The sequence below is a fragment of the Lissotriton helveticus genome, chromosome 2_1 (assembly GCF_964261635.1).
Source record: "Lissotriton helveticus chromosome 2_1, aLisHel1.1, whole genome shotgun sequence".
In the NCBI taxonomy this organism is placed as follows: Eukaryota; Metazoa; Chordata; class Amphibia; order Caudata; family Salamandridae; genus Lissotriton; species Lissotriton helveticus.
Window position 1 is genome coordinate 1,205,779,247 of NC_136059.1, and position 72,089 is coordinate 1,205,851,335.

Genomic DNA, 72,089 nt, shown 5'->3' on the forward strand with positions numbered 1-72,089 from the left:
GCAGAGACCCCAGAACCGAGATGGTGACCAGAAAAAGGCATACCAAAAGGGTGAAGATCAGAAACAAAAAGACCAGAAGACTTCGTCAGGCCCCCAAAATACTTCTAATGAAGGGGGTCCCGAAATTCCAAGAAAAAGAAGAAAGAAGGTCCAAAGAAACCTTGGTGTAATTACTGTAAAACTGCCTCTCACTGGTTTAGTGAGTGCACCAAGAAAGGTACAGCCCCTACCACTGCAGCCCCTAAGGCAACTGCACCCCCTAGTACAGTCAGCAGTGGTAGTTCCCAACCCAAGGCTATAGTGGGGTTAACCATGGGTACTGAGGTGGATCCTGGCCTAGTCAGGATTCCAACCCAGGCTGTCCTGATCTGTGATGTGGACATGGCTTTGTCCACTACTGTGAGTCCCAATACTTTGGGCAAGTACAGACAGACACCTTTGATAAATGATAAAGTGGCTCAAGCCTACAGGGACAAATGTGCCAGTGTCACTATGGTGACACCTAACTTTGTGGACCCTGGACAGATTGTACTGGGTGATAATTACCTGGTGACCAATGCTAGCAATGTCACTACTACACGTAGTGTGGCAGTTGTTAATTTCTCCTGGGGAGGGGTAACTAGCATCAAAAGAGTTGTGGTAAGTGCAGACCTCCCAGTTGAATGTCTTTTGGGCAATGATCTAGAAAACTCAGTATGGTCAGAAGTGGAGTATAGGACTCATGCAGAGATGCTAGGTGTTTCATCACCTGTCCTTGCTGTGACCAGGTCACAGGCCAAAAAGTGATTTCCTGAACCAGTGCTGGATCTTGAAACTATAGACCAGACACAACCCAAGAGAAAGAGCAAGAGGGTTAAGGCAGTGCCTTCCCCCCTGCCTCAGGTTGAGGATCAGCCCCCCCAGGAGGATGATTCTGTGATCCAAGAGGGAACTGTCCTAGAAGAACTTGAGCCTGATCAGGTTGAGTTTCTTGGGACAGGGGGACCCTCAAGGGCAGATCTGAGGCAGGCTCAATTAGCTTGTTCCTCTCTTGAAAGCCTCAGACAGCAGGCTGCTGATGAGGCTGCTGGGAATGCTCAAGGTACCCATAGAGTGTATTGGGATGATGGGCTCATTTATTCAGAGGCTAGAGACCCCAAGCCTGGTGCTTCCAGGAGGTTGGTTATACCCCTGCAATTTAGGGGCTTCCTTCTTACCTTGGCCCATGATATTCCCTTAGCAGGACATCTAGGCCAGAACAAGACTTGGGACAGGCTTGTCCCTCACTTTCACTGGCCCCATATGTCAGAAGATACCAAGGAGTTTTGTCGCTCCTGTGTTACCTGCCAAGCCAGTGGCAAGTCAGGTGGCACAACAAAGGCCCCCCTCATACCACTACCTGTGGTGGGGGTACCCTTTGAGAAAGTGGGGATAGACATTGTAGGACCAATGGACCCCCAAACAGCATCTGGGCACAGATTTATACTGGTGGTAGTGGATCGTGCCACCAGGTATCCAGAAGCTATTCCCCTGAGGACCACAACAGCTCCTGTTGTGGCAAGGGCCCTACTTGGAGTTTTCTCCAGAGTGGGGTTTCCAAAGGAGGTTGTCTCTGACAGAGGTGCAAACTTCATGTCAGGATATTTGACTGCAATGTGGAAGGAGTGTGGTGTCAACTATAAGTTCACCACCCCCTACCATCCACAGTGCAATGGGTGTGTGGAGAGATTCAATAAGACCCTAAAAGGGATGATACAAGGGTTACCTGAGAAGCTGAGGCGAAGATGGGACATCCTTTTACCCTGCCTTCTGTTTGCTTACAGAGAGGTCCCACAAAAGGGGGTTGGCTACAGCCCTTTTGAGCTTTTGTTTGGGCATCCTGTAAGGGGACCCCTATGTTTTGTGAAGGAAGAATGGGAGTTACCTCTCAAAAAGCCTAAGCAAGACATAGTGGACTATGTACTTGGTCTCCGCTCCAGGATGGCTGAGTATATGGAGAAGGCTTCTAAAAACCTTGAGGCTAGCCAAGAACTTCAAAAAGCTTGGCATGACTAAAAGGCTGTGCTGACTGAGTACCAGCCAGGACAGAAGGTGTGGGTGTTGGATCCAGTGGCCCCAGCAGCCCTCCAGGACAAATGGGCTGGACCCCACACCATTGTTGAGAAAAAGGGAGAGGTCCCCTACTTGGTGGACTTTGGCACCCCTAGGAGCCCCCACAGGGTGCTCCATGTCAACAGACTCAAAGCATATGTTGACAGGGCAGACATGGGCTTGCTCATGGCTACAGATGAGGGACAGGAGGAAGAGAGTGACCCTCTCCCAGACCTGTTGACTCAGAACCCTGATGATGGTTCAGTTGATGGAGTGGCCTTGGCAGGCAGCCTCACTGACCAGCAGCAACAGGACTGCAGACAAGTTCTGCAGGCCTTCAGACATATGTTTTCATTGACACCTAGTCAGACTAACTGGTGCACCCATGAGGTGGACACTGGTGACAGTCTGCATGTGAAGAGTAAGATCTAAAGGCAACCTGACCATGTCAGGGACTGTATAAAGACTGAGGTGCAGAAAATGCTTGAGTTGGGAGTGATTGAGCCATCAGAGAGCCACTGGGCCAGCCCAGTAGTCCTTGTACCAAACACTCACACCCAAGATGGTAAGAGAGAGATGAGGTTCTGTGTGGACTATAGAGGTCTCAATGCTGTCACTAGGACAGATGCTCACCAAATTCCAAGAGCAGATGAGCTCATTGATAGATTGGCTTCTGCCAAGTTTCTGATCACATTTGATTTGACAGCTGGCTATTGCCAAATCAGGTTGGCTGAGGATGCCAAGGCCAAAACTGCTTTCTCATCCCCAGGAGGTCATTATCAATTTGTGGTAATGCCCTTTGGCTTGAAGAATGCCCCTGCCACTTTCCAAAGGTGTGTGAACCAAGTCCTTACTGGGTTGGATGACTTTTGTGCAGCTTATCTTGATGATATTGCTGTCTTCAGCTCCACCTGGGAGGATCACCTGATACACCTGAAGAAGGTTTTAGAGGCCCTGCAGAAGGCAGGCCTAACTATCAAGGCCACAAAGTGCCCGATAGGGCAGAGTAAGGTTGTGTACCTGGGCCACCTTGTAGGTGGGGGTCAGGTTCAACCACTGGAGAGTAAGATCCAGACCATCAAGGACTGGGCTCCCCCAACTACCCAGACACAGGTCAGAGCTTTCTTGGGCCTTTCTGGTTACTACAGAACATTTGAAAAGAATTATGGGTCCATTGTGACACCACTTAATGACTTGACTTCAAAGAAGATGCCAAAAAAGGTTCAGTGGACAGTTAACTGTCAAAAGGCATTTGGCGACCTGAAGAAGGCCATGTGCTCTGCACCTATCTTAAAGAGTCCTGGCTGCTCCAAAGAGTTTGTTGTCCAAACAGATGCTTCTGAGTTGGGGTGGGAGCTGTGCTTTCACAACTTAATGTAGATGGTCAAGACCAGCCCATTGCTTTTATTAGCAGAAGGCTGACCCCTAGAGAGAAACGTTGGTCAGCTATTGAGAGGGAGGCCTTTGCTGTGGTTTGGGCCCTGAAGAAGTTGAGACCATACTTGTTTGGCACTCACTTCAAAATTCAGACATACCATAAGCCCCTCTTGTGGCTAAATCAGATGAAGGGTGAGAATCCCAAACTGCTCAGGTGGTCCATTTCCCTACAGGGGATGGACTTTACAGTGGAGCACAGACCAGGGACTGACCATGGCAATGCAGATGGTCACTCCAGGTACTTCCACTTAGAACATGAAGACACAACTGGTCAACGTTAGTCTAATGTCCCTGCGTTTGGGGGGAGGGGGTTATGTAGGAGAGTAGGGTCTGCTTTCCTATGGTCACCCCATTTGTTTGCTTTTTGCTTCACTGGTTTTCGACTTAATGTGGCTCTGGGCCTGCTAATAAGACCCACAGCCCTGCTGTTCTCTCTCTAAATTCCACACCATCTACTTAAGGTACATCACCAATTGGGATTGGGTCACTCTTATGAGTCCCTGTACAGTGTACTATAGGTACCCAGGGCATAGGTGCACCCAAGGCCTACCAGGGGCTGCAGCATATCTTTTGCCACCCCTGGCTGGCCATCAAAACTGCCACAACTGGCTGATCACTCAGCTGGGGCAAGTTGTGTAATCACCCCTTGCTTAGATATAGTATACCTATGTCTAGCCTTATATCTGGACACATAGACACCTATAAGTCACTCCTATGGCAGGCCTTAACAATCCTGAAGGCAGAGTGCTTGGTTTTATGTGAGATGGTGCTCTAGCATGAGCTGAGCCTGTCTGCAGCTTTCGGAACCATGTCCTTATAGCTGTTCTAGGATAATGCCATACCATATACTCTTGAGTGCAATATGAACCTCGTGGTTAAATGCTATCTTTGGTTTGGCTTTATCAAAACATGTCGTGTAAGGTGTCATACGCTTTGGAATACTAACCCCCTCGCCAGTCCTGGCGACGGGGGTAGCATTCCACCCTTCTAGAGGGAGAAGACATGTTACTTCCATTAATCCCGGTTGAAGTTAACCAGAGCCTCAGCATCACAAAATGGTTGCTGCTGCCACAGACACAAGTCTGACCTCCTGCTGCTGGAAGTCCTTCCAGCGAGGGAGGCTTGGACAATAGGTTTCCTGTCACAGGGAGGTGCTAGCACCACCCCAGACAGGATATAGTGTATTGGGGCAGGGAGGGCTGAATGAAATGAGACACTGCCTGGGGCACACAAGGTGTCCCATGCATAGTCCAGTTCAAACCGGTGTTGGGGCACTCCAGCCCCAGCTCTGGCGCAAAACTGGACAAAGGAAAAGGGGTGTAACCACCCCCTTCCTGGGTCCCACCCATAGGAGGGACCTAGCAGGTAATCCAGCCCCTAGATTTGGTATATAGGTAGTAGCTGAGTCCCAAAACTTTAGATATATCCTGACTGAAACTCTGATACGAAACTCTGGACCTTCGACATCCTACTCGACGTAGAAGACTGAAGAATCTCCCTTGTGGTCAAGGAGTGACCACCCTGTGCAAGCAGGCACCATCAAGCGCTCAACTGTTTGCTTTGTCGTTGCTCCCGCCGGAGCTTGAACAAGGAGCCTGACAAGACCCGGACTTCCAGACATCCAACAGCCCGATCCACAGCCACAGCAAAGCTGAGACCCGTGGAGGCAACGAGAGACGTGGGACCGGTCATCTTGGAAAGCCAGCGAATTGCTTTCCGTGCAACTTCTGAGGCACCCTCGAAGTTGTGCATTGGGGATTGAGAAGCCCCAGCCCCGAGCACCAACTGCACCGAAGATCACCTCTCCCCACTCACCGAGTGCTGCGTGGAGCCCTTTTGCATTTTGCTGCTCGACACGTCTGTCCGGTCACTTGTCTGTTGGCTAGTGGCCTCTGTGACGACGAAATCTCAAATCTACACCACTGGTCTGGTTGCTCCAGACTCGCCCTTGCTTCCCTGCGAAGGAGAAGCCCCTCAGTCTTTGCTGGCCTGAGTAAGAAGCCATCTTCGATTCCTGCGTGGGTTGTATTTGCCAAGGCCTGTTGACTCCGAATCGAGATCCGACACTGCCAACAGCGAAGGCCTTTGTGAAACAGTCCGTATCCAGCTCCTGGATGTCGTCGACACCTCCTGGTCCACGTGGCTGCAGAGACAAGCTTCACGACATCACCTGATTGCTTCCCGACATCGCCTGGTTCCTTCCTGGTTCCTTCCTGGTCACTGGCTAGTGACCCAGACTCTGTCCTCTCTGCTTTCAGGTACCCTTCATCCTCGATCCACCCTTTGATCCAACCGGACTCTTCTCTCCTGGTCGCCTGCAGCATCTTTTCTCCAAGGCTCCATAGAACTCCACGACGAAACCTGTCACACTTTGACACCTATGCACCCGCTTCCTGTGGGTGAGGTAACGCGAATACTGCGGTGCTCCTGTAAAGATTAACTCTCCTAGTGTCCTAGTTTCAAGTGGTTAGCTTCTAGTCCAGTCGGAAGACTCCCAATTCTTTAACTTTCTAACTTTACGCACCCATTGACTTCTATGTGTGCACGCGTGTGCATTTAGACACTGCACCTGCGTCCAGTGGGCCTCCTGCTCCCTAACAACTGTTAGTCCAGTGTAGCCCCAGCAATTCCCAAGGCCCTAGGCCTCATCATTGTTTGTGACGTGGTTCTTATACCACTATTTTAGTATATGGTTTAGCGGGCCACCAGGGCCTATCCATATTTGTGCAACTTTTGTATGCTATATGAAGTAACTTGTTATGCGCTTGTGCTTCTGTTCTCATAAAGAGTACAGAGGGTTGTTTTAGAAATAAATGCATATATATTTTGAATATATAACCTGTGTGGTGTCCTTTCATTTGGTATTAAAGGGATTGCATATGGTAAAACAGCTGGCTTCACATGCCCTCTTGAGTTTAGCCTAAGACTGCTTTTGTCCATGCTACCACTAGGATAGCTGGTCTATAAGGTTGACTTTACAACCATCACCATGAGGGTTGTTTGGACTGGTGCAAGGTGCTCACTAGAATAGTGAACATCATATACCAGGCCAACTTCTCACAGACTGAACAATGACAAAAGATAGGGGAGCTCTGGGAGTTACTGGGCAAATACAATAGGTCCAAGAGCAGGCGGCGATGGTACACAGAGGATGATAAAGCTGTGCGCTTATTGGTACGCCTGATTCGGGAGGAGACTCAGCCTACCCCGATACTGGCCCTCAAATCGGATCAGGGTCGGTTGGTATACACCCAGCATGAGATAAACACGGTCTTTGCCACACATCTCCAACGCATATACTCTGAGCCCAGACCCGATGCTGATCCGCAGGCTCTGGAGGCCCACCTCGTGGAGGTGGGCCTGCCTTGCCTTGATCCGGAAAGTCAGGAGTCCCTGGGGGCGCCCTTTCGGGAAGAGGAAGTGAGAGCTGCAATCGCCCATTTGAAAACAGCGAAATCTCCGGGGGCGGATGGTCTGGCGGCGGAGCTATACAAAGAATTCGGGGGAATCCTGGTTCCTCTGCTCCTGGATTTTGTTGTGGACGCTGGGGAGACAGGCATATTACCGGCCTCCATGCGGGAGGCGTTGATTGTAATTATCCCCAAACCGGGGAATGATCCCTTGTTCCCGGGGTCCTATAGGCCGATCCCAATGCTCAATGTCAACCTTTGGATCATTAGTCAGGTACTGGCTAACAGGCTGTTTCCGTATCTTAGACGGCTGGTACATGCCGACCAGACTGGTTTTATTCCTGGAAGGAACACCCTTCGGAATATCCGTCGCCTGGCTCATGTCATGCAATTGCTGGAGGGTGGAGCTGAGCAGAGAACTCTGGTATTCCTAGACATCGAACAGGCGTTCGATTCGCTCAGTTTGGAATATCTGTGGCAGGTGCTGTTGAAAATGGGGATCGGTGAGGGGTTTGTGAACTGGGTAAAACTCCTTTATACTCGACCGGTGGCAAGGGTTTCGTACGGGACGTTACATCTCGTATGCGATATCAATAGCCAGGGGGACACGACAGGGGTGTCCGCTTTCCCCCTTGCTGTTGGCCCTGGCGATGGAGCCATTAGCGTGTCGTCTTCGTAGTGTCCTCCAGGGGCAGGGTATTCGGATTGGAGCCCTGGAACATGTTGTAACACAGTATGCAGATGACGCGCTGGTGTACCTGCGGGAACCAACCCACTCACTACCGATATTGATGGCGGCTTTAGGCCGATTTGCCGAGGTTTCTGGACTCAGCTTCAATAAAGCCAAATCGCACTTATACTAGGTGGGGGAAGAGGCTGTCCGGGGCGGGGTCCGACTCCCTGAGCAGGGGATTCCGTGGGTGCCTGATGAGTTGCATTATCTTGTGATCTAGATAAGTAGGGACAGGGAAGGTTTTTACCAGCATAATATGGGGAGGGTCCTTTGGGATCTCCGAGGCAGTATTAATTGTTGGAACACACTCAAGCTCTCATTGATGGAGAAGATCGCCCTGATTAAAATGGTGGTGCTACCCCGTTGTCTACATACGATACAGGGCTCCTTCTTTGATGTCCCGCACCAGGTCTTCAAGGACATCGATTCGCTGCTCCTGCAATTACTTTGGTATGGCAAACGTTGTCGAGTAAGCCTTGAAGTTATGAAACGTATCTGGGGTAGGGGTGGTTTGGAAATCCCCGATCTAGAACTTTATTATTTTGCATCCCAACTACAGCACGCAGTGGCTTGGCTCGACACAGACCCTACATGAGAACGTTCGCTCCTGGCTGACACATATGGGGGCAGGCAACTGGGCGCGCATTTATGGCGCACGAAGGGAAACCAAGGGTACTGTCCCCCATTGGGCAGATTGCTGGCTGCCATCTGGGCCAGGGTGGTCAAACAAATTATCCAAGTGCACCCATTCGCCCCGGAGGCAGACTTGGCTTATGCCACCTTTCGCGCTCATTGAGCGCATCATGTCTACTGACAAGTGGAAGGCGGGAGGCTGTCTTATGCTATCGGACCTATACCCAGAACAGCGGTTTATAACATACCAAGAAGCAGTGGACTCTTTTCAGTTGGGATCAGGGTAATTTCTGCAATATGCCAAAATAGCGGCAACAGCACGACGACTATGGCCTACATATCCGGAAGCCCCGGAACCCACACGTACCCTGGTCACGATGATCTCCATGGCGGGAGGGCAGAAACTTGTCACACACTTATATAGGGCTTTAAGGGAAGACAGAAGAGGTGCACCACTTAGAGTGGAGGGTAAATGGCAGGAGGTGAGCCCGCAGGAGATTACACCGCGGGAGTGGGAGAAAATTCATGATGGAGTAGCAAGGTGGCGGTTTCCAATACATTTAAACAGATACATTACAATATGGTTCACATGACATACCTATCCCCCAAGCGTCTACATACTATTGATAGTTCGAGAGACTCGAGGAGCCCTAGGTGCCACTATGAATGGGCAGATTTCCCACACGTGGTCTGGTCGTGTCTGACGATCCAGGTATTTTGGATAGCAATTATAGGGGACCTGCATAGAATTACAGGATGGAAGGTTTCCATGGAGGTCCGTACTTATATCCTAGGATTGATTACCCGAGACCCTAAACGCAAAACCATTAGGAAGTTCCTGTGTTGGGGATGGTGACGGCTATGCGGCGCATAGCAATCCATTGGCTAGCACCACAGGGTCCGCAAATAGCGAGATAGAAGTCAGATTTGAAGGAATGGGCATTCGCAGAGGAGGGGCACATGCGTAATACTAGAAGAGATGCCAAACTCCCAGAGGTTCTGCAGGCATGGGGGTTAATGGTCCAGGAGATAGGGGAAAGCTCCCCAAGTACTACACAGACGGTGGCGACGGGAAGTGGACGTGAGGGAATGGAATCCCCCAGACGAGAGGAGAGACGAGAGGATACCCCGGATTGACTCCTTGTTTGCTAGACCTCTAGGTGGGTGGGCCTGGTGGGGAGGGGGGTTGGAGTGGGGGGGTGGGGGTTTGGTTCCAAGTTATAATGATTATTGATGTCAATATTCTTACTGATTGTTGGTTTGGGTACTACTTCAGTGGACACCCACACTGGTCTAATAGCCTCTAATCAGGGATGGTACTGTTTCTTGTTCAGTGTGGTCCATGAGCTGTAATGGTTGTCAATTGTGAAGTATACCTGAAAAACTGCAATAAAGAAATATATTTAAAAAAACATCACAATGACACACATAACTATATGCAGCAAGGGCAGACTTTTTTCTCCTCTGATCACATAAGTGACTTGGAGCCTAAACTACATGTATGTTCACTGTGATGTCCTGATTTGACTCACACATAAACATCTTACTTGAAATTTGATGGCTTACACTTATGTACTGACCATCTGTCCCCTTCTTCATTCTTGTAATCTGTGTTTCCTGCCATTGCTACATGGGCATCTTCCAATGTCAGTCTACAAAGGAGATCAGAGACAGTCCGAATTGCATTGGATTGGTCCTGTAATATGGAGTCTATGCACTCTTACACTTTCTAACAAACGTCCTCTGCTGTGTAGCATTGTATGAGACAAAACAAATGCAGATATTTTGTATACATATCCAAATAGGCCTGGGATATTAGCTTTGCTAAGTGGGGAGTCTAACCTTTTGATATTCCCTCTCAACAGGAGACAGTCTAGTGCCACATTCGCTTTTGTCTTTGAAGACTGCTCAGGTAGTGCGGTACCCTGGTGAACAGTTGTGGCTAGTTGTTACAGATACCTTGAATGGACAAATTACATACAAGCCACTGTTGGGAAGACGTGTGTATGTGGACCCACTTAAAGAAGTTGGTATCACTTAAGAGTGAGGAAAGGCTCTCATTTCAGTCTTAACTCCATTGCACTTGATGATCTGTCTTAATCAGAACCCAATCTCACCAAAGGCAATGCAAGTCACAACATCTAACACCCAAAGGCCTCTCATCAACACACCGGACAGTGTCTGTACCATTCCTCACCCAATCCACACATCAATTGTAAGGCCCTAGGTTCAATGGTAACGGTGCTAGCAGTGCAATTGTATATACAAATGCACATGTGTGGCTCTGTTCCCCCGGTGGCATATAAAAACGACTGCTCCCAGAATGCGCTCTGCTCAATGCATTCTATGTGCTACAGCGAGCCTTTGGCCGTATGATGATTGCTGCATTTGCACAAAATAGGTAAATGGAGGCATGGGACACTTGATGGTACAGATTTGTCATCCCTCACATCATACTTTCAGACACATATTGCAGTTAATTCACTTAACATCCCTTTGCTGCTCATGCTCCTCCAGCTGAGCATGGAGGATTGGCCAGGCTGCCCTCAGGACCCTCCTGTACAGTGGCGAGAGGCGGGCCGATGCACATGATGCTGGGAGGACTGGCCCAAGATTTCCTGGGCCTTCAACCTGCCCAGCGTTTTAGGTCCTCCCAGTGCTTATGGCTTGCCCTGCCCCGCCGGGCATAGACGCCCACTGCACTGCAGGGCTCAACAATGGTGGACCAGAGTCTGGTGCACGCTGCATTGCTCAACTTGCTGAGGGAATTTTTCTAGCGCCCCCTCTGCTAAGAAATCCAATGCTCCTTTTAAAGAAAGGGGGTGCTTTCTCCTCAAGACCCTCAGCCATGTTGGAGGTCCTTGAGATGTAATGAGCAGCAGGATACCAGAGGATCTGATCTGTGACAGAAGATGACTCAGAATGAACAGAAAATGGCTGTCAGCAACTTCCTTTGATGTATTTCTTGCCTATCACTTTCAGTGTGTAATTTCCTGTATGAACAGATTGTGTTCCAGCCCCTTTCCTAAATCTCCGTCTGGAGTGCGGAGCGTAGGCGCCGTATGCGGACCTGAAATGATGGCCCCTCCCCTAATGTGATGAGGGACCCAAGATGTCTCTCATATCTCACAGATATTAATTTTGTCTTGAGCTCATTGGGAGCCCCCTGAAGTGTTGATGGCCCCTTAAAGTTTGCATTCCCCCTTCGCCACAGGTGTTGCAAGAGCCTGGTTTATGCCCCTGATTACAAACCCCACACACAATTTGGCCACAGGCTTGGAACAACTCTCAGGCTTGGAACAACTCTTTGCGAACAATGCATGTTCAAACTTGGAAAAACATAACACTCTAGTTGGCTGTCCATGTGAGGGAGAACAGACACAAGGACAGGATAAGTGAGTTCACATGCAAGTTTTTGCATCTCCTCCTTGCTCAGATATACTGAGGTTTGCCAGCTTAAGAGGACAACCTAGATGTGCAGTGCGGCCACTGGCTCCTCACAAGCTGTTGTGCAGAGTACTATGTACTGTTGTCACACTCTCCTCGCTCCTTCACTGCAGAGCAACCCTAAAAGTACTCTTTGACCCTGGGCTTCCTCCTGCTAATCAACTCAATGAAAAGAAAACAATGACTGCATATAAGAACCTTTGGCAAAGTCAATAAGTCTTATCCGTTGCACCAATGCAGAGAGCTATGTGCTTTGCTAGTGCTTGTTTGTTTTTGCCACTGAGTATGGCAAAGACAAATGAAATACGACGATCCATGTGTACATGTGTGTGCACGAGTGATGGTCATCACTGTTTTTGTTATACTTTACCACAAAATACCTTCCTGATGACTGCTGTGCGTGTACACATGCGCATTTTAAGTGGCTATCTTAGAGTGATATTCAAGATAAAGTATAACACAGACCACAGTAGGATGGCTGCTGTGCAAGTGCATGTACATGTATTCCCACCCTGGCGAACTTGTATGTATGTAGTTAATTTAGTGTTCCAAAATGGCTGACAGTTAAGTATGCACAGGATGCATGCACAGAAATCCAAAAGAGTGGGTAGGTAGAAATGTGGAACTGAAAGTCCCTTGCTACTTTTTATTTTCTTTTTAAAAAACAGGGAGTATGGTAGGCAAAAAGTGGAGAGGCAGGAAAGTACTTGATGAGCAGATGAAGTAAGGCAAGCAAGAAGACTCAGATCAGGGTCTGGGTAAGGGCGAGAGACAGCAGTAACAGGAAGCACAACAGAAAATAGTCCCGCGTGCAGTGCAGGACGCCTCTATAGGAAGCTGGACACAGAAACAGCTGATAGAGGGCCCGATTCACAGAACTAACTTAAGACAAAATCCTAAACTTACTACCATTTTGGTATTTACAGAAGGCACTTACTCATTTTGGTATTCACAGAAGGCACTTATTCATTTCGGTATTCACAGAAGTTAGGAGTCCTAACTTTAGGACTCTTAAATGCCTTCTGTGAATACCGAAAGTCTTAAAGTTAGGATTTTTCTCAGTTTAGGAGTAGTAAAGTTAAGACTGCTAACTTTAGGACTCCCAAATACCTTCTGTGAATACCGAAAGTCTTAAAATTAGGATTTTTCTCAATTTAGTAGTAGTAAAGTTAGGACTCCTAACTTTAGGACTCCTAAATGCCTTCTGTGAATACCGAAAGTCTTAAAATTAGTAATTTTCTCAGTTTAGTAGTAGTAAAGTTGAGAAAAATCCTAATTTTAAGATGGCATTTAGGAGTCCTAAAGTTAGAACTCCTAACTTCTGTGAATACCGAAATGAGTAAGTGTCTTCTGTGAATACCAAAATGAGTAAGTGCCTTCTGTGAATACGAAAATGGTAGTAAGTTTAGGATTTTGTCTTAAGTTAGTTCTGTGAATCGGGCCCTCAGTAAGGTGGTAAAACCAATCGCCTGTAGACTGATGTAGGATGGAACTGACGTTTCAAGCCAATAAATGCACCAAACAAATGACAAAGCAGCTAAGGCAAATTGTTACAGCACATCCAAGACCAGTCCCAAAAAGTAGATAGGGGCACACTGAAACAACACCAGCTGCAAAGATGCTGTTGCCAAAACTAGAGAACACAAAAAATATAAATCAAGAGGCACTTAAAGTAAATACAGAGATTTGAGATATCACTTGATGGGGACGATATTTTAATTCTGAAGTTTTCTTATTTGGATGTTTCATTTAAAAACGATACAGCTACAACCAACATGATTTCGTTCCAGAAAGAACTTCTTCAAGGAATCAATCAATTCCTCAGTCTAAATCAGGCCAATCCACCAAACAGATGTGTGGCAAAGGTATGGAAATTGAAGAAAAAGGCATTTTAAAACCATTGGCAGATAGTGACTACAGTATTAGCGATTGTTGATGAAGTACCCGAACCAGGAAGTAAACCAGGAGCAGTTGGGAACAGCAGAGAAAGGGTGCGACTGCTGATAACTTCTAGCTTGCAAAGCTTTTACTTACCACAGAGGCATACAAGGAGCTACAGGATGATGAAGGAACAGAGAAAAAGGAAATGCAGCGACAAAAAACAGGAGATCCTGTTGGAGGAGTGTATTGTTGTACTAAATGGTATGGCCTCCTTTACCCTAGCAAGGAACGGCTGGCAAACAGGAGGCCGGAGGCAACTGCAGCATATAGGTCACAGCTATGAACCATCATTTACCCCCAGGAGGAGCTCACTGGGAGTACCTTTTAGCTTGAGGTGATAACTGGACTGAGCAGTATCAATACATCTGCTCCTGCACTCACCATGCCAGGAAAGCTAACTTAAACCTGTACCAATTAAATATATTTAGGGCGATAGATAGTACCCTGAAAAAACAACACACATCATGGACACGTCCACAACAGAATGCAATACCACGCTGGAATCATAAATGGACATGCACTATGTTACACTTGTCTCCAGTGATGTCAGTTACACACAATGCACCATGAATCATGTAGTCTAAGAGGTTTGGTGTCAGGGGCATTGCTGTGTGGATTGTTTTGTGACTGCATATCAGTTTGGAGGCTACACAATATTTTTTTTAAAAACAATATGTTGGAAAGCCTAAACTCCAACTAGTAGTAGTAAATTTCTTTATTCGGCATTTCATAATAGAAATCCATAAAAGCATTTTGTACACATTATAGCATAACAATCAGAAGTACAACAATATTTACAATAAAAACATTGTTCAATTACAAAAGCCGAGTCTTCTTCTGTTAAAGACAATTCGTTATGATTAAAAAAAAATTCTCACAGATTATTCCTATGTCTAAAAATACATTTTTAAAAGTTAACCATATGGTAGCAGGTAATTTCAGAGTCCAAAAGTTGAAGGCGCAGCATAGCAGGGCGACACTGTCTTAAGTTCCATGATTTCAGCAGTGGTACCAGCCAGATTTTACGATGGGCATGATAGTATTTGCAAAAGAATACTGTATGTATGGTGGTCTGTGTAGATATATCATCGCAAGGACAGTGGCCTAACGCTTGTTCCCAGGTGTTTCTTGTGGGGAAAGCTACTAACCGGTGGAAAAGATTTAATCTAAATCTGGTTAGTAGAAAGCGATCAAAAATGCCGATTTCAAGCGTTAGGTAAGGCTGAATTGTGGGGACAAGATGGACCATAATTGCGTGGTGAACAGAGGGTTTCCCTATTTCACTTGCAAGTCTTAATCCATCTAAGTGGCTCAAGGCCATTTCTTTTAACTCCTTCTTAGATATGTCAATGATCTTTTCCGTGTGTTATATAATAATCCTCTAGGCCTAGATCAGTAAGAAAATTTCTAACGTAGGCGAGCCATTTTATGTCTCCCGAATGATCTAGTGCCATAGAGTCCACCATAATTCCTCTAGTTAACATGTTTTTTTCTGAGGTCCAAATGCGCCTCCATAGTAGGAGAGGTTGAATTTTAGCTAGGTCCTCAATGTGAGGAATGCCTAATTCAATGTGAGATGCTTATATAGAAATACGCCTCGGTGCAACCAGAAGGAATCTTAAAAAAGAGTTTTCTGCCACCTGTAAAGCGCTGACATCAACATGCCCCCAGACCCCAGCCCCATACAAAGCCACTGCTCGGCATTTTGCATTATAAATGTTCAGCATTTCCACAGGCGATCGTTTGCCTAATTTTTGTGAGAATGCCATCAATGCAGCTATTGCCCGCTTAAGGGAATGTTTTCTGGCCTCAACTGCCGCTTTCCAATTTAGTTTGTCATCTATGGTAATCCCTAAGTAGGGATACTGGGCCGTCAGTTCGAGGTTTTGGTTGTTAAGGGATATGTTTCTGAACCCTTTTTTTCCTTTACCTGCCACCATTACAAAGGTCTTCTTGATGTTAATGTGGAGGTCAAGGCTGCCCATGAAATCCGCATACCTAGTTAGCGCTTTTTGCAGCTCAGGTGGGGTACGGGCCAAGATGACAGCATCATCCGCATTAAGCAGAGCAGGAATAGGGCGTGACTTCACTTTGGGGAGGTCTTGGGCCCCCCTCAAAAGTTCCATCTCCAGGCTGTTTGTATATAAGGAGAATAGGAAGGGGGCCAAGACACAACCCTGCCTTACTCCACGCTCTACTCCAAAGGACGCCGTCAACTCGCCCCTAACACCATAACGTACTCTTGCTGAGGCCTTGGAATATAGTTCCCTTAAAAAGTCTAAAAGTGGGGGGTCCACACCCATTTGTGATAGGACTAGCCATAGCTTGGTATGGGACACGCAGTCAAAGGCTGCAGAGAGGTCGACATACACCATGTAAAGTTTATCTTTTTTTGCATGGATATATTTCCCTACAATTATTGACAGGTTTAGGGCCTGCTCCACTGTACCAAATCCCTCCCGGAAGCCAAATTGTAGGTCTGACAATACCCCCCTATCCTCTGCCCATTGCTGGAGGCGCTCAAGTATGACCCTGCCTGCTACTTTACCCACTGAATCCAACAGTGAGATTGGATGGTAGCAGGCAGGGTCCTGGCGGTCTCCTTTTTTGAAGATCGGGACCATGACAGACCTGGTCCAGGATTCCAGGAGCCCTTTTTTGCAGCTGCCGTACACACCCTGGTCAATATAGGTGTCCATAGGTCTGTATTGTATTTAAAAATGTCCACCGGGACTCCGTCAGGGCCTGGGGCTTTTCCATTTTTACTTAAGTTTATGGCCATAAGGACTTCGGAAATATCAAATTCTATTTGAATAGGGTAATCAACAACTGGTTGAGTTATTTCTTCACTCTCAGAAAACGTCTGTTTCTTAAAAAAAATTGAGAAGTGAGAAATCCAGACTCCTACTTCTATAGCTACTTCTACTTAGCATTTAATGCAAAATAGCAAGCAGCACAGCAAAAGAGAAAAGACAACTGTCATTTTAACTAAGCAGGGCCCTCGCTAGAAAATGGTTAGTTGGAAACTAAAGCTAAAATACATCATAATTGAACTGATATATACAGACCATGCATTCAACCCCACATGCCAATTGACATCTTACTTTGCGTAAAAAAAAACATAGAAATTCACTGGGGAAAAATACAAAGGTCGCAGTGCCATTATAGTTTGGAATTCTAATATGATGTTACTTTAAAGTTAACAAAATTTTTAAATATTCACTGAAAAAAACAACAGTTAAAGGGACACTATTGTTAGGGGAACATTTTTAAAATGTCAATTAAAACATACCATTTTAAACTAACAAAGCCACTGTAAGTAAATTTGTAAGTAAGTAAATGTATTATGCTTGATTAATTAAAACCATTGCATACATTAATACATTTGAAATAAAATATCTAGCTCTTATACAATAAAAAAGCCCTATTAAAAAAAACTCATTTTCCCGACAATAAATAAATAGAAAAAAGTCACTAAAGGGTAGACTCAATTCAATTCAATTCAAATATAGCTTTATTCGATTGAAGCAAACAACCAGAAAAGCATATACATAGTGCATAACAGATTAAAAGAAATCATTATGGGTCCATATCCCTCTTATTAATTCAATACATGTCACCAGATAGGAAAACGGTTAGCACTTGCAACAATAGAGTTACCATAGAAGAAAAATCAAGTAATACGGGTAATATAAAGTGCAAGTGCTTAGATGTACTTAAACGTAAACATTTGATACTTAGCAGCAAAATAAATTCAATACATGTTGCCTAGTAAAACAGTTAGCTCATAGCAGCAATGATGTTACAGTAAAAAGGAGAAAAGGCGAATGATACAGGTAATATAAAGTGCAAAGTGCTTAGATGTAAACAATTAACACTAAGCAGCAAATGAGTTCCAATAAAAAAGAAAACCACTATTACATGTACAATGAAGTGCAAAGTGCTAATATATCTACGTCAAGCTTTATAACATACAAATAAATAAGATGCATTAAAATACCATACTCTTCCTGGCCTTAATTGAACTGAGAATATATGTAGCAGTAAAGAAGCAGGTCCCAGGATCTTCCAGGGCCCATAGTAGGGACATAGCAGCTTTGGTGGACTTGGCCTCATGTTTTTTAAAAAGTGGTTTGAGATACATTATTCTAAAAGCCAAAAACAGATCACATATAAGTAAAAAATGCATGGTACTCTGCTTTGTTGTTCCACCGCAGGGGCATGGGGTAGTCGAGTGTGTTTTCATTATGGGGAACGCAACCAGATGGTGTACTAACCCAAGCCTCATTCTGGTTAATACAAAACGGTGGGAGGTTCTAGTAACAAATGAAAGATACCCTTGGAAACCCAAAGAAGTAGTGTACATATGATAGAATTGGAAAGTATTCTGATTTCTAACAATTACATTCCTTTTTCTTATCCTATGTGCCAAAAAGATGCTTTTCAGTTCCTGTTTAGACAGCGATGGTGGCTCATTAAGGTTCTCCATAATCGATCTGTCATAAATATCACCATAGGATTTGATTAAATAATTAAGCCAGGGTATCCTTATTCCGTTGTCCAACCTCAAGCAGTCATTTATAATAGCCTTGGTAAAAATGGTCTCCTCCTTGGACCAGATGGATCTCCATAGCTGCAGTGGTCTCATAGCAATTAAATCCATCAAATAATTAAGGCCAACTTCACTATGAATAAGTTCTGTCGAAGCTGAGGCTGGGAGGCATAAAAGCTTCTTTAGAAAAATATTCTCTTCTGATTGTAAAATCCCACTTGGTTGGTGGTCCATATTCCGGCCCCGTAAAGTGCAACCGAAGTGCATCTGGCTTTATAAATGTCAATCATATCTTTAATCCTCTGGTCCCCTAGATTGGTGGCAAATTTAAAAACACCATATATACTCTTCCTAAGTTTAGCCTGAACATTTTCCCTTTCATGATTCCATTCCCCATCTGATGAAAATAAAATGCCTAAGTAACAGAAAGACTCCACGTTTGTTATTTTATTACCTTCAATTATGAAAGGTTTCAGGCTTTTATATTTCCGGCCGCACACCATTGTGTATGTTTTGGTTTTATTTATCAATTACAACCTTTTGTTTATAAAGGTCGATAAGCTTCAGTAGGCCCACCGGTGTCCAACACGGCATCGCCTGCGTAAAGCAGAACTGGTGTCTCTTTAGCCTCCACTAAAGGGGAATCCCCCGGGATCATTTTAAGTGCCACATCCACTGCGTTAATAAATAAAGTAAAATGCAATGGGGCCAACACACAGCCTTGATGAATACCACGTTTTACTTTAAAATTGGGAGTACATTCTCCCAAATGGCCGTACCGGACTTTTGTTGTTAGGTTTTCATACAGCCTGGCTAAAAAATAGATGACAGCTTTGGGTGCACCCAGTTTAAGTAAAACAGGCCATAGAACACCATGATTTACCAAATCAAAAGCGCTGCTTAAATCTACAAAGCATAAAAAAGGCGGCCCTCTTTGGCTTTAGTGTATTTCCCTATTAAAAGCTCCAGGTTGATACTCTGTTCCAGGGTACCCAGGCCTTTTCTAAAGCTGTATTAGGATTGTGCCAAGATGTTATTTTCCGATACCCACTCCTCCAATCTTATCAGTAGGACTCTACTTATTATTTGATCGATGAGTCGAGTAGGGAGATGGGTCTGTAATTTTTCGCTTCGGACTTATCTCGCTTCTTATAAATAGGGATAATAACAGATTCCCCCCATGTGGAGGGACAGCCCTCGATTACTGCGGCATTAAACACCCTAGTGAGTATTGGCCCCCATAATTCAGGTATGGATTTATATACGCCTATGGGTACACCATCTGCCCCTGGTGCTTTACCCCCTTACTGTTACTTATACCTGTCATTACTTCATCTAAGGTAATATCTAACTGGATAATTAACCAATTACTTAGCGTTGATATTTCTAGAGATGAAATTTCACTGGGGTTGAAGATGCTGGAGAAGTGATCCACTCATTCTACGCAACTCACATGGGCCAAAAGTTCTGGAGCAGTTTTGTTTTTAAGAAATTTACTATTCACTGTGTCCCACAACAGTTTGTTATTATAGCCTTATAGCCCGCCGTAGCGGGCTATACCGGCTATTAAAGGCCCGCTGAATCGTTAAAGGCCCGAGCCGAAGGCGAGGGACTTTAACAAGACAGCGGGACTTTAATAGCCGGTATAGCCCTGCTACGAAGGGCTATAAGGTTTTAAGAACATTCTGCCACTAGAGGGCAGAATGTTCTAACAAATTAAACAAAGGGTTCTCGAAGCTCGAGGGGATATAAATCCCCTCGAGCTTCGAGAAGCCTTTGTAGAACATTGGAATGTTGCTCTGCGGGCCTTTACCGGCCCGTAGAAGCAGGGACCACTCCATTGTCTGCAATGGAGCTCCCAACATTCCAACGTTCTAATAGAGGTTGTCGCAGAGAGGGTAAGGTTATCCCACGCCTCCTGCTGTAGTTCCTTCTTTCGTCGTTTGATGTTGGAATTGTATTCAGTTCTAAGGCCATGAACTACTGTACTATCCCTGGGTTTAATCGATAGTGCTAGTTTAAGTTTGTTCAGGGAGACCGTACAGGAATGGTCAAACCAACCCCTTTCCTGTTTTAATTTCTTAGAAGTGGCCTTGGTAAGGAGATTGGATATATGTTCGTTAATCCTACAGAAATTAACAAGGATCTCAGTTGGTCTGGTACTTTCCGATAAATTATCTATTATTACATGACCACCGGTCTGCACAATTTTTTTAGATAATTCGGCTGAGTTGGCTCCCTTCCATTTTATTCTTGTGCCATTAGGGCGTATCGGGTCAATATTGTTTACAACAGTACACAAATCAACAATCTTATTCCCCCATATATACAATTCTGTTATTATCGGATTATGATCACTCATGGGCAATTCAACAATCTGGGGGATGGTACATAGGTGCAATATATTGGCAGAGACAATGACATGGTCTATACTGCTCTTGGATGACCATCCTGTAAAAGTCGGAATCACCTTCCCATTCTCATCTTTCGCACATTGCAGGATATCTAGATCGAATTCTATCATAACTGCATTTAGGGTGTTACCATAAATAGAGTGGGAAAAATGTGAATAATCATAGCCTTCATCAGATTGGAGCCCACATGCTTTTGTCATTGACAATGGACAGATAGACAGATTAAAGTCCCCCAGCCAAACAATGTTCACATTGGGAAAATCAATATCATCCAATTTTCTTAACTCCTGCCTTAATTCTGTAACTACAGTGTGGCGGGTGGAATTGAATATATTATTGTAGAAGTTAATCAATAATACGTCCCTGCCTCCCCTGTGATATATCCAGAGTAACTGTGCAAAATGCCCTACATTAATGCTTTTCTTATCTTTCACTGCAAGGTTATTTTTCATTAGAATTACCAGACCACCTCTGGCTCTACCCGATGGAGACTGTATCGCAGGCAAATTATAGGCAGTATACCCCTCAAAATATACATCTATAGTACTCCATGTTTCTTGTAAGCACACAATATCGTGTGTGCCACTAAATTCCTTCCATCCAAGCAGGTTTGTCTTATTTGCGAAACCAGCGATGTTCCATGTAACAATTGAGTAACCTCCCCCTTGGTTATGTACTACAGGATCACTAATAGTACTTTTACTAGCTACCTCGCTAATATCTTCTGATGGTAAACTTATGGTAGAGGATACTGCTAGTCCCAGCCCTTTACTCCTTTCCTCCATAGGCTTATTTCCTACCCAAATTATCTCTCCTATATTTCTTGTCGCTGGCTTATTATTTAAAGACCTACTCGGTGGTATTGGGGGTTCATCAGAGACTTCGGGTAAACAGTGTCTAGATGGAATAACAGGGTCTGCCCCCCCCCCCCTTCTTGACATGTTAAATCCAGTCAGTCATTACAATCTAGAGAACTCAATGCCTGGAATCTATTAAATGTGGGGACAAAAGGGTGAATTTCAGGGTTGGGAATAAATCTGCTTGGTTGAAGGTTCCTACCCCCTAAGGACGGGTTACCTAGATGTCTATAAAAAAAACAAGAGGGTAGAATGTAGCTCTTCGATCGGTATTGGAACTACACGCAGCTCTCTCCAGGGACATTTGTGCCCAGGTTGGATTCTTAAAGTTAATAATAATGCAGTCCTCTTGCAGTGTTTTTCTTGAAGGGCCTATCCACTGCACTCTTCTAGTTAATAGAATTTGGTCTGCATGACCCACAGGAAAATTACAGTGGCAGTGAAGCCAATGTAACACCTTATTCTTCAGTGTACTATGGCTTTCGATTTGCTCCGCCTCTAACGGGGGATACTTTAACCATGACTGCTACATATGGACTGCAGTGGCGGTAGGTTGATCTCAACCTGCTCTATCCTCTCTTCCAGACCATTGGGTTTTCTCATGACTTGGCTGGAGTTTTTGTTACCTGCCGGGCCCCCTCTAGGTGATCTTAAGGAATTAATCTGTGAGTCTATTTGTGAATTCCCCCTTGTAATCATCTTATCACAGCTGCTAAGCGATGTTGGAATAAGATTACTATGCCCAGCCACTGAGGTAATTAGGGAACTAGTTAGGGGAACTGGGTTGGCCGTTTTACTGATTGGATTAGTTGGTAAATCCAACAGTTGTGTTTGGGTTATGAGAGAATCAGTTCCTTTGTCCATAGTTAGGTCACTCACTGTTTTCATAACGGTACCCAGCTTCTCAACCTCTGCGCTTAAAATATATAATCTATCAACTATGGGTTTAAGCATCAATTTCAATTTCTGGGTAAGTGATAAAATATTTAAATTAGCAAATTCATCAGGCAAAATATTAAGGGAATCTATTTTATCTGGGGCCTTGTTTTGATTACGAGTCAAGGGCCCTTTTCTAGATTTAGCAGTATTCCCCGATTTGGTCTGGTCTTTTCTACAATTTCTTCTTCTTTTTGGTGTCGGGGGCTCACTAAGGTTAGGTGATTGAGGTTGCACATCTAGCACATCTAGCGAGGGTACATCATGTGAGAGGGGCAAGATCTCTTGATTACCCGGTAAAATAGTACCCGGTTGTTGTGGGTTTACCAGGAGAACATCTGCCTCCAGGGCCGGGGTATTCTCTAGACCAGTGGTTCCCAAACTTTTTTGACCTGTGGCTCCCTTGACCTAACCGGCAGTTGGCCGTGGCTCCCCACTATTTTTTTACCGGTGGGTGGGTGGGGGTATGTACTTCCTGTTGTCTTCCTTAAAGTAATTGAGACGCAATTAAGGTATTATAATGGTTGGAATGCTTGAATTATTAATCTCATCTTTCACTTCACTCATCTATCCATCCTTTTGTCCATAAAACCCCCTTTCACTCACTCATCAATCCTTACATCCACCCTTTCACTCATCCATCCATTCACCATTTCACTCATCAATTCATCCATCCACCCATTTACTTGCCCATCATCTACCCTTTCATTCATCCATCCATCCATCCTTTCACACACCCATCCACCAATTTACTCGTTCTTCAACTGCCCTTTCCCTCATCCATCCATCCTGTCACACACCCATCCACCCTTTTACCCATCCATCCACCCTTCCACCCATACATCCATCTATTTACCTTTTCTCTCATCCATACTTCCACTCATTCGCTCATCCATCCTTTCTTTCATTATCTATCCATTCCCCCCTTTCATTCATCCATTCATCCTTTCAGTAATCCATCCAGCCATTCAGACATTCCTTCACTTATTTACTCACCCACCTTTTCACATGAGCTGCGCCTTTGTCTGCAGAGTTGCAAACAGAAGAGGCCTATCAAGAACGAACTACAGCAAGGGGTGGGGGGGGATGGGGGGGGGGGATGGTTCACTATACGCCTGCACATAGGCAGACTGAAAACGTAGACGTAATGAGTCACAGATGATGTACAGTGCCAGGATGTGAGGTGACTGTAACATGGTGTTGCAACAACAAGCCAGGGCTATTGGCTTTGTCAATGGTTGCTAGTTCAGTAAAATAAAAAAGCAGCAACCATGGCTTTGTTGAATCTAATATTGAAAATACTGCAGTTCTAAAATGACGAGACAGAGAAAGAACGATAACCCGTTCTTTTTATTAACTTGTTTTTCATGTTTCTTTAAATGAAGTGTTCTCTAACGTTGCAGCCTGGGCGTTTTACTTTTTTTTCTAACAGATTGCCCTGCTGTATCCTGAGCAAGGAGGAGGCCTCTACATGCTGCCACACTCCAGACTGCCCCATTGTCATTCAGTAAGTGGCAATCAGCCCCATACAGAATGACAATGGGCGGGAGGGGCTGCTCTTGTGCCCCAGGAGGAGTACGAGGCGGCTCCATCAGGGGTGTGAGGCCTCTCACAGGGAGCAGCGCTGCTCCCTTTGAGGGCCAAAATTTCAGGACGGTTGGTCACCCTAGACTGTGCGCGGCGCCCCTTGCACCTCATTACGGCGCACCGGGGTGCCGCGGCGCACAGTTTGTGAACCACGGCTCTAGACCATGCGTCACCCCAAGAGAAAGTCGACGTTCTGCCCTGGTAATTTCTACATTTATTGCACTTATGGTCTTGACCAAATACTCATCAATTGTAGGACCATGGCTAGCCCTATTTTTTGGTGTCTTCTCTAATTTGGGTTTTGACATTTCGGTAACAAATTGGCAGAGAAAGTGGCCTATTCGGTGTCTCCCAACACCTGGTTGATAGATTAGACTCTGCTCATGGGCGTAAGAGACAGTAATGACAGTAATATTTATGGAACTAATCCTTTAACACTAGTGATAAATCTGGGGGCACAATCAGCGCACTTTAAACTAATCCTCCTATAGCAAGGCCCGTTAACAAAGTCACCTGATTGTCCTGCGCAGCAAATGGTCAATAGGGTGGCCCAGCCCTGCCTCGGTCTGGCGCGGACGGCCGCAGATGGTCCGCCCTTTGCCCGGGCTTCGCACGGGCGCTGCCCGCGCGGGTCCTGCGCTGCGGGAGGCGTGGTGCGCTAATGAGGGCTGGTGGCGGCGCCAATCTATGACGCTGTCTGTAGGCGCCCGAGGTAGTGCTGGGAGATGTAGTCCCCGGTTTCTCCAGCGGGCAGTTCCCCTCACGGCGAAGAGCTGGAGTGTACCCTCTGCCACCGGGTACACTGTCGGGTGAGGAGGATAATGGAGGATGTTGGACCGTTCCCCTCACGGTCGTCGGTAGGCTCTCCCTTGTTGGTTTGCGGGTCGACTCAAATTGTTAAAACCTTTTGCTCCATGCTCTTATAAGTCTGTAAAGATTGTTCCAGACAGTGTCAATTCTGATGAAAATGTATTCTTAGCCAGTATGGACGTGTTTCTGTCTGAACATTGGTTTTAGGAAGAATATCCTTATATCTCTTAGGTTGTTTCAGATGCATATGGCGTGAATGAGGTCCTCGACACCACGGCTACACAAACGGCAGAGCTGGTCACCACCTCTTCTTTCCCAAGGAGGTAGGAACCGATTGAAAGGCCCGAACCCCATGCAGAGTTTTAGGAATTTTTCCTTGGTGGTGATTTTTATTCCCGTTTTCAAGTAAGGTTGGGGTTTAAGTACTTTGTAGGTGTTCAGTACAAACCAGGCATGAACTTGTTCGGCTAATGCTTTTTTATCCTCTAAGGCAGATATTAGACGAGTTACCTTTGTTACAGCTTGTTTAAAAGCAGAATGATTCACTGAAATGTCCCAGAGGTCTGTCAGACCTAAAAGTTTGATGCATTCCTGCAGATTCTCTCTGGCTGGTGGTTTTTCAGGGCGAGACAGCTCCGTCCAGAGATGGTTATTCAGGGATCCTTCCTCATCTCCTTTAATTTTATGCCAGCATTTCACATAAGCTCCCCTTCTTTCCATTGTCCGTTTTTGGAGCCCAAACTCCCAACCGTATTTTGGGCTGGGGAAGCATATCTGGGGAGTTGGAAGACTGCTCTATGTGAATTAGTTATTATGTGATCAAGGATCTTTTCCTTTCATCGATTCGCTCTCATATGTTATTGTGGGCTGTAGTTTAGCTCGCAGGACCCTTAGCAGAGGGTCGAGCGTCATGTCCGGCAGCAACTTCATCAAGGGTTTTATGGATAAATAATTACCCCTTTCTCCGCAGAGATTTCATCTGTGGTTGTTTTGGTCTAGTATTAACCCCAGGAATTTGTAGCTTGTTCTAAATGATGACCATCCAAGAACCAATTAGGGTTTTTCTTCTTATGGTAGTTTACTGCCATCATTTCTGTTTTTTTTAAGTTTATTTTGAATGTGTTTCATTGTGAAAAACTGTGAGTCAGGTTCAGGAGATGCTGGAGTCCGATAGGGGTCCGGCTTATCAAAACTAAATCATCGGCGTATAACAAGTTTGACAATGTCATATTTCCTAGCTTTGGTGCATGGGATGTACATCTATCCAGCTCCTCCGGAAGACAGCTAAGAAAAGGTTAAAAAGCAATGGGGCTAGGACGCACCCTTGTTTCAGCCCTTTTGAGGTGGATATTTCTTTTTTATATGTGTGTACCAGTGCCTAGCTTTATCCTGACCCAGGTATTAGTTTGCAGATTCCTGAGTTGGTCTATGGGGTGGTGGGGGGGTATCCCCCAGCCGTCCAGTTTTTGCCCGAGTGGTATTCGGTCGAAGTGGTCGAACACAGCTGTAAAGCCTATAAAGCAGAGAAACAGGAGGTATTTTCCCTGTTTCGCTGCGCCCATGAGCAGGGTCAATGCCATAATGTTTGTTATTGTACCTTGTCCTTGCCGGAACCACTGAAATTCATCAGTTATAGTTATCTTGAGTAACTGTAACTAGTGCCCTTAAGTAACTATAACTCATAATATGTAAAACCAGGGCAAGAGTCAAGGGTACATGCGGGTAGATTGTGTCTACCGACTCTTTTCACAGGGTGGACGCCATCTCATCTGCCAAAGGTTGGGCCCCCCAGAAATGTGCAAAACTTGTCTTGGTGAAATTTTCAGACACAGGACACATTCAGCAGCGCCTGCACATTGTCTGCTTTTGTTTCGAGCAGCACCGTGCAGGCATAGAAGGGGCTTATCAGATTCCTGCTGGGTCCATAACAAACGGTACAAAAGGGGGTGGTGATGGACGGAGCATCTGAACCAATCGAACACTCACACCCAGTCAAAAGATCTGGGTTTGATCCATCACCGTTCTTTAGCCCACTCTGCTACCCCAGTTCAGACATGGCTATATGCAAATCAGTCTGACCCTGTGCCTCATGGGAACAGTCCAGCCCGAACTGCCAAGCCATGCCTTCCCTGGGCCGGAAACAAGCTTCCGAGGACCGGTTTCTGGCATTCCAGCCGTCTTCAGCCCGGCTTGCTTGAATCCAGTGGCAAAGTGAGCAAGGGACTCACGTCTGAGCATACCCTGCCACACTTATGGCGGCCAAAAGCGGTACAAAAGGGGGTGGTGATGGACGGAGCATCTGAACCAATCGAACACTCACACCCAGTCAAAAGATCTGGGTTTGATCCATCACCGTTCTTTAGCCCACTCTGCCACCCCAGTTCAGACATGGCTATATGCAAATCAGTCTGACCCTGTGCCTCATGGGAACAGTCCAGCCCGAACTGCCAAGTCATGCCTTCCCTGGACCGGAAACAAGCTTCCGAGGACCGGTTTCTGGCATTCCAGCCGTCTTCAGCCCGGCTTGCTTGAATCCAGTGGCAAAGTGAGCAAGCGACTCACGTCTGAGCATACCCTTCCACACTTATGGCGGCCTAAGCGGTACAAAAGGGGGTGATGATGGACGGAGCATCTGAACCAATCAAACACTCAAACCCAGTCAAAAGATCTGGGTTTGATCCATCACCGTTCTTTAGCCCATTCTGCCACCCCAGTTCAGACATGGCTATATGCAAATCAGTCTGACCCTGTGCCTCATGGGAACAGTCCAGCCCGAACTGCCAAGCCATGCCTTCCCTGGACCGGAAACAAGCTTCCGAGGACCGGTTTCCGGCATTCCATCCGTCTTCAGCCCGGCTTGCTTGAATCCAGTGGCAAAGTGAGCAAGGGACTCACGTCTGAGCATACCCTGCCACACTTATGGCGGCCAAAAGCGGTACAAAAGGGGGTGGTGATGGACGGACAAAAGATCTGGGTTTGATCCATCACCATTCTTTAGCCCACTCTGCCACCCCAGTTCAGACATGGCTATATTCAAATCAGTCTGACTCTGTGCCTCATGGGAACAGTCCAGCCCGAACTGCCAAGCCATGCCTTCCCTGGACCGGAAACAAGCTTCCGAGGACCGGTTTCTGGCATTCCAGCCGTCTTCAGCCCGGCTTGCTTGAATCCAGTGGCAAAGTGAGCAAGGGACTCACGTCTGAGCATACCCTGCCACACTTATGGCGGCCGAAAGCGGTACAAAAGGGGGTGGTGATGGACGGAGCATCTGAACCAATCAAACACTCACACCCAGTCAAAAGATCTGGGTTTTATCCATCACCGTTCTTTAGCCCACTCTGCCACCCCAGGTCAGAAATGGCTATATGCAAATCAGTCTGACCCTGTGCCTCATGGGAACAGTCCAGCCCGAACTGCCAAGCCATGCCTTCCCTGGACCGGAAACAAGCTTCCGAGGTGCGGTTTCTGGCATTCCAGCCGTCTTCAGCCCGGCTTGCTTGAATCCAGTGGCAAAGTGAGCAAGGGACTCACGTCTGAGCATACCCTGCCACACTTATGGCGGCCAAAAGCGGTACAAAAGGGGGTGGTGATAGACGGAGCATCTGAACCAATCAAACACTCACACCCAGTCAAAAGATCTGGGTTTGATCCATCACCGTTCTTTAGCCCACTCTGCCACCCCAGTTCAGACATGGCTATATGCAAATCAGTCTGACCCTGTGCCTCATGGGAACAGTCCTGCCCGAACTGCCAAGCCATGCCTTCCCTGGACCGGAAACAAGCTTCCGAGGACCGGTTTCTGGCATTCCAGCCGTCTTCAGCCCGGCTTGCTTGAATCCACTGGCAAAGTGAGCAAGGGACTCACGTCTGAGCATACCCTGCCACACTTATGGTGGCCAAAATTGGTACAAAAGGGGGTGGTGATGGACGGAGCATCTGAACCAATCAAACACTCACACCCAGTCAAAAGATCTGGGTTTGAGCCATCACCGTTCTTTAGCCCACTCTGCCACCCCAGTTCAGACATGGCTATATGCAAATCAGTCTGACCCTGTGCCTCATGGGAACAGTCCAGCCCGAACTGCCAAGCCATGCCTTCCCTGGACCGGAAACAAGTTTCTGAGGACCGGTTTCTGGCATTCCAGCCGTCTTCAGCCCGGCTTGCTTGAATCCAGTGGCAAAGTGAGCAAGGGACTCACGTCTGAGCATACCCTGCCACACTTATGGCGGCCAAAAGCGGTACAAAAGGGGGTGGTGATGAACGGAGCATCTGAACCAATAAAACACTCTCACCCAGTCAAAAGATCTGGGTTAGATCCATCACCGTTCTTTAGCCCACTCTGCCACCCCAGTTCAGACATGGCTATATGCAAATCAGTCTGACCCTGTGCCTCATGGGAACAGTCCGGTACAAAAGGGGATGGTGATGGACGGAGCATCTGAACCAATCAAACACTCACACCCAGTCAAAAGATCTGGGTTTAATCCATCATCGTTCTTCAGCCCACTCTGCCACCCCAGTTCAGACATGGCTATATGCAAATCAGTCTGACCCTGTGCCTCATGGGAACAGTCCAGCCCGAACTGCCAAGCCATGCCTTCCCTGGACCGGAAACAAGCTTCCGAGGACCGGTTTCTGGCATTACAGCCGTCTTCAGCCCGGCTTGCTTGAATCCAGTGGCAAAGTGAGCAAGGGACTCACGTCTGAGCATACCCTGCCACACTTTTGGCGGCCAAAAGCGGTACAAAAGGGGGTGGTGATGGACGGAGCATCTGAACCAATCAAACACTCACACCCAGTCAAAAGATCTGGGTTTAATCCATCACCGTTCTTTAGCCCACTCTGCCACCCCAGTTCAGACATGGCTATATGCAAATCAGTCTGACCCTGTGCCTCATGGGAACAGTCCTGCCCGAACTGCCAAGCCATGCCTTCCCTGGACCGGAAACAAGCTTCCGAGGACCGGTTTCTGGCATTCCAGCCGTCTTCAGCCCGGCTTGCTTGAATCCAGTGGCAAAGTGAGCAAGGGACTCACGTCTGAGCATACCCTGCCACACTTATGGTGGCCAAAATTGGTACAAAAGGGGGTGGTGATGGACGGAGCATCTGAACCAATCAAACACTCACACCCAGTCAAAAGATCTGGGTTTGAGCCATCACCGTTCTTTAGCCCACTCTGCCACCCCAGTTCAGACATGGCTATATGCAAATCAGTCTGACCCTGTGCCTCATGGGAACAGTCCAGCCCGAACTGCCAAGCCATGCCTTCCCTGGACCGGAAACAAGTTTCCGAGGACCGGTTTCTGGCATTCCAGCCGTCTTCAGCCCGGCTTGCTTGAATCCAGTGGCAAAGTGAGCAAGGGACTCACGTCTGAGCATACCCTGCCACACTTATGGCGGCCAAAAGCGGTACAAAAGGGGGTGGTGATGGACGGAGCATCTGAACCAATAAAACACTCTCACCCAGTCAAAAGATCTGGGTTAGATCCATCACCGTTCTTTAGCCCACTCTGCCACCCCAGTTCAGACATGGCTATATGCAAATCAGTCTGACCCTGTGCCTCATGGGAACAGTCCGGTACAAAAGGGGGTGGTGATGGACGGAGCATCTGAACCAATCAAACACTCACACCCAGTCAAAAGATCTGGGTTTAATCCATCATCGTTCTTCAGCCCACTCTGCCACCCCAGTTCAGACATGGCTATATGCAAATCAGTCTGACCCTGTGCCTCATGGGAACAGTCCAGCCCGAACTGCCAAGCCATGCCTTCCCTGGACCGGAAACAAGCTTCCGAGGACCGGTTTCTGGCATTACAGCTGTCTTCAGCCCGGCTTGCTTGAATCCAGTGGCAAAGTGAGCAAGGGACTCACGTCTGAGCATACCCTGCCACACTTTTGGCGGCCAAAAGCGGTACAAAAGGGGGTGGTGATGGACGGAGCATCTGAACCAATCAAACACTCACACCCAGTCAAAAGATCTGGGTTTAATCCATCACCGTTCTTTAGCCCACTCTGCCACCCCAGTTCAGACATGGCTATATGCAAATCAGTCTGACCCTGTGCCTCATGGAAACAGTCCAGCCCGAACTGCCAAGCCATGCCTTCCCTGGACCGCAAACAAGCTTCCGAGGACCGGTTTCTGGCATTACAGCCGTCTTCAGCCCGGCTTGCTTGAATCCAGTGGCAAAGTGAGCAAGGGACTCACGTCTGAGCATACCCTGCCACACTTATGGTGGCCAAAAGCGGTACAAAAGGGGGTGGTGAGGGACGGAGCATCTGAACCAATCAAACACAAACACCCAGTCAAAAGATCTGGGTTTGATCCATCACCGTTCTTTAGCCCACTCTGCAAACCCAGTTCAGACATGGCTATATGCAAATCAGTCTGACCCTGTGCCTCATGGGAACAGTCCAGCCCGAACTGCATATGGCCATATCTGAACTGGGGCGGCTGAGTGGGCTAAAGAATGGTGATGGATTAAACCCAGATCAGTTGACTGGGGGTGAGTGTTTGAATTGCTCTAACGCTCCGTCCATCATCCCCTTTTGTATCGCTTTGTTCGCCCTAAGTGTGGCAGGGTATGCTCAGACGTGAGTCCCTTGCTCACTTGGCCACTGGATTCAAGATAGCCTGGCTGATGAGGATTATGAATCCGAACCCGGTCCCAGGATGCTTGTTTCCGGTCCATGGAAGACATGGCTTGGCAGTTCGGGCTGGACTGTTCCCATGAGGCACAGAGTCAGACTGATTTGCATATAGCCATGTCTGAAATGGGGTGTCTGAGTGGGCTAAAGAATGGTGATGGATTAAACCCAGATCAGTTGACTGGGGGTGAGTGTTTGATTTGCTCAAACTCTCCGTCCATCATCCCCTTTTGTATCGCTGTAAAAGAAAGGCAGACACAAAATACAAATACCATTTACTATGTTTGCACTGATATAATAACCGGAGACACGGGACGTTTTGAAAAACTTTATCTATCTTCATCAAGGTCAGAAAGTAAAATGTTTACAGCAATCAAACTATCAATCACCAGGAGCGTGAATATCGTGTAGCTATGCAGAAAATAAAGTATGACCACCATTTAGATTTCTAAAGGAAAGGTAAGAACAGGGAACATACTAATAAGAACTTTCAGAAATTAGACTTGATACGGAATGACTAAAGGACGGGAAAAATAAGGAACATACTAGAATTTCTCAGTTGAGTATTACCCCTTGAAGGTGGGAAAGGAAAAAAGAACTTTAATTTGTACTACGATAATTTTGAGATACCATGTAGCTATAGGAAAGGTAAAACTGGAACATGCTAATATTCAGAGTAATTACTTTTAATTCAGTAAAGAGTGGGAAAAGAGAAAGAACATCTATTTATTTAAAGACAGTATTTATTCACCTATAAGGTAGGGGAAAAATGGAACAAACTAATGAAAGCACTTTCAACGATTTCAGTAATTTATAAAAGGGTAGGGTAAGAACAAGGGACGTAGGCAATTTATGATTTAGCAAACGTTCAGGCAAAGATAAGGATAAAAGATGCAAGTGTGTTTCCCTAACAGCTTTATATTTACCTAGCACGGTGTGGAGACCAACCCTGGCCACGGGTCAGTTAAGGACAGTAGGAACCCCCAAGGAAATACAGTCGCCAGTAGGCCACCTGGTGCAGAGTGGATACCCAGGACAGGACAGGAAAGCCAGATTAGGATCAGGACAGGACCATCAAGGTAAGACCAGCACCCGCAGTTCGGTAGCAACGCCTGCGCTACACCTTCTCTGCAGCTATCAGTCAGAACCCCGATTGGGTTATCGAATTCCCCAGCAAAGTGCTCCGCCAGCACTTAAGGTTTCCAAAACCCCGATTGAGTCTCTGGAAATTACGGACAGAGTGCTCCGCAGCACCTCTGTTTCTCGATCAGCTATTGAGTGCGTTGGGTCAGTGACAGGTCAGCTATTCGGACAAGTCGGACAATTTCTCTAGCTAAACCTAGGCTAGATATACTGTTTTCGGGTCAGTGTACCACCCCTCAAATGTTGCAAGTGTAAGAATCCCCAATTTCAATTGGTCCAAAGAAAGGACAGGTCATCACACCAACTAGGATTTGACTTTCTCAAGCCTACAATTTACATTTTTGGGACCTCCCCTCGAATTTGGGGTTCCCATGACATGTGCTTTTCACCTAACAATGGCTAATACAAATTTCATATACAATTGTTTCAAATGTAGTACAGTTCAGCTTCGTCTTGCTGGGTTACAGGTCGGTTCCCAGGAGCATCTTGGCTGTGGCAGCCAGCTGGCTGGGTTCCACTGGTACAAGGTTTTCTTCCCTCTGCCAGGGTGACATGCGCAGTAGGGACTTCTAAGATGGAGTAGTAAGCATTTCCCAGGCCCAAAAGATTTGATACATAAAAAGTAAAGGAGAACAAATTAGAACACAGAAATAACTGATTACACTGTATACCAGGAATCCCTATATGACTCCCATTACTTTATAATAACTATAGCATTAGGATTAGTGCAAGGACAAACAGCATAGCAAAAGCTGCAGTGCAAGCTTCGGCATGTGAGAACATAAAGCAGCCATCTTATTGCCAATGCGCAGGTGCGAAAAGTTCCCACCAGAACTGCGAGTACGTCACGTCACATGGGTATGACCGACGCATGCGCAGAAGAAATTCCCGCATAGCAGCAGCCATTTTAGTAGCAAGCGTTTTAGGATGAGTAAACATATAAGCAAGCGTCACTGGGACACCCCGTGTAATGTAAAATGTGCAATAATAGTAACACAAACAGGTTGATTATACTTATTAACATTATTTGAGGTTCTTGATATAAGCAAGTCGCTTTACGTGTGAATCCTTGCTCCATCAATCCCCTCTTTGATGATATTTTATATCATCACAAATTCATAGAACCAGGTGCCAACTTTTTCACTTTTTCCCCAGTTCAATCTCTTCAAACATTCGGTTCAGCTTTTCTTTAGTCTCTTTATCAGGGTGAGAATTTTTCACCCTTTTGTAAATCTGATTATTCAGTTCCTCTAATTCAAGTTCATCCACATTTCTCTTCACTCCTCTCTTGTTCACAGTGTACTTCTTTTGGTGCTTTCGACATTTACAGCAGATTATGATTATAAACACTACTAAACCTATTCCCGCAATTGGCATCAGTACTTTACTCAAAAGACTTTTACCTAAGTTAGAAAACCGATGATCTACGGCGGAGAGACCATCAGTAAGTCTCTTCCAGGCACTGTCAACCTCAAGTGGTTTGAGCTCCTTTGCCAAATTAGTAATGTTCCTCACATACCCTTTGATTTCAACACTTTTGTCAGGTATGTAAGTGCAACAATGTTGCGCTTTCAACATTCTGCAGACTCCACCCTCTTTTGCCAATAGAGTGTCAAAAGCAAGTCGATCGCAACCACTTCGGTATTGACCATCAGGAATCCTCCAGCAGTGTCAGTTGATAACCGATCCACAACTGTTGACAATTTGCAAATTCTGTGTGTATTCAGAACCACTCCCACTGTAGGTATCAGTGCACTAAAAATATCTCCTACTATTTCACCAGCACTTTCTCGCTTAGTACATTCTAATGTATTAGTTTTTACAATCCTTCCAGTGATTTTCCCCACATGGTATATCTTTGGGAAGACAATACCAAAGTAACAGCTCCCGTACCAATGGTCGGGCAATTTAAAATAAGCCTTATTCCCACATATAAAATACATTCCTGGAAACACAGGCTCTGACCCATCTTTGAAACCCCAAACCCCATTTACCTTGTAATTATGTTCGCATTCACTGGAACCAATGAAAATATTGTTATAATAACTAGTCATTTCTCTATGAAGACAAAGTTTCCCTTTCTTTTTGAAGTCCAGCAACATCGCAGTGTTAGCTCCACCATTTGAGGTGCTCCCTATACTTTCTGCCCATTTAGGAACTTTCTGGTTCTTGTCTTTGGCTTTCTTTTGGAAACTTTCTCCTCTTTTCTCTACCATATTTAGGAATTCTTTTTCTTTTTCGTGTAATGAACAGGTCAAGTTATTTTTGTGTGCGTCATCTATATTTATTTTTCCTACAGTTAGAAAATATTCACTCATGTATTTAGCTACGTCTCTAGTTGTATGTACAGGGTTCAGGTTTCTTCGAACAGGAAGTTCTGCAAATGTCACGTCAAGGTTTGAGTAATAATACTGTAAAGGTCCTCTTTTATAAAATAAACTGGTTAGTATACGACAGGAAATTCCATAGGTTACGGTCAGGTGATGATAAGTCACACCTTCAGCCACGGAAGTAGGTAGCTTCATGCAGACATAACAGTCGTCTATTTCCATAGTTTCTACATAATGTACTAACAGGTTTGCGAAAATATTTAAATGAGTCTTGTTCTTTATTTTGTTAAAGTGTAATTCTTCCTCATCTGGTGCTTCTAAATCTATGCTTGTTTGTTTCAGGCTAAGGGGTTTGTCTAGTAAGTCTACTCTTTGTGGTGTACTTCTAGTGTGTGATTCTACAGTATCGTCTGGTAGGTTAATATTTGGGTACAGACTCTGGTTTTTACTCATCATAGAAGGAATAGTTATAGTTAGTCCTATCCAAAGTATCAGTACTATAGCTATACTACATAAACATACTTGGCAGCATGTTTTACAACAACTTCGTCTCGGTCTCCCATTCACAGAAGAATCAGACATTTTGGCTCAAAAGAAGCTTCAACCCCTCTTTGTAACTCTGCACAGCTTGCTTACTCGAGCAACTTTTCAGGTTGGTTCTGCTTCTTCTTCAGTCTGTTCAGCAATCAATTCCTCATCACTTTCGTCACTTATTTCCAGATTCTCAAATTCCTCCAATACAAAGTAAGTCCACTCAGGACTCGGGTATTTGCTATTCAGCTTTTTGATACGAGCACTTCTCTTAGGTTTCACTACAGTTGGGTCAGTCTGACTTGAGACCTCATTTATCTGTTCAGGCTCTTCATTTATAGTCTTTAAACGCAATCTCAGTCTTTTCACAAATCTAGGTACTGAGTCACCTTTTCTGAGTCTTTTAACTGGCACTGTGTCTTGGCCTTCTTCAAACACTCTTTTGTTTTCGTTTAGTTGTGGCACATTGGGATCAAGTTCGTCCTCTGTATTATTCCCTAACTGACTAGGTCCAGGTCTTTCGTTCGTTTCTTCTGCCTGGTCCCTAAACTGGCCTTGTTCAGGTGTATGCTGATTTTGGCTTTGTTCTGTTTCGATCTCTTCTTCCTGAACACAATTGTCAAGTCCTATCTGTTCCTGCTCAAGCTCTTCGAACTCTTGATTTTCTTCCGTTTGAACCTCCGCCCTAGTCTCTAACTGTCCCTCTTCGGGTGCAGGTGTTCTTGGTGGAGTGTCAATTACCTGCTCTCTCCCTACCTGATCCTCCTCAGAATCAGATTTAACGTGGATTTCGATGATCTGAGTAGCTTCTTCTTCACCTGTCTCATCCTCACTATCCCACTGTCTATCTCAAAAGGTCTGTCTTCTGGTTCGTATAGGGTCGATTGTCAGATCGATTATTGGGACCCAATTTTCTTGACTGGAGCTCGGTTGTTCTTCTTCAGCTACTTCAGGACCGATATCTTGGGATCCTTCAGCTGCGCAACCTTCAGCCTCAGTTTCGTCAGGTTCAGTCACTTTCCTCGTGTGGCTGGCATGGATCCAGCGAGGTACTCCGGCACACTTCACAGCTGTGGTGGTTACCAGTATCACCTGTCGTGGCTTTCCCCACCTTGGTTCAAGGCAACTTTTCCGAGTGTGCTTCTTTATTACGACCCAGTCACCTGGATTCAGGTCATGTGCTGGAGTTGTCGGCCTGGCGACGGCATCTCCCCCAACCTGGTGAGAGATAGAACGCACTTGGTCAGCCAGCTCTTTACAGTATTCCAGTACCAAATCATCAGATATGCTTATTATTTTGTATCCTGGTACCCAAGCTTGCCGCATTGCTCTTCCCATCAGGATCTCGTGGGGACTCAAGCTTGTGTTCCGATCTGGAATACTTCTGAGTCCCATAAACACGAGAGGAAGAGCATCTGGCCATTCCAATTGAGAGTATTCACACATCTTTCCCAATCTTGCTTTGATTGTGCCATTCAGTTGTTCTACCACTCCAGAAGCCTCTGGGCGATATGCACAGTGCAGTGTTTGCGTGATTTTGAATGCTTCACAGATTTGTTTTATTATTTCATTCTGGAAATGACTTCCTCTGTCAGATTCGATTGTGACTGGGAATCCGTACCTAGGTATTAGTTCTCTAAGTAATAATTTGGCTACTGTGATGCTGTCATTTCTATGGGCAGGGTAAGCTTCCACCCATTTTGAAAACAGGCAGACAATGACAAGCAGATATTTCATTCCTCGACAAGGGGGCAACTGAATGAAGTCAAGTTGGAGTCTAATAAAAGGGCCCTCTGCCTTTCCAATTTTTCCTGGTAATACTACAGTTTTCTTCCCAGGGTTAAATTGTTGACAGATCAAACACCTCTGGCAGAGTGCTTCTGCAACGTTTCTGAACTTCGAATTGAACCATGTCTGGTGGAACATGCGAATCATCGCATCTCTGCCTATATGTGTGTCTCCATGTATTAACCTAGCCATAGGAGCAATCATACAGTCTGGCAACACAGGCATATCATCAAGGTAAACAATGACACCATCTTCACTTCTCCTTCGACAACCAAAGTTTCTCCATCTTTGTTTTTCCTGTGGCTCTGCTGCTTCCTGTAAGTCTCTCACTTCCTCCCATGTATTCACTCCCTCGAGCATCATAAGTTGGCAGCTGTTTCCGTTTCCCCCAATCTTTATATTGATTGAAATTCGGTATCTTGCACAATGTTGGGCTAATTGGTCAGCATATCGATTACCTGCTGTCACTTTGTCATCGCCAGATTTGTGAGCAGCACACTTGACCACAGCCAATTCTTTTGGTAACTGGATTGATTCCAGTAGATCCTGCATATATTTTCCATTTCTGATAGGGGTGTCTGAAGAAGTCAGGAACTCCCTTTGCATCCACAGCTGGCCAAAGTCATGCACAACCCATAACCATATTGGCTATCAGTATATATGGTTATTTTCAAGTTCCTCCCAAATTTACAAGCTTTTGTCAATGCAACCAATTCAGCTACTTGTGCAGACTTGACTCCATGTAAATAGAATGCTTCCACTGGACCTCCTAGAGTGCACACAGAGTAGGCAGCGCTTAGGCCACCTTCCTCATGTCTCATGCATGAGCCGTCTACAAACAGCTCATAATCTTCACTAATCAGAGGGTTCTCTTTTATGTCTGGGCGTGGTTTTGTACTGAACTCAGTCAAATCAATGCAGTCATGTTCAATTTCCTCCCTCAATTCTGCTGCGAATGAGCTAGGTAGTAAGGTAGCTGGATTCAGAATATTACATCTAGAAATAGTTACTTTTCCTGCACCTACAAGGATTCTCTCATACTTAGTCAGCCGACTAGCAGTGAGATACTGAGTCTTTGTTCTCGTACAACAGAATGTGGAACATACACAGTTACCGGATGCCCCATAACAATGGACTCACTCTGTTCAAGACTTGTGCAGGTTGCAGCTACAGCTTTCAAACATCCAGGTAATCCAGCTGCTACTGGGTCCAATGTGGAAGAAAAGTATGCCACTGGACGTCTGGTCAAACCATGAATTTGGGTCAGGACTGCAATTGCACAATTGTCTCGTGTGTCACAGAACAGTGCAAAATCTTTTGAATAGTCAGGCATTCCTAATGCAGGAGCAGTACAGAGACATTCTCGCAATTTTACAAAAGCAGTCATGCTTTCGTCATCCCATTCCACAGGATCTTTTGCTCCTTTCCTGGTCATTTTTATCAATGGTCTTGCTAGGACTGCAAATCCCACAATCCACTGCCTACAGTACCCTACAACTCCAAGGAACATTCTGATTTCCTTCTGGGTATTTGGCAATTCCATGTTTCGAATTATCCTGATTCTTTCGGTGGTGACTTTCCTGATACCTCTCTCTATCTGTTGCCCCAGATATTTTACTGATGTGGTACAGAATTGCAGCTTTTCTGGTGACACTTTATGTCCACCTTCACCTAAATGGTTCAGCAAGGCAATGGTGTCAGTAACACAGTCGTTTCTACTCTTAGACGCAACCAAGTGGTCGTCTATGTATTGCACCAGAACTGATTTTCCGGGCAATATTAGGGTTTCAAGGCACTTTTTCAGAATCTGATTAAAAATTGAGGGGCTTTCTGTGTACCCCTGAGGGAGGCGATTCCAGACGTAGACGTGACTGTCGAACTCAAATGAGAAAAGAAATTTGCTGTCTGGATGCAATGAAATTGAAAAGAATGCGTGACATAGGTCAATGACGGTAAACCATCCAGCATTCCATGGAATTTGGTATAGAATAACTGCAGGGTTTGGCACAACAGGACAACAAGGAACCACAATTTTGTTAACCTTGCCCAGATCCTGTACTACCCTGGACTTACCACTAGGTTTCTTTATGCCAATTATCGGTGAGTTACAAGGGCTGCTCAATACTGCTTGCAATATTCCTGCTTCTAGTAATCTGTTTATTTCAATAGCAACTCCTGCTTTTACTTCTGCACTAATTGTGTACTGTTTAGTATTTGGGTAGACTGCATCTTCTTTAATGGCTATTTTAATTGGCCATTAATCCTACATCTTTTCCAGTAAAATCCCATACTTCCAGTTTCACTGTCTCTTGGAGTTCTTCAGGTAAGTCTTGTATTGTCAGTCTTTCAATTTCTGAGTCGAGTCTTGCTAACATTAATTTGTATATTCCGTCTTCGTCTGGGGTCTGAATTTCGACGCCATTTGGTGTGCAAAAGATAGTACAGTTCATTTTACACAACAAATCTCGTCCTAGAAGGTTTACAGGACTGGAATCACAAACAACAAATCTATGCATCTCTTTAAAATTCCCAATTTTAATCTCCATGGGTTCTGTAACTGGGGTACTAATTAGCTGATTAGAAACGCCCACTACTTGGATCGCTTCTCCCGAGAGGGGTAGGTTTGGAACGTCTGCTGTTCTCACAGTAGAACGGGTAGCACCAGTGTCCAACAGAAAGGTGACATCATTTCCTTCAACCTTTCCTTCAATGTATGGCCCTGACTGGTCCACCGGTAAGGAGGCGCCAAGCACGCACTCCTCGTCCTCCCCCCTCAGGCACCGTCAGTAGGTGTCATCACAGAGAAACGTGTCATTTCACAGAAATTGTGAAGTTGCTGCATTTCTATCCTCCTTTCCTTCCCTCACTTCGGTGTCTTCACCCTGTTGTGCTTTGCTCCTATAATTTGACCTAGGTGCACGAGGCAACTGATTCTGTTGCTGCTGGGTCTTTCGTGGTTTCTCATTCTGCATCTGTGGATTTAAATCATTAATTTGCAAATTACCATTTTGCACAGCCTTACACTCGTCTCTCCAGTGCCTATCTGTCCGCACCCGTGACAGGGGAACTTCTTTTTGGCCTCCTCTCGGCTCATCTTTACTCTGGGCTTTCCCCACCTCCGGGGCTTTGATTCTGATTACTAGTTAATTTATTTAGCTGTTGTTCCTGGTGTTCTGCTAATTTCACCTGTGCCCACATGACCTTTTCCTTTAACTCTTTCCGTTTATCTGCCAATTCATCCTCGCAATACTTAGCATACTTCAGGATCTCATCAATTGGTTTAGACTGCCAGCAGATTTTATTGTCTTTTATCCACTGCGAAATCTCAGGCCTTAACCCTAGCACAGATCGATAAAAGAAGTGGGTCATGTCTTTCATTTGAATGTTATCCAGTCCACTGTACGTTTTGAACACTTGTAATAGTTGTTCATAATGGGAATGCACAGTTTCATCTCGATTCTGGGTAGTTCTGTCTATTCGGGTCCAATCAGTTTCCTTTGCAGGCACCTTTCCTTTTAGATGCAATATTACCTGATTGTATTTTTTCATTACATCTGCTGAAGGAGCCCCTGTCTTTGGGTCCCTCGGGAACTCATCACTAGGCCAATCAACAGCAATTTTACATTCTGACCATAGATCTACAGGAACTACAATGTCAAAGAACCCATCTAGATCTTTCAGGAGGAATTTCTGAACTTTCACAAATCTCTCGACCTGTCTGTACCAATCTACAGGTTTTTCTCGTAATTTTGGGAAGTCATTTGTAAAGGACACAATATCTTGTCTGGACCATGGAACATGTACATATCCTCCACCTGGCACTTCTCGCATCTGCCTTGTCTGCTTCTTTTAAGACATACTCAGAAGCCATTTGTTTTCATCTAATTTCCTCTTTTTTCTTTGCCCACCTGGCTTTCCATTTTTCTACTTCTCCCCATTTTTGTAACAGGTTTAACAATTCTCTGATCTGTACCTTTTTCCCTGACACATTCATGTTTTCCAAATCTTTGTCTGAGAACTCTGCTCTGTAGGGTTTTTGCAACACTTTAGATTTACCAATATCTATTCCCATACTAGCCGCTGTGTCCATTAATTTCTCATGGAACACTCTGGTATTACGGGTGATACTTTTGCAAATAAATAGCAATTCTTCCTCGGTCAGGGTGTTCAGTCTGTCTAAACCCACATTTCCAGCCATCAGTTCTTCCAATTCTATTCTTAGTCTGTAAATATCTAATGGTCTCGGCTGAGGATTTTGTTTTTCTAATTCTCGGCTCCATCTTTCAATTTCTTCAGGAGTCACTACCGTGGCACTTACCCGTAGATGACTCAATCTGTACTTCTCTCGAAGTGAAAGGAGTGTTCTTTCTCTGTGAACCCCCGTCTGGTTCCCTTATCGGTAAATCCATCAAGGAAATCACAGATTCACATTCACTTGCCTGATCATCTACAATTAAGGGCTCTTTTCTCGGCTGTACTACAGATGGGGTAATAATTGGAGTCTTTGGACTCCCCTGATTATCCCCGTACAAAGGAACCACTGGTTCAATGGTTACTGGATTGTCAGAGCTTCAGGACTGGTATTCAGTTGGGTGATTTTTTGAATTAATTATGTTCTTTGTTTATCTAGAGCTTCTCGTTCTCTATCCTGCAGTACTTTTCCCATGGTTGTTTCGTGCATTATTTGCGGAGTTAGGGTGGGAGTATAATTCGGGGCAGTCGGATGTGTCAAACTTGGTCCTTCACCATAATTAGGTTTCAGGAATGGATTTCCCATACTTAAGGGTCTTGACTCTTCCTGATAAGGAGGTCTTAGACAGGTGTCTCTCGCACTTACGGGTCTTGATCCCTCATTATAAGGGGGTGGATTCTTCATTAACAATTCCTCCAGATAATCATCATCTGAATCCCCACTGGTCATCAAATGCTTTGTTTTCTCTGTCCTTTTCTCTCCCAGGGGCGCTTCTAGTGTTATTACAGGGTACAGTCCTTCTACCATCATATTCTGTCTCCATTCTTTCATTTGTTTCTCTCGGGTCTCTCTATTTACTTTTGGGTAAAATGTTGTTAACCCTTTGTCATTTCTGTGTCTGTCTCGCTCAAAAGCTTCTATTTCCCATTCTTCTAAGGCCTCATATTGCGTTAGTCTGGATCTGGGATGTAAATCATTCATTCGTGTTCTCAAATTCAACAAAATCCTGCCATTAAATGTACCTTCTAATGGAAATGCCAAAATTCCGTCATTTTTAGTATATTCCTCCCAATTTTCCAACCATACACAAGCATGGTACCCTCTGTCAAACATCATAAATGATGCGGGAGTATTAGGTGGTGGGGTGATAACTCCTTCTCTAGTTTTGATAGGCTTGTCTTTCTTGAAATAATTCTTTACTTTGTTTACAAGAGTCATTTTCCTCTTGCTTCCGTACATAATACAATTTCTAGATGTTCTCCACTGATCCCTTACAAACCCTTGATATCTAGGATCCGGTCGGGACTCTGGATGTCTCGAATACCACATATACTTTTTCGCAAATTGCTTTTTGTTTACAAAGATCACTTCCAATCCAAATGCGTCTTCTATTTTTCTGCAACCAACCAACTGCGCGATTTCAAAATATTCCAACCAATGGGTGCGCGGCGTTTCTCGTAAACGAGTTCCCACGCTCCTGTGCTCACCCCTCCTTTACAATTCTGTCTCAGCCACACGCCCGCTGTCTCGACCAATACCAGCGCGGCACGGAGTGACGTCAGCGCAGCTCCGCAACTGACTCTCTCCTTCACAAGGTAACGGAAAACTCAATTTCTACCCTTTAAAGTGCATGTGCTCTGTTTAATTTACAACGCAAACACATTCGCCACTGTACTCGAGTGTCTAGAAAGAAAAGATTTGTTTCACTGCAAGTAAACCTCTTCTATTTACTTCTCAATTACTGCGAGTAGAACCCTTCTGCCTACCCTTCACACAAGCATTAGAGAACCTGCTACTCCTTCGACTCATCCACCTTGGGATATATACTAAGCCAAAAGTTTCACCAGTGAACCCCTTTGCTATCAATCAAGCTCAGACGAACCTGCTACTCCTTCCGTGTAACCCTTACTAGGTTTTGCCAGCGAACTCTTTGCTATCATTTATTCATACATTTATACAGAAAACCCTAATTAGTGCTTCCAGTTCTACCTAACCTGCACCAATTTTCCTCGAGCAACTGACCTCACTGCGACGTGGATTCTCCTCACCACCCGCTATTCTGCTCCAGGGGATACCAGACAAATATGTAACAATCACTAACGAGTGTATTAGTACATATATCAATAAAACAGCAAGAAAAACAATTTAAAACATTTCATAATTTTTCAAAGCAATAAACACTTTTACATTTGATCGATCAATACTTTTAGCAGCAATAAATGTTCACAGTTTGCAGCAAATAACCTATCTACCTATCTTAACTAGTCCTACCTAATTTTAACTAGTCCCTAACCATTTCCACTGCTACCAGAAAATTACTGATAGAGCGCGCAGGTCACCCGACTATAATTTTACCATATACACATTGGGCCCATAAATTCAATTCACCATATTTATTAATCGGGTAACCTTACACTCTACTACCAGTAACCCAGTTCCTTCCTATTTATTTCCCATGTACCCGACTTACCAATCCACTGTTACGGGTACCTATGATCACAATGGATCAGGGAGTTAGCTGTAAAAGAAAGGCAGACACAAAATACAAATACCATTGTTGGACTCGGCCTCGTGGCGTGGTCCTACCCCTCCCGCATGGCGGGCCCAGGACGACATCGGCCCTCCATCGACACGCTGTCGCCCCTCCGGACACCACCCTCAACGAACCCTCGACGAGAGCAGCCCCCCTGGCAACCTAGGGCTCTCCCCCCTGGGACCCCGGCGGACCCTGCTCTCGCCAACCCCGCCGGCCCGGCGACCATTCCAGGCCGCCATTTCCAGCCCAACTCCATCTTGGGCCTCTCACGTCCCGAGCACGTGGCCGCAGCCGCCCCTGGCCCTGGCCCCAGCGTAGCCCCGACATCGAGGCACCAAGATCCTCCCAGGTGGTAGAGTAGCCACTTGGCGGATCCCGGAGGAGGGGGTTTTCGATGGCCCCCCAGCCGTCCCCGGACGCCTGGTATCGATCGCTCTCCAGCCTCCCTGGGCGCGGGCTCCACCCCCCTGCTGGGTGTCTGGACACCTTCATCCCGGCCCCTCTGAACCCCAGGCGCGAGGGTCCGGACATCAAAGGCCTCCAGTCCTATATCTGGGCCAGCCCTGGACCAGGACTCTAGCTGTATCTTGGAGTCGAAGCCCTGCTGACCTCGTCGCGGCTGATCCTGATCCGAACTCTTGCACCTGGAACCTTCGAGGCCCTGCTGACGCTGTCGCGGCATGACCAAGCTGAACCACCTTCGAGGCCCTGCTGACGCTGTCGCGGCCTGACCAAGCTGAAACACCTTCGAGGCCCTGCTGACGCTGTCGCGGCCTGACCAAGCTGAAACACCTTCGAGGCCCTGCTGACGCTGTCGCGCCTGACCGAGCGGAAACACCTTCGAGGCCCTGCTGACGCCGTCGCGGCCTGACCGAGGTGAACAACCTTCGAGGCCCTGCTGACGCTGTCGCGGCCTGATCACGCTGAACTATCTCAAGGCCCTACTGACGCTGTCGCGGCCCGACCCCTTGAACTATCCACGCTCCAGTTGGTACTAAGACTATCCCGCTACCCCCTTCTTCCCGAAACCAAGACTTTACGGATCCCTCGATCCCAGTGTTATGCTACTACGAGAACGTGTCTTCATTGTTTATATAAAGATTCTTGAGAGTATCCCTTCGTGTGGTGTCCGTCTGTGGTAGTGTGATTGCTCCGTTGTTACGATTGTAGGAGAGGCGCCTCGCCAAGAAGGCCTCCCTACGGTGCTCGGCCTATCCCCTACAGAGATGTGGGTCTCGGGGTGGGCAGTCAGACATCTTCTGTCTCCCCTGGGATCGCCTTTCTAACAACCATTTACTATGTTTGCACTCATATAATAACCAGAGACACGGGACGTTTTGAAAAAGTTTATCTATCTTCATCAAGGTCAGAAAGTAAAATGTTTACAGCAATCAAACTATCAATCACCAGAAGCGTGAATATCGTGTAGCTATGCAGAAAATAAAGTATGCCCACCATTTAGATTTCTAAAGGAAAGGTAAGAACAGGGAACATACTAATAAGAACTTTCAGAAATTAGACTTGATACGGAATGACTAAAGGACGGGAAAAATAAGGAACATACTAGAATTTCCCAGTTGAGTATTACCCCCTTGAAGGTGGGAAAGGAAAAAAGAACTTTAATTTGTACTACGATAATTTTGAGATACCATGTAGCTATAGGAAAGGTAAAACTGGAACATGCTAATATTCAGAGTAATTACTTTTATTTCAGTAAAGAGTGGGAAAAGAGAAAGAACATCTATTTATTTAGAGACAGTATTTATTCACCTATAAGGTAGGGGAAAAATGGAACAAACTAATGTAAGCACTTTCAACGATTTCAGTAATTTATAAAAGGGTAGGGTAAGAACAAGGGACATAGGCAATTTATGATTTAGCAAAAGTTCAGGCAAAGATAAGGATAAAGGATGCAAGTGTGCTTCCCTAACAGCTTTATATTTACCTAGCACGGTGTGGAGACCAACCCTGGCCACGGGTCAGTTAAGGACAGTAGGAACCCCAAGGAAAGACAGTCGCCAGTAGGCCACCAGGTGCAGAATGGATACCCAGGACAGGACAGGAGAGCCATATTAGGATCAGGACAGGACAGGACCACCCAGGTAAGACCAGCACCCGCAGTTCGGTAGCAACGCCTGCGCTACACCTTCTCTGCAGCTATCAGTCAGAACCCCGATTGGGTTATCGAATTCCCCAGCAAAGTGCTCTGCCAGCACTTAAGGTTTCCAAAACCCCGATTGAGTCTCTGGAAATTACGGACAGAGTGCTCCGCAGCACCTCTGTTTCTCGATCAGCTATTGAGTGCGTTGGGTCAGTGACAGGTCAGCTATTCGGACAAGTCGGACAATTTCTCTAGCTAAACCTAGGCTAGATATACTGTTTTCGGGTCAGTGTACCACCCCTCAAATGTTGCAAGTGTAAGAATCCCCAATTTCAATTGGTCCAAAGAAAGGACAGGTCATCACACCAACTAGGATTTGACTTTCTCAAGCCTACAATTTACATTTTTGGGACCTCCCCTCGAATTTGGGGTTCCCATGACATGTACTTTTCACCTAACAATGGCTAATACAAATTTCATATACAATTGTTTCAAATGTAGTACAGTTCAGCTTCGTCTTGCTGGGTTACAGGTCGGTTCCCAGGAGCATCTTGGCTGTGGCAGCCAGCTGGCTGGGTTCCACTGGTACAAGGTTTTCTTCCCTCTGCCAGGGTGACGTGCGCAGTAGGGACTTCTAAGATGGAGTAGTAAGCCTCTCCCAGGCCCAAAAGATTCGATACATAAAAAGTAAAGGAGAACAAATTAGAACACAGAAATAACTGATTACACTCTATACCAGGAATCCCTATATGACTCCCATTACTTTATAATAACTATAGCATTAGGATTAGTGCAAGGACAAACAGCATAGCAAAAGCTGCAGTGCAAGCTTCGGCATTGGAGAACATAAAGCAGCCATCTTATTGCCAATGCGCAGGTGCGAAAAGTTCCCACCAGAACTGCAAGTACGTCACGTCACATGGGTATGACCGACGCATGCGCAGAAGAAATTCCCGCATAGCAGCAGCCATTTTAGTAGCAAGCGTTTTAGGATGAGTAAACACATAAGCAAGCGTCACTGGGACACCCTGTGTAATGTAAAATGTGCAATATTAGTAACACAAACAGGTTGATTATACTTATTAACATTATTTGAGGTTCTTGATATAAGCAAGTCGCTTAACGTGCGAATCCTTGCCCATCACCAGGTATCACACTTGCATACTGCTTAACTTGTTTAGTCCCCCAGTTCTTTTATTAGGACTTATGCTGTGAAAAACGTATACATTTCACCACAACATTTAAAATGCATATATGTGTAGACTGGTCGTTTAGCAGGGCTATAGAGTATTGGATTTATCGACAATAATTTATTAACAGTTAGAGAAAAAAACAGGATAATTCATTTGCGAATTAGGGTGCATTTTAACTGATGGACTTAAAGAGGAATAAGGGCCACATGCATCATTGTAGGAATTTACAATTCCTAAATTGCAAAAATTAAGGAATCGCAATTTAGGAATTGCAAAATCCTATGCATCAAGAAATTGCAAAAGTTTTTGCGATTCCTTAATTTTCTTTATTTGCAATTCCTTAATTGTGAATCGCATTACATTGATTCCTATGGGCCTAGAGGCCCATAGGAATCAATGGGAAGGCATTCTCATTTTGCGGATTCGCAATTAAGGAATCGCAAAATGAGAATGCAATTTCAAGGGTGCAGGGGGGGTCCAAAGGACACCCCCCCTGCACCCCTGAAATGTCACGTGAGTACATTTTACTCACACACATGTCCTAAGGGCATGTGTGTGTGTAAAGTATAAGTTTCAAAAATGCACTTTTGTGCATATTTAAAACTTTTCGCAAATTACCATGAAGGTTTACTTCATGGTAATTTTCCCCTTCCTAATTGCGAATTCGCAAATAAAAAAAAATCATGCATAGCATTTAAGAAATCGCAAAATTTGCGATTTCTTAAATGCTATAGCAATTTAAGAAATCGGAAAAAATTGCGATTTCGTAAATTGCGAAAAATGGAAAAAAAATGATGCATCCCAAAAATGGATTTTGCATTCGCAAACGGCCGAATTTTGAGATTCGCACCGTTTGCGAATGCAAAAACCAATGATGCATGTGCCCCCAAGTGTACAATATTGTTTTTTTTTTAAATCGGAAGCATTGGTGTATATGATTAATGCAAATTCTGCAGGATTTGAAAAAGACCAAAAACAGTGAGAATTGTACTGCTCGCTGCACGTACATGTAGGGTGAAGACTAGTCCTAATAATAAAACAAAAAAATCTGAATTCCTATTTTTCATACTTCTCCGGTTAAGGAGCATGATGTCCTTTGTTTGTAGACGCTGGCAAGCCATGTCCTTATTCTTTGGTAGAAAAAATATGTAAGCGGTTTCCTTTTATTTTGATTAAAAACTGCGTTTAATGTACTTTTATAACATTACACTGCTACAATGAGCAAGGGATGTGCAGGGGTCAACTTCAGCTCCTCCTCATTCGGAAAATCATTCCTCTAATGGCGGCCTAAACATAACCATCGCCGTCCTATACCCCAACGTTCTATTGACGTATGAAGACCGTGCGCGCCAACAACGTTCGCGAGAACGAGCTCGCACAACGACGGCGCGCCCTCTGGCTCGGCCCCCACTCCCTCTTCGGGCTAGACCCGCCCCTGCACATCTTTGATTGGATGCGTGCAGACGCTGGCAAGCGACAAGAACAATGGGAAGCCCTATAGTGATTGGCTGGCTTTAAAACAATCCCGGTGGCCCGGATGAACCAACATTCCGCGCTATAAACGGCAGTTGGAGGGCGCGAGGCAGTGCAGTTTAAATCGGTGATCGATACGGAGCGTTGGAGATAGTCGGGGCTCGCGTTTATTCGGTCTGACACCGCATTCTGCCTGGGAGCCTAGTCCGCTGTTGTCTCGGCCGTTGGAAGCCTTTACGAGTGTTTTGAAATGGTAAGTCTGGAAACGGGCAATGGTTCTTTGTTAGAGCGTAAAAGGAAAGTGGGTAAACCCGTGCCTTAAGCCCCCGCGGATGAATGAGTTACGCTGGGTGTTGGAGTTTCTCGTTTCCCATGGCCGAGTTTTAGCGTTAAAGCATGTCGGTATTCTATATGAATGGTACAATGGATGTGTTTTGTGTGCTGTTGATACTGGTGTCTAACATGCCTTTCTCGTTGCCCTCAGGCTGGCGGTAAAGCAGGAAAAGACTCCGGGAAGACCAAGACAAAGGCCGTTTCCCGCTCACAGAGGGCCGGTCTTCAGGTGGGTTCCTCTTCCTCGTTAATCCGTAAATGGCGGCTCTGGAGGGCGGAGCTGTGTAAGTCGCTCGCTTTTTCTGACGAGTATTGTATTTATGGGATTTGTCTTTGTTGCAGTTCCCGGTGGGCCGTATCCACAGACATCTTAAGTCCAGGACCACCAGCCACGGACGCGTGGGGGCTACCGCCGCCGTGTACAGCGCTGCCATCCTCGAGTACCTAACCGCCGAGGTAAGTGTCGGCGGGTGGCAAGAAGGGGGAGCGCGGGAAAAGGGGCGCTTTGGGGCGGGCTCGGCCGACAGTGGGCGCGGGCGCAGATGGCGTGCGACAGTCGTCCTTTCAGTGCGCCTGCGCGGGCCGCTGGCTCAGGCCCAGCAGCAAAATAGTGGGGGAGGGGAGTTGAACGATAGGCATCTGTGGGGCTGTTGAACTAGCTCTCGGCGGGTGGGTTTGCAGAATGCGCTACGCGGATATGCTAAGTAGTCCTGTCTTAATGCGCGTCTTTCAATTTTACGGCTTCGCTAGTTAGGCTGATCACAACCGAGTGAACAGAGCAGAGCCTTCACTGATCAACACCCCCCCCTGAAATTGTCTATGGTCCGAGCAGAATCATTGGGTCTGAGATCTGTTAACCGTGGCGCGTCCTTATGAGAAGCTATATTTCAGTTTTGGAACCAGGCTAAATGTCTGATCATGTAGTCGACCGAGATGTATTGGGGGAGGGGAGGTCTCATTCTATTACTGTCCGAAATGCCTGAAGCAAAGAGGCTTGCTCCCTGGTGTGTACACTGCTAAATACTTGATTGCGATTTTCAGGCAGGATAACTCGATAGCGCTAGTGAGTCTTTCAGGGGGCGATTTGATTTGACCACGGGGACTGGACTAATGTGACACACCCCTTTAGATTCTGCCTCTGACGTTTATTTTCAGGCCTGTTAGTATGGGAACTTTACGTTTTGTTTGACGCTTAACTAACATTACATTGATCTGTTTTTTTCAGGTTCTTGAGCTCGCTGGTAATGCATCAAAAGACTTGAAAGTAAAGAGAATCACCCCACGCCATCTGCAGCTTGCTATCAGAGGTGACGAAGAATTGGACTCCCTCATTAAAGCAACTATCGCTGGTGGTGGTAAGTGCCCATTGATTATTCTTTAGCCTAATCCAAGCAGGGTAGTGGTTATAATTAACTGGCAAAAAATGCAGTGCCGCCGACCCATTTAAGCATCTTGGGGCGTAAATTGGATTTTCACCGCACGACGACAACACTTGTGTTGAGAATGATGCTAGCCTTGTGGAGACAGTAGCTATGCACGGAGGTTTTTCGTCATACATTTTCAACTTGTTGAAATGCTACGGTATTACATGGGACTCTGGGTTGGCTAGCAACCTTTGTGCTAGCTGCCTTATTCAATTGCTTCCAGGTGACTGCCTTGTATAACAATCAAATTGGCACGTTGTGCCATTAAGTAATGTGAATTCAATCGTGCACTAATTTGGCAAGACCCAATGTGTTTTTGGGGGGCAGGGGCGTCTGTTTGCCATTGTACATAAAGGATGTATCGACTTGTAGCCGGTATTTTGGTGACCGGGACTGTAAAGTTCTTGCAGCTAACGTTGTCTTCAAATGAGGATGGTTACGGATATCCATGTTGCCATTTTCTCTGTTCTGTCAATTTTTCATAACCGTACACCTTTACTTCTGTTTTTTCTAGGTGTAATTCCACACATCCACAAGTCTCTCATTGGAAAGAAAGAGCAGCAACACACTTAAATGCAGTTACCTTCAAGGATCTTTGATTGGGAAGAAGGGGCTGTCGACAGTTTAAACATTTAAACACAAAATGGACTACAACACATCTAAGTGAACTTTCCCAAATTACCCTGCCTTTTTGTAATTGTATTTGCAAAGTTAGCTTTGTAACCAGCCATTTGGATTGAATTCTTACCCCATATTTAAGTGTTGCTGTGGCTTCAAAGAAGCTATTGATTCAGAAAGTAGTTGGTTTTGGTTGGTGAGTTTTATTCTGTCAAACATTTTAATTGTAGTGCTGAGATGGTATCAAACATTTGGGTTTTGTACAGACATACGATACTTGTTCTGTTAACTTCCGTTGCTCAATAAATGTCGTATCAAACTTTCGTTTTAATTTTTGCATCTTATTTATTTCTAGAGTTTACAACTGCTTTGCTTTTTGTATTGGGGGCTTTCTTTGCATGGTCTGTTAAGCGTACACAAGCGTCAGTCATTCTGAAGGTATCAGTGTTTCAGCTTTAAACCCTAAAGCGGTTTTCTTTTTCGTTTGCGAGGGGTATGAATAGATCATTTCACGTTTTCGTACGCCGCTATAAGTCCATTTCTGCAGCTGCGTTGTCCTGGTCACTTCGACGGTGATTAGTCTACCCCCCCCTCATCAGCCTTGAGCAAGTGTCCGCTAACCCTGGTCAATACTGTTTTGGACGATACTGCACCTTGATGGCATCCTTAAAGTGTGAATGGCTTTTGTTGAGGACTGGTAAACTACCCCCGTGTTGTACCCCTTTAGCTTGTCAAAGCCTAGTTGATGCCAGCCTTTCTTAGCCAAGGCTCTGTTATTGTGAAGTTGCACATTTTCTACGCTGCTGTGCTAGTGATACGGATCCACTGGAAAGATTGAGTTGTGATTGGGTGACTGCTTCACACCTGCAAACTGGCACGGGTTGTTTCTTCCAAATTGGTATGTTCCCACATTTCTTATGTGTCCTATGTATCCTAAAGCCCATTTTGCTAGTGTTGTAATTAACTTTAGTGTCCTACATTTTAAAGGTACACTCTGAGGTGCATACACTAAATAGGGTCAAAGTAAGATTTCTTAAATGCCATGTATAACAGACTGCATTGCTCAGTTTTCTGAAGCAGTGTTTGTAGCACTTTGTGGGCGTTCTTGCTTTACGATGACTCTGACCTGGTACCACTAAAATACGTAATCTTGGTATTTTTGTATATGTTCTTGGACGCAATATGCTTTGTGAAGTGTACAATTTAATACGAGTTTCTTATTTCTAGAACGCCTTTGTGTATTAAACTCATCGTTTACCATGTGCTCACGCTGTACCACACTTCAATCTAGGTGTGGTGTTCCTTGCGACTTCATGTCCTATGAGCACGTTTTTCTCACATGCTTAAACATCAACCCGGTATAGGCTAGGGGCGAGTTAAACATATACCAGTAGAACCTTTTTAAAAAGGTAAGTGTTGCCCTGGGCTAGTGCATAGTAGAGGGCACTGGTGTGGTGTATAGTTGTGCGGAGTGAAGGAGTCTCATACGGGTGCACAGAAAGGTTAGTGCGGAGTAAAGTGACTGGTGCAGAGTGCAGTAGCATGTATTTGTGTGAAGTAGATGGTAATTTGGTGCAGTGGTATAGTGTTTGGTTTTGAGTAGTGGTAAAGAGTTCATTGGTGCATAATGTTGCATAGAATCGACTGCAGTGCCATAGAATAGACTATTTCGCAGTAGAGTGGTGGCGTAGTGTCTTGGAGTGCAGTTTAGAGTAGGGGATTGGCGTGGATTAATGTTGAGATGTACTGTGAACTGGCACGTAGGCGTAAAATAGTGCAGTGGCGTAGAGTGCATGGCAGGCAGAGGACATTTGCGTAGATCTGAATGGTAATGTAGCATGCAATGGCAGAGCAGAATGTTGTAGAGTATAGTGACAAAAGTGATGTGGCTTTTATTGGTGTAGTGTAATGGATTTTAGAGTGCAGTGGCACAGTAGATTCGGTAAAGTGGGTGCACAGAGTGCAGTGGCATGTAGTAGTGTGCCGTTGCATAAAGTGCAGTGGCCTATAGTAGTAGGTATGGTGTCGAGTGGCATACAGGAAACTGTAGTGGCGTAGAGCAATTTTTCATAGGAGACTGATGTGGTGCTGAGTAGACTTTTGGTGTCTGGTACAGTAGAGATGTAGTGGTGCAGAGTATTGGCATAGAGGGCATTTTTCTTAAAAGTTGTGTAGTGTATTGAAGAGTGGTACAGTGGGGTGGCAGAAATTGTTTCAGAGTAGGGTGCAGTGGAGCCAAATAGGCTAGCGGTGATTGACGTACTGTGTGGAGTGGCATAGAGTACATTCATGTAAGATGCAGAGTTCCAGAGTAGGGTAGCATGGAGTGTTGTAGAGGACAGTGGTAGAGTGAATTGATGCTGTGGCCGGCAGCACAGATCTGGGGCGGGAGGGAATAAGGAGGTATAAATATACAAAAATTAACTTCTCTCCTCGCTGGTCTGTCCCACAGTCTCTTCTTTGCTGAACAGGAAGCAGCCATGCGCCCCAAAGCCAATCACAACACCGCAATACAGTGACTGGCCCGAGTGCCATGGTTCGGATCTCAGACGGGGACTGGGGGCCTGGGCATGTTCTCCATGCAGTCTGCATGGAGAACATGTTAATTTGTGCATAGCTTTTTGGAAATCATGCCTCACTTTAGTGAGGATCACCCCCTTACTGTCAGAACCGCCTCGTCCTCATGCTTGTTTTGACACTCTTCACGCTTGGCGGAAGAGCCACCACTGTATTAGTGGAGTGGTGCAGAGTAGTGAAGTGGGGAAGGTAAGGTAATGTGAGGTGTGCATGGTATGAAAGTTTGTACTTGTCAGTTTTACTTTTCCCCCCCTGGCACTATTCGAATTACTCGAGTCAGTGTACAAATTTGTAAATATTTCTTATCACTTTCTCTATACCACTTTGCACAAGAACACTCCTATTTACAATCTCCTGAGCAACCACATCTAAATATGAATGCATGATATTGAATTTTGCGATATAAATTGAGTTTATTTTCTGGAAGAAATAGTGTTGCCTTTTCTTTCTTCCGCAAGAATCCACTAGCAGGATAATTGCTATGTGAATTAACTTAGGTCACTAGGACCACTTAGTTTTTACTGAACTATTTTTGGTTTATTAGTAAGCATTTTATCCAGACTTTTCAGTTGGCTAGGTTCCATTTGATACACATTTCCTCCCCATTCACTAAATCAATTTTGTCCAGGACTATCCCTAATCTTCCAAATGATTATCGCATAATACTACAGATGTAGCTTCAGCAATCTGGAGTTGCTTTTTAAAAGTTTTTGGGAAGTTTAAATGCTAGAAACACAACATTGTCAGCTGGACCAACTCCTCGGGATCAATGAGATCAAGTGAGTATAACTTGATGACCCAGATAGCTGCAATAGCAGTCAATTAAGAGGCTCAAGTGACTGAAGGGGAGGAAAAGATGGGGCCAGCCAGGGGGAAGACCTGAAACATAAAATCCAAGTTAAATAAGATCCCAGTACCTTGCAGCATATTTCAAATCTATTACTGTGCCACCTTACCAGAGAGGGCAGGGCTTGATTTTCTATAACTTGTATGGAGTTTTAACAGTAGTTGATTCTGAAGAGTAAATGACATCCCTACTGTATTAGGTTCAACCTTCAAGACTGCTATAGGCATACTATACATTGTGTCCTACCGTAATTCACTATTGTACCACACAGGAAAATTACTTTATTTCCAATTCCTTGTTCAGTGACAATAGGATAGTGTTCTGGTAATCATGTAAATATTCTTGAACTGAGTGCAGTTCTAAGTACACACAAGCTCAGTCCACCTGCTTTGAAGAATAATCGCGCTGTTAATTAGTACTAGGGAAGCCCTCCCACATTTGTCTACTGTGCAAGAGTGTTCAAATAAATAGAGGCAACCTGTTTGTTTCTGTTCAAAACAAACATCAAATGTCCAAGTCACCATGTTCAGATAAACTAGCGAAGCCCACCTGCTTGTTTCCGCTGTTTAAAAAGAAACCTCGATCGTGTCCAAGCATTTACTGGAGTGTGAACACTTGTCTTGGATAAGTAATGGTGAATACCACCGTAAAGTTTATTTTCTAACTTTCTATCCGTATTTTAACACATGGAACTTTACGCAATACAATTTTTTTCACTTTTCCTTATAAATGTATACCCTGATGTAGTCATTTATTACTTTACTCCTGTGAAAATAAACTTTATACTCAAATGAACTACTCTCATCCTATATCTCTCACTAAATCGGCTGCCTCCACTCTAGGACTCATCCCAAACATTATTCTATTACTATGATCTCCCTAAGAACCTTTCTTGGCTTTTCTCTATCCTTCCTTGAATCGCCCCAAACCTCTGACTAAAATGATCTCCCTAACAACCCTTTCTAGACTTCCCTCTGACTTATCCTAAATCTCATTTGCTACTATGACCCCCATATAACACGTTCCTCTAACCCTCCTTTGACTCATTTCAAACCATTTTAATACTATGATCTCCCAAATAACGCCACCTAGACTTCACTCATTTCCGTCTTGACTCATCCTAAACCTCATCTAACTAATATGAACTCTCAAAATACGATCTACACTCTTCCCTCCTCTACCCCTACTTTAGCCTATTCAATCAAACTAACAGAATCGCATGTCCATCCCTCAAACTAACAACCTTTATTTGTCTATACTAATCCACCGCTAATCCTTTGGGTTCCGGTAGTGTCAACTTGACGAAAAGCACTTCAGACACCTTGCCTGAGGTAATAAGCAATATAGAAATACAATTACAGTAGGAATTTTCTCAGGTCTATCGATATCCTCTTGCTGACAGGAGAAACATCCTATCTTGGCTAGGGTCACTTAGATGAGACTGTCTAATGCTGTTGTAAATTGGTTACACTTCAAGGCACTAGCTTTTCTCAGCTGAACGTCTTGCAAAGGACACGTAGTCTTCTGGAATGCCCCAGAGTTGGCTGTACTGTGTTAATTTGAATTTTCGAACCACTAGTTTTTAACACTTAATTGGATATGGTTTAAGTATGTTTAATTGAAATTAACCTCTGCGTAACTGGAAACAATTCAGATATTTTTCTCATACACCAACTACAAATAATTGTAATACTTATTAGTACCTTATAGGAAACGTGTTTTTACCCGTGACTCCAATCAAATGTATTCATCGGGTTAACCCTACGTCCTTAGCCTCCTAACTCTGAACTCCAATGTCTTAACCCTATATTTTTAACTACATACCCATAACCCTTCACCTCTACACTATACCTTTAATCCATAACACCTAACCATTAACGCATAACCCATAGCTCATTTAGCCATAAAGGCTATAGCCTAAACCTCCAACCAGAATTAATCCTTTATCCTGTACCCATAACCCTTATCCCAAATACTTAATCTTATGCTCTTATTCATATAACCTTACCACAACCATAACTCCATTCCTTTAACACTGTGACTAGCCCTTCAGTCTTAATCCCAGCACCAAAACCATTACACCTTAACCCTGTACCTCAAAAACTGAATGCAATTTCCCAGCTGCTTAACATATATTGTTCTCCAGACCTCCTTGCCCATGACCCCTGTACATTTAAGCCTTCACCCTTAACCCAAGGCCTCAAACCGTTACATCATATCAGGAACCCATAACACCATGTTTCAAACCTATGCAATTAACCCATATCCTTAATCACTAATCCATAACCTTACACCCTTAATCCCCAAAACCTCAACACTCTATACAAATCCATAGCCCTATCCCCTTAAATCTGATCCTCCATACCTTAAACCCATAACCTTAAAATATAAAGAGGTAAGAGTATGGCGATGGGGTTTAGAATTAAGTATTGATTTCAAAGTTTAGTCAATAGAACAGTCATTTCCATGGTTCTGAATGCACTGTAAGGAAACTCAGGTCACCCAACTTAAGCCTTTGGTACAAACGGTGCAGGTCTTCAATGGGTTGCATTGGTAATCTAATTTTGTTCACTGCCTCAGCTAGAAGCCAGCATCCTCTGTGCAAGGGCCCCTTCTAAGCAGTCGATCAGTCTATGTCCATCGAGGCAGGTCCCAAAGCAGCTTCGCTTCTTGGGCTATAATTACTTGTCCTGAAGTTGGCATGTGGAATTGGTGGTGGATTCTCCTGGAGCGCAAATTAGTTTCTTCTGGGGCACTGATTTGAGTCCTCTGGTTCGGGTAGAGAAATCTTGGCACACATTGTTCCATCTATGTGCTAAAGTTGCAGACGTGTATTCCAACAGCCAATTCTGAGATGGTTTTCAGACAGCAGCATATTATCAAGAAACATCGTTAACCTTATCCAGGGGTGTGGAATTTAATAAAATATCTACTTGTCCGTGGGGCAGGTTGCTTTATAAATCTACTTGGCCTGTAACAAAATCCACTTGCCCACTTGGTGCCATGTACTGCAGCGACAAATTATGGCCGCAATCTCATTATATAAAAGAGTTCTGATATAGCCTCCTTGATTATGCCAGGGCTCATACCATAGTAGTGTCCCCCTGATCTCTGCCTCCCCAATTCCCTGTGCCCCCCCGTGTCTAGGCCCTCCTCCCCCTAAAAATAACATCAAGAGCCTTGGGGTCTGGTTGGACAGATCCTTATCATTCAGCACCCAGGCCACAAGACTCTCAGCTACCTGTTTTGGACTCATGAGGATGTTAAATAAGATCTTCCCTCCTTCCCATGGAGGCAAAGCAGGTGGCTGTACTGGGTCTAATACAATCACGCCATGACTTCAACAACGTGCTTTACCTGGGTGCCCCAGAGCATACCATACGCAGACTCCAAATAGTGCAGAACTGCGCAGCACGCTTGCTGCTCGAGATCCCTCGCAGACAATCAGTGAGGGCCTGGTTGGTCAGCCTTCATTGGCTGCCAGTGCGCCATAGAATCCTGTTTAAGGCCATGTGCATTGCACATCAGGCCTTCTGGGAAACGGGCCCCAGGATTACCCGGGATCTAATTACTCACTACCTTCCCGGCAAAACCTCCGCTCCAGCCAGACTTTCTTGGCTATGATACCAAGAATAAAAAGATCCAGATCTGGCGGTAGGACGTTTGCCTACAACGCATCCATGGCCTGGAACAACCTTCCCCTGCATCTGAGAGCCAACTCCAACCACGCACCTTTCGTAAACCGTTAAAAACTTTCCTTTTCAGTCTGCCCCACTAATTCCCTTGTAGGTTCCTGGTTATTCTAGCGCTTGGACGCCTCCGGGCAGCAATTCGCGCTCTACAAATTCACATCCATTTCCAATACTTGCAATCCCCTTATGTTGCCACGTTTCCGCAGATCTACATACTGGGCCTGAAGGTAGTGGTAAGTAATAGTTCCAGGGTCAGAGTTCCCTTTTGAGTCGGTGCAAACCTACTAACTTGCGAGTTTTAAGGGTGTCAAAAACTCTTTTCTAATATATTCCCATACAGAGAAATGTTGGAAATTTACTCCTGACAATGGTGGACGTAAACCTTCCAGGGTTAGGAAAAAAGTGGTTGGAGGGAAAGTGAACTTGCAAACACTCAGATTTTCGCATGAGCAAATCTACACATGCATATTTGCCCATACAAAAATGCAGTTCACAAATATTTTCTAGGAGTACTATTTATTGTCCTACTTCTGTAAATGTTTGGGAATTCACGAAAGCCGCATAACTACCCTTAATGCAAGGACATGTAACTTGGGTGCATTTTTAAGACTTTATTTATTGGGCCCCTAATATGGTCTGGCGTTGACCGTGACCTTTTGTGTTTCTTAAAGTTCTCTTTCGGCTGGCTTCACTTTCAGAAGGAGCATATCGGCACACAAAGTATTTTTGTTCATTGCCAGTAACTACTATGGCAGTGTGCTTTTTGAGACCAAAACATTATTTTTGCTTTTGCCAATGTTTGTTATAATGGGGAGGTCCTAGCAGCTCCCACCCAATAAGGTTTTACAAAAACCATGCATAATACAAGTCACACATTGACATAACTAAAAAGCCGACCACTAATTTCAGACCGTCTGGCTTTGTCAATGCTTGTTTTTATTTCCCATAATCATATTGAAACTGGTTACACTGACTTTCCGTTATGAATATTTTTGGGAAACACTAGCATGCATCAACACATGTTACTAAATGATGATGCAAAGAAAGGGTACCTGAAACTTTACAGACTAGCTCGGACAACGCACCTACGCGCTGTGAGTGGTACCAGACCTGATAATATTTGGCAGCCTGCACAGCAAACCCCCCGAATACTACCTATACTCTGCTGATGAAGGAAAATAATCCTGAAACACCGGTGTCCAGAGTTGGTGCTGCAACTTTGCTTTTACACTTGTAGATCTACGAAAGGCGCACACGCTTTGAAGAACTGCATTGACCGTGATGCTCTTGGGGTATACCCGCTGGTGGGTGGAGTAGTGTGAGACCCATGGACTTTCTAAAACTTTACAGCAATTTAGCTAAATGTTTTCTTTTTCCTGCTTTCATGTTTTTTAATGAACCTTTTATTTTGAAAGCAAAGAATCATCAATCTTGATTTCAGACTTTTGCAAATATTTGCATCAAATCAGAGAGCATTCCGGGAGCATTATACATAGCTTCATTATGCTAAACTTTGAAAACCTGTGCAAACATTTTTGTACTGGAACCACTGTCAGCAGTGTAGTAGGCGCTTACAACATTTAATTAGACCGCTCGCCCTAATAAGGCTTTCAATTAATGAACCATAAATACAAGTTTGAACAGAAGTAACATATGGGCAAACATATTATCTTAACTGCAGATCGTCTCCTTCCCTGATCCATAATGTTTGTGCTGCAAACTGGCAGCCAAAGGCTTTGTGCTGCAGGGGGTTTGGCCTACTTGTCCCAAGGACAAAATAAACATAAAAACGTGTTGCCCTTGACCCCAAACATGTCCTGGGCGTCGGGCTATAGGAATTCCACACCCTTGCATTATCGCTGCTTTAGCGGCAGAACACTGCCGCTAATGGGCCTGATAATACGCCCATGTGAAGTCCCCATAGAAGCCCATGTTCTGATGTGAACATTGGCTTCTATGGGAATTCTCTACAGCGTATTATCAAGCCTAGTATCGCAGCTTTAGTGGCCGTTTTCTGCCACTAAAGCGGCGATAGTTAGCGCCGTGCTTGATAATATGCCCCATCATGCCTTATGCTTATTCCTGTGACATTGGCCTAACCATAGCCTTTGTCTTCAGTTCTCAGCCAGGAGGTGGAATTCTCCTATGGGGGTAAAACCCAAAACAAGGGCACTAAAGATGAAAATTGTCTCACATAGGCTACCTAGCGCTTGCTAACAGGTAGCTTTCTAGTAGACCAACGGCCAGGAAAGGGCAAGGAAATTTCGCTGAGTTTCAAAGGCAGCCTTTGTGTTCTCCCCTACACATACTAGAGCAGTGATCTTCAGACTTTTTAATGCTGCTCTCCCCTACGTGTTAAGAGCCCCCAGTATAATATCGATGTTAACAAATCTATACAATTAGCTGCCATATTGCTTCATATGTATAAAGCAGTTATGTTCAGCTACCCATCATTAAATGTAATTAAACATGCTATCGAAAGCCTAGTGTCCCCTAAAAAAAAGGATGACGGAAATAAGTTATTTGGCTACCCCTCGTACACCTGCTCCCAGCTAGGATGTGTTGCGAATGATACTGATGACCCGTTGCCACAGTTTTTTTTCCATTAACAGAGCTTTGTTCTCCGCATGATCCTTCTCTTGCTCAGTGCCTAGTTCATGGTCCGAAATCAATTGAGGCACTCCCTTCCAGCGGTTTGCCTTTTTTTCTCAGTAGTGAGGGATGTAAATTCTCATGAAGCGCCAGGGTCAACATTTTCTTGTTGGGGTAAGTTTGACTTCTGTTGCAGACCTTAAGTAACTTGAAAGATCATGGCCCGTGAGCCTTGATAATGTCCCGTTTTCGGATGCTGCACATGTGTTGGCATGATTCAGTTTTCGACAAGTTATTAATCTACCCTCCCCCCTGCCATATCACCAGTTTTGAGCAAGTGTCCAATGCACCCCGGGCAATATTATCTTGGACAATTTGCATACTCTTGGGATGCGGAATGCCCTGCTGCATCTTGATGGCATCCTTTAAGTCTGGTGCCTGAATGGCTTTTGTTGAGAAGTGAGTGGTAAATTGCCCCCGTGGTGTTGGGCTCCTGTTGCTTGCAAAGCCTAGCAGATACAGCCTTTGTTTGCCATGGCTCTATTGTACCACCTCTCTTGTAACTAAAGTTACAAATCGGACAATAGATTTCTTATGCCAAGTATTCACTCTGCCATCCTGTGCTAGTGATATGCGTAGACTGATCTGGAAAGATTGAGTTGTCCATGGCTGCTTCACACCTCGAAACTGGCAAGGACCGTTCCGCATATTGGAAAGAGGACTTTTTTGGGATTTGTTTTGAGTCGCCCAATTCCATTCGGCGTCCTCTGTATCCTAAAGCTCATTTTGCTAGTGCCGTAGTTGGTTACTTTAGTGTGCTACATTTTAAAGGCACACTCTGAGGGGCATACACTCAATTGGGTCAAGTGATAGATTGCTAACATGCCATCTGTAACAGGGCTGCATTGCTTAGTTTTCTGAAGCAGTGTTTGTAGAACTTTGTGGGTATTCCTGTTCTGGCATTATGAAAGATTACACTGACCTGGGGCCTCTAAAGTACGTGGTCTTAATATTTTTGTATGTTTGTTTGCGCAATATGCTGAGTGGGGTGTACAATTTAAAACCGGTTGTTTCTAATTCCTAGAACTCCTTTGAATATTTTAAAAACACACTCTACAAGGACATATACATTTACAATGTGTACAAAGTACCCCATTTCACCCTAGGAATAGTGTGTTCCTTTCGAGCTCGCACCCTAAGCACGTTATATCTCAAATGCTCTTACACATCAACCTAGTGTAGGCCAGGGGTGAGTTTAACATACAGCAGCAGAACCTTTAAAAAAAAGGTAAGTATAGAGTAGTGTAGTGGCCTAGACTGGTGCATAGTGCGCACTGGCAGGGTAGAGGTGTAGTACAGAGGTGCGCAGATTAAAGTGCAGGGCATGTAGTGGTGCAGAGCAGCTGGGAATAGAGTGCAGTGGCATAGTGTTGGCTTTGAGTAAAGTGGTATAGAGATCTTTGGTGTAGAATAGTGTTGCATAGAATGCAGTGCCATAGAGTAGATTGTTTCAGAGTAGAGAGAAGTGGCGTAGTGCAGTTTAGAGAGGATTGGCGTTGAGTACAACAGAGTTATGCAAAGTGGTGTAGAGTTCAGTAGCAGATAGCAGTGTTGCAGAGTGACGTTCAGTGATCTGGCAAAGAGTGGGGCAGGGTAGAGCACATTGGCATAGAATGGTGCAGCAGCGTAGAGTGGATGGCATGCAAAGTTGAGTTAGTGCAGTGTTGCAGAGAACAGTTGCGAAGAGCTGAATGGAGTGATGTAGCGTGCAGTGGCAGAGCAGAATGTTGTTGAGTATAGTGGCATAAAGTGCAGTGGTGTGGTGAATTGGCATAAAGATTAATTGTTTTAGAGTAGCGTAGACAGCAGTGATGTAGAGTGGAGCAGAGTGGCATAGAGTGCAGTGGCAAAGTAGATGATCGGAGTATATGGGTGCAGTGATTGTGGTGGTATAGAATAGTAGCAGTGTGCAAAGTGTCGTGTAGAGTACAGTGGCATACAATAGTGGCGTGCAATGTAGATTGGCACTGTGTCATACAGTAAATTGTTTCAGAGGAGTTCAAGTTCAGAAATTTGTATAGCGCACTACTCACCCAGAGGGTCTCAAGGCGCTTGGGGGGAGGGGGGGGGGTACTTTACTTATTGAATATCCAAGTTTTTAGTTGCTTTCTGAAGGAGAGGTGGTTCTGTACAAGGCGGAGGAGGGTGGGTAGAGAATTCCAGGTTTTGGCCCCTAAGTAGGAGAAGGATCTTCCCCCCCATGGTGGATCTATGGATGCGCGGAATTGCGGCGAGGGCTTGATTGGACGATCGTAGTTGGCGGGTGGGGGTGTAGAAGGACAGTCGCGTGTTGAGGCATTCGGGTCCTAGGTCGTAGAGGGCTTTGTGTGCGTGGGTGAGGAGACGGAACGTTATTCTCTTGTTGACGGGGAGCCAGTGGAGGTCTTTCAGGTGACCGGAGATGTGAGCTTGACAGGGGATGTCCAGTATGAGTCTAGCTGAGGCGTTTTGGATGCGTTGGAGTTTTTTCTGTAGTTTGGCTGTGGTTCCGGCGTAAAGGGTGTTTCCGTAATCTAGTCGGCTTGTAACCAGTGCATGGGTGACCGTCTTTCTTGTTTCGGTGGGGATCCAGCGGAAGATTTTTTTGAGCATGCGTAGGATGTTGAAGCATGAAGATGAGACGGCGTTGACTTGTCTGGTCATCGAGAGGGAGTAGTCGAGGATGAAGCCCAGGTTACGTGCGTGGTCCGTAGGTATGGGTGCGGTTCCCAGGGCCGGTGGCCACAATGAGTCGTCCCAGGCGGAGGGGGATGATCCTAAGATGAGGACTTCCGTTTTGTCAGAGTTCAGTTTTAAACGGCTGTTCTTCATCCACTCGGCTACTTCTTTCATTCCTTCGTGTAAGTTGGTTTTGGCGGTGTTTGGGTCTTTGGTGAGGGAGAGGATCAGCTGGGTGTCGTCTGCGTAGGAGATGATGTTGAGGTTGTGTTGGCGTGTGATGGATGCGAGGGGACTCATGTATATGTTGAGGGTGGGACTGAGTGATGATCCTTGTGGTACGCCGCAGATTACTTCGGTGGCCTCTGATCTAAAAGGGGGGAGGCGGACTCTCTGGGTTCTTCCGGCGAGGAACAAGATGATCCAGTCCAATGCTTTTCCTTGTATTCCGACGTTGCTGAGGCGTTGTATGAGGGTGCTATGACAGACTGTGTCGAAGGCTGCGGAGAGGTCAAGTAGGATGAGGGCAGCTGTTTCTCCGTTGTCCAGTAGAGTTCGAATGTCGTCTGTTGCCGCGATGAGGGCGGTTTCGGTGCTGTGTTTGGCTCGGAAGCCGGACTGTGAGGGGTCGAGGGATTTGTTGGATTCGAGGAAGGCGGCGAGCTGACTGTTGACGGCTTTCTCAATAACTTTGGCAGGGAATGGGAGGAGCGATATGGGGCGGTAGTTCTTAAGTTCAGTGGGGTCTGCTGTAGGTTTCTTCAGAAGGGCGCTGAGTTCGGCGTGCTTCCAGCTTTCCGGGAAGGTGGCGGAGTTGAGGGAGCAGTTGATGATGTCTCGGAGATGGGGTGCGATGATGGAGTCTGCTTTGTTGAAAATGTGGTGGGGACATGTGTCGGTTGGCGATCCTGAGTGGATGGAGTTCATCAGGCGGATGGTGTCTTCAGTGGTGATTGGGTTCCAGGCGCAAAGGTTGTTAGAGGGGGGTTTTGGTTCGGAGGTGGGTGGAGTGGACTGGTCTCCGGACTGGTTTTCAAAGCTGTTATGTATGTCGGCGATTTTGTTGTAGAAGAAAGAGGCTAGGGAGTCGCAGAGGTCTTGGGAGGGAGTGATGTCGTTGGTGCCGGCGGTGGGGTTGGTGAATTCTTTGACGATACTGAATAGTTCCTTGCTGTTGTGGGCGTTGTTGTCAAGTTGATCCTTGAATGCTGATTTCTTGGTGGATCGGATCAGTTGGTGGTGTTTGCGGGTGGCGTTCTTGAAGGTGGTCAGGTTGTCAGCGGTTGGGTTTTTTCTCCCGGCTTTCTCGAGGGTGCGACATAACTTCTTGGATTTCTTACGGTCATCGTTGAACCAGGGGACTTTTTTGCTACCTTGCTTGATTTGATGATTTTTCAAGGGTGCTAGTTCGTCGGCGCTGTGGGTGATCCATTGTGTGAGGTTGGTGGCTGCTTGGTTTGGGTCTGATGATTTGGCAGGAGGGTTTTGGTGAAGCGATCTGAAGAGCTGGTCGGTAGTAATTTTGTTCCAGTTTCTTCGGGGAATAGGTTGTGGGGGGTTGTGGGTCGTGGTCTTTTTGTAGTTGAAGTGAACGCAGCTGTGGTCCGTCCAGTGGAGAGCTGTGGTGTGATTGAAGGAGATGTGCTTGCTGGAGGCGAAGATTGGGTCGAGCGTGTGTCCGGCATAGTGGGTGGGGGTATTGACAAGTTGTTCGAGTCCGAGGTTGGCCAGGTTGTCCAGTAGGGTGGTGGTGTTGCAGTCGTTTTTCTTTTCCAGGTGGTAGTTGAGGTCTCCCAGTAGAATGTAGTCCTCGGAGGGGAGGGCGTGTGGGCTGATGAAGTCAGTGATGTCTTCGCTGAATTGTGTGCGGGGTCCTGGTGGCCTGTAGATGAGGGTGCCTCTGAGTGTGGTCTTGGGATCGGTGTGGATCTGGAAGTGAAGGTGTTCGGCGGTAGAGAGGTAGTCGTCGGAACTGGTCGTGATGCGGATGGAGTTCTTATGGACGATGGCGATGCCTCCTCCTGTTTGGTTGGTGCGGTCCTTTCGGATGATCTTGTAGCAGTCCGGGATGGCTATGGCGATGTCGGGTGCTGATGAGGCGTTCATCCAGGTTTCTGTAAGGAAGGCGACATCCGGCGATGTAGTGTCGAGTAGGTTCCAGAGTTCAATGGCGTGTCTGTGGACCGAGCGGGTGTTGAGCAGGATGCACTTTAGGTGGTTAGAGTCGGAGCTCTGATTGGAGTCTGTGGCTTTGGTGTGGGTCCTGATGCAGTCGAATTTGCAGGAGTGGCAGGTGAAGGGTCCATGGGTGTGTCCTGGGGCGGCTTGGTAGCAGTTTGGTGGGCGGCCGGGGTTAAGGGCTGAGAGGGTTGCGGCGTTGTATGTTATGCGGGCGGAGTGGATTTTGCGGGGGTCTGGCGCTGGGCGCGGTCCAGGCGCGGACGGGCGTAGACTGGCTTACCTTTGGGGCACCTTCGGCGCGCATAGGGCACGACCGCTGCGCGTGGACGCTGCACGCGGATGCATCTGTCATAAGTGGATAGTGGAGGGGGGGCGGAGCGAGGGAGGAGCAGCTGGGAGGCGGGAGCGGGGTGGAGAGGACGGGCTCCGAGGCACAACAACAACAAAATGGCAACAAAAGCGAAACCGGAACAGGTTGGGGCACAGATAGGAGTTACGCTGTGGGCAGAGGCACTGGCACAATCGGGCAGTATTAATTATAATCTATCAGGCAATGCGAGCGCTGCGCTATAAACTGGCTACACACTCTTAAAGGCAAAGCGGGCAATTTACACCAAAGCGGGCAATTTACACAATGGCAGATATAACCAAAGAGGCAATGCGAGCAATGCAGGCACCAGTTCAATTAAAGGCAGCAAAGCAATGCGAGCAGCACAACGATACCCAGGAGAGAGCAGGGGCCGTGGGGAGCGACCGCTTCTGATGGAGTCAGGACGGACATGGCAGAGTGCAGTGGTGCAGATTAGACTTGTAGATTGGAGTGGTATATAGTCAGACCCCCCAGGATTTAGCGGCACAAATATGGAAATTTAGCTGCACAAATAGGGAAATTTAGCTGCATTTTTGCGGCACTTTATTTTACTCCTATTCATTCATTTTCAGCATTAAAACAATGGAAACTGTTTTAGCAGAGTATTCCACTTTGAAATAGGCCCTGTGAAGTCATTTCCTTTGATGTTCCTTCCACTACCCCTAGCATTTTAGTGAATTGACGCCCATGCTCTAGTTGGCCATGTAACCCCCCTCACCTTCCATGTCCAATGTGCCTGTATTGCATGCAATCACTAACTCATAGAAGCAAAGTCATCAACTTCAGAAGAAAATGTACTGTCAGGGGCAACAAGTGATTGGGGAGAGGTGTCTGAAGCTACCTCTGGCGATCGTAAAATTAGTATTACCCGAGAAACGACTACGCAATGGTAAAAAAAGGAGAAACCATGTTACTCGGAGTCCTCTGATATAAGATCACAACATCGCCCAGTGTACAAAGCTATCCAGTTATACTGTGAGGCCTCAGTTGGTACAGTGAGAAGAATACCGTTACTACAAAGTGAATCCTCCATGGCTAGGGGAGATCACATAAGCAATAGCCATGTCTCTCCCCCACCAGTCAATTTAGTCTTCTTTAACTAAGCACTTTCCAAAAGGCTTTTATTCAAACGTAAAGCGTCCTGTTATTGCAGTTCAATGTTCGTCTTATTGCACCAAGTCTTTTTCTTTAATTGCAATACTTCAAAGCTGTCTGAAAGCCTACAGTGGGTGAGCTGGTACTATGTAAATTAAGGTATTGATAGTATGAAGGAATTGATCAAGAAGGAAAGATACAGGAGAACTAGCATTTGAGAAAGAGTGTGTAACTACGTTTGCTAGCAGAGGATTATTATTTTCTTTACAGTAGTACTCACACACCTTGAGCTAGTTCTACGTGATGAATAACCAGCAGCCTTCCTGGGAGAAAAAGCTACCGACGTGCGTGAAAAAAAGGACATCTCCTTTATACACCGCTCTGTCGCCATTTCCAACCCCCACAAGAAAAAAAACTACAACATCCCATGCGTACTTGCCACGCAGCCATTGAAAAATGAGGGTTAAATACACCACTGACTGTTTAATACTGTTACAAGTAGAAACCAGAAGACGGCACCGACTCTCCAACACACTTTCACATCTAAGGTCCCAAATTGTCATCTAAATTGGGGCAAACACACAGTAATGAATGCTGTGGTCTGTGCAGCGTCAGACAATTTAGGGCGCAGTCTCACAGCAGTCACCGTGTGGAGGTGCAGTCCCTTGTACTATGGCATACCCTGCCCTCCCTATACCATGAGACTCATTATCCAGAGACAGTCGCTTGGCCCCTAATTTCTTTTCTTTTTGAAATGTTATATAAAGCTCAAAGTAGACGAGCTGCAGAGAGCACTGCACAAGTAAAATGCAATTTTAAAAAGGCAGTGAAAAAATAATTATGCATTCTTCATAAAGATATAATCTGCAAATGAGGCCACACTCCCCACCGCCTTAATTTTCGCGGGTACTTTTGTAAAAATGCTGCGATTTTTACATAAGTGTCGATTTCGCGGGCACTTTTGTAAAAATCGCGGCATTTTTACAAAAGTGCCGATGTCGTGGCAAACCACGAAATCCTGGAGGGTCTGTATAGTAGAGGCAAAGAGTAGAGTGGCATAGAGTGCGGTGGTGTAGTGTGTGCAGTGACAGTAGTGGTGTACGGCTGATTGGTCTAGAGTGCATTGGTTTTGAATAAAGTTGTCATCCATTGGCGAAGAGTGGTACAGAGTGGAGTGGTGCAGAGTAGATTGTTTCAGAATAGGGCACAGTGGAAAATAATAGGTTAGGGTGGTGTAGAAGTGATTGGCAGAGTGCCCTGGTGTACTGTGGAGTGGTACAAAGAGTTCATTCATGTAGTGCACAGTGGTGTGGAGTAAAGTGCATTGGCGGAGTGGTGTAGAGGCATGGAGTGGTGCAGAGAATGCATGGTATGCCCATTACATTTGCTCACATGCAGGTTTACTTGAAAGTATACAGTGCACAAACTATGAAAACGATTTGAATGTCAGTACAGTTCTTTGAGAAACAGTTTCTTTTGTACTGGAAAGAAAAACCCTTAAATCCTCTAACTTTGAAGTCCCAGAGAGAAAAATTAACACCAAGCTCCCTGGAAGACACAGCCTGAAATTTGACCTCGGTCTTTGAATGCACATTAATGTAAGATAAGAACAAGTTGTAAAGGCCTGCTTACAGAAAGCAAGCACTCGTTGAAGAGTACAAGGAGCGAGGCTGAGGTGGTAAACAGCCTATGCTCTACGGGATAAACAAAGACATGCTGGACAGCCTAAAACAGTGTTTCCCAAACTAGGGTCCGCGGACCCCCAGGGGTCCGTGAGACATTCCCAGGGGGTCCGTGGGCAGCAGTTTTAAAAGCACAGCAATGTTTCTTGTGTAATTAGCAGCTTTCGAGCAACAATAAAAGTGTCAAGATACTGCCAGTGATTAATGCACCTGCTGGAGAGAGATAAGAGTTTTGTCCAGTGGCAGCTTTGACTTAACTAATGTAGCACAGAGGGTTAATATTCTCACTGCAAAGAACATGTAACATGGATTTTAAAAAGCAGTATTTTATGTGCATAGGTCCGTGGGTTACCGCTTTTATCACGGAGATTATTTTGTTACTGCGCACTTCGTAAGTGACAATCGTAATCTAGCAAAGGGACCTATAAACTGTTGGTATCAGTTAGTAACTTATGTTTTTTTCCCAGTCATTTATTTTCCTGATGCTGCTAAAAAGGTTTATTTGGGTGGAAATACATTTTTAATGTTAAAGTCAGTGCTAGCCACTGTGTTATGTTCTGAATCCTGAGTTTGTGCTTCCCAAGACCAAGCACTCTTTAAAAATGCCTACCAGTATGAATGGGATGTATGATGTTACAATGCATGCTTTTACCACGCATGCTGTTACAACGCAGGTTTTACTACGCATACCATTACAACGCATAGCGCTTTGAGGTGCTGGATAGTGAATAGTTTAATTTACTATTCCAACTCCAGTCCCCGTGGACACTAGGGATGGTGTTGGATAGTAAATTAAATCTATTCCCTATCCTAGAGCGCCCCCAGCGCAATGCGTTGTAATGGTTTTCGTTGTAAAACCTGCGTTGTAATAGCACTGCGTGGTAAAAGTTGCGGTGTAAAGGATGTTTCCCGTATGAATGACATGTGAATCCTACACATTGTATTCCCCTATGTAACATTTTCTATACGCTGATTTACATGTATGAATCATTGTCTCTATATGTGTGTGATTTAAAAGGCTCTGACATCCTACAATGTTATGAGAGGTGCTATAAAACAAATGAAATACATGTGACAGAGGGGCTATGGAGCGATGAGAGGCACTGTTGAAGGGTGATAATAAGGGAATCATTGAAGAACCCCAACAAAGATTGTCACATCCTGGTGCATAGTAAGGTCTTCATTTACTATTCTTTAAAAGCGAATACAATTCAATATATAATGAAAAATGTGTTGTAGAATGCACCATTGTTTCCTAAATATTTTGAGGGGGAGAGCTTCCAAAAGCCCCCTTTGTATTGGTCAGGCACACTCCCCACACTTGGGGGGGACTTGTCTGAAAACATTTGCCACGGCTGCTTTGGGTTTCCAGTATGGCCCTGGCAGGACCCTCTTACTGCAAAATAAAACCAACAATTTAAAAGTTAATCAAAGCGATGCAGCACCAACCTTCCCAATATTTGTTTTCCTTTTTTGCAAATTCCCACAATATAAAATACTATGGGCCAGATGTACGACCCGTTTTTATATGCACAAATGGGTTCGCGAACCCGTTTGCGCATGCAAAAACCTATTGGGCCATGTACATAGCCTATTTCGCGAGTCGCAATTTTTTTGCGACTTGCTAAATAGGTTTTGCGACTCGCTATTTGGAAGGGGTATTCCCTTCCAAATAGCGAGTCTCAAAACCATGTACAAATGTTTTGCAATTGCAGTAGCAAAACACTCACAATTACCAACTATTTCTCAAGTAGAAGGTAATGCATTCACAAATAGAAAGGGGTTCCCAAGGGAAATGCATGCAAAATTATTTTTTACGGGTCGGCAGTGGTTCCTGGGACCACCGCCTGCCCTTAAAAAATTAAACGAAAACGTTTCATTTTCTATTTTTTTTTAAATGCTTGGAAAACGGGCTGCATTTTTTTTTAAAACTGCTTTATTGAAAAGCAGTCCCAGACAAGGTGGTCTGCTGATCCCAGCAGGCCAGCATCCCTGGGAGGACTGGCATTCCCATTGGGCTCGCAAATTGTGAGAAGCTCATTAATATTAATGAGGTACAAAAGGGGGTGGTGATGGACGGAGCATCTGAACCAATCAAACACTCACACCCAGTCAAAAGATCTGGGTTTAATCCATCACCGTTCTTTAGCCCACTCTGCCACCCCAGTTCAGACATGGCTATATGCAAATCAGTCTGACCCTGTGCCTCATGGGAACAGTCCAGCCCGAACTGCCTCCCATGAGGCACAGGGTCAGACTGATTTGCATATGGCCATGTCTGAACTGGGGTGGCTGAGTGAGCTAAAGAATGGTGATGGATTAAACCCAGATCAGTTGACTGGGGGTGAGTGTTTGATTTGCTCAAACGCTCTGTCCATCATCCCCTTTTGTATTGCATTAATATTAATGAGCCTCGCAATTTGCAACCCCATTGGGAATCGCAAACCGTGTTAAACACACTGTTGTACATTTCATTTAGCAACTCGGAATTTGCGACTCGCAATGTGTCGCCAATTGCGAGACGCTAAATGAAATGGTCGTACATCTGGCCCCAAAATCCTTAGTAATTTGAGAATTTGTTTTGTGTGCACACATGTTTTTTTCTTCGAATTACTGTTTTAATATTTGAAATTTAAATCATACAAATTGCTTGGGGGTCCCCGGCTTCCAGTGGTGATTCAATGGGGGTCCTCAGGAGTCAAAAGATTGGGAACCACTGGCCTAAAACAAATAAAGCCAGCCAATGAAAAGCAAGCAAATGTGAGTTACAAAGCCATTGGTAAGCTATAGGCTGAATGCATTCAGAATATCCCCCAGAAGTCTTTGACTGTTAATTCATTCCAAAATCAATGTCTGGCTAAAAATGATCCAGTAAATTAAGAGGCCTTAGTCTGACGGGGGAGGGGCCTACCTTGATGTCTCTCTGAAATAGTTCATTAATCTCTCTACCTTTATACTCCCAAAATAGAATTTCAGTGCTTGCCATCTTACATGCTTATGAAGGCTGCCGGTCTGAAGGTAGGTGTAGTAAGTGCTCTGAAAAGCACTCTGGTTACAGACATAAGGAGATGATGCAAATAGTGCTGAAGCAGCTGCCAATGTATTTTCTGTTTGTGTATTTCTCCAAGGTCGAGTTTTGCTGTGCTAATGAATAAACAGTTTTTATTATTGCATACCTTTCTGACTAGATAGGTCTGCT

At 45.3% G+C, this 72,089-nt stretch overlaps 1 protein-coding gene across 1 annotated transcript; it reads left to right on the forward strand.

Annotated features, from left to right (window-relative positions):
• The first annotated feature begins 48,760 nt into the window (after positions 1-48,760).
• On the forward strand, positions 48,761-51,459 carry H2AZ1 (H2A.Z variant histone 1). Its single transcript, XM_078676084.1, has 5 exons — positions 48,761-49,014; positions 49,246-49,323; positions 49,437-49,550; positions 50,320-50,449; positions 51,033-51,459. Exons 1-5 carry the CDS (start codon positions 49,012-49,014, stop codon positions 51,089-51,091), a joined length of 384 nt encoding a protein of 127 aa, XP_078532210.1. The 5' UTR covers positions 48,761-49,011; the 3' UTR covers positions 51,092-51,459.
• Positions 51,460-72,089: the final 20,630 nt, after the last annotated feature.

Bases quoted from the DNA above. Each gene is read 5' to 3' on its own strand.
- H2AZ1 (XM_078676084.1), top strand. The intron at 49,324-49,436 runs GTGGGTTCCTCT...TCTTTGTTGCAG, and splicing joins CACAGAGGGCCGGTCTTCAG to TTCCCGGTGGGCCGTATCCA. The intron at 50,450-51,032 runs GTAAGTGCCCAT...TGTTTTTTCTAG, and splicing joins AGCAACTATCGCTGGTGGTG to GTGTAATTCCACACATCCAC.